The 72089-nt window shown below is 42.3% G+C and overlaps 1 protein-coding gene across 3 annotated transcripts; it reads left to right on the forward strand.

Moving 5' to 3' along the window:
• Positions 1 to 2382: 2382 nt before the first annotated feature.
• LOC118358182 (LIM/homeobox protein Lhx2-like) lies at positions 2383 to 10094 on the forward strand. Of its 3 annotated transcripts, XM_035735714.2 has the most exons (6): positions 2385 to 3285; positions 3620 to 3782; positions 5100 to 5302; positions 5698 to 6068; positions 9017 to 9219; positions 9724 to 10094. In XM_035735714.2, the coding sequence occupies exons 2-6, from the start codon at positions 3663 to 3665 to the stop codon at positions 10003 to 10005; spliced, it is 1179 nt and encodes a 392-aa protein (XP_035591607.1). In that variant the 5' UTR covers positions 2385 to 3285; positions 3620 to 3662; the 3' UTR covers positions 10006 to 10094. The 3 variants fall into 3 exon arrangements, with proteins under 3 accessions (XP_035591608.1, XP_035591607.1, XP_035591605.1); XM_035735715.2 differs by having other exon boundaries at positions 2383 to 3782; positions 9692 to 9914; XM_035735712.2 differs by having other exon boundaries at positions 2385 to 3782.
• Positions 10095 to 72089: the final 61995 nt, after the last annotated feature.

A 72089-nucleotide genomic window follows, 5' to 3' on the forward strand; every position in this document is an offset into this window, starting at 1 on the left:
ACAGACGCATGAGGAGGACGGTTAAAATCAGTATGTCTGCTGGAGAAACAACAGAGCAAGATAACGTCCTAAATGTTCATAAGGAATCGGCAAGATTGTAAGTTGGTTTTTGAGCACGAGAGAGAACAATTGGCAGACCTGGCAAAGTCAAGTCCCATTTAATAAAAATAAGACTTATTATTGAGACGATTTGAGCTTGAAAATAAACATAATCGCAATATCACATTTCATACACGCCCGCAGACATGCCCGGTGCGACAATGTGTAACTTATAAGACAGCAGCATTATACCAGACAGGGAACGCAGATGATAAATATGCATGTATTCAATTAAGGGTATTACACAGGGGTTGATTTGCATAAGGATTTATGAGCTCAACATGCCTCTTCATATTTGTGCTATAAAACGTTAAAATCAACGCAGGCTATCTGTGCTTGGAAGGAACAGGTATTATGGGCTATGGGTTATTTTGGGCTATGCTACTTTTAAGACCCCCGCCACCACAAGCGTTTCTTTCTATATGCAACTACAACTGACTGGAGATATGGGGGGAAAGGTCAATAAAAATTAGGCAAACGTGTAGGCTAATTGTGAAATAGTGTAGTGATCATTTTATCATCATGAATTAGCCTACGGGTAACAATATGTGTATTACTATAATATTATGATTAATGACATCACAATCATGATTATTAGGCCTATGTCATTATTGCTGTTTTGACGGATTTATAGTAGCTGTTAAAGTTGAAAGATAAAGCGTGGAAAAATATACATGAAGACTGTTGTTTTCCCCATAAAAGTCGGGAGTGCTAGAAAGATAAAAGTTTCTGCTAAGTGGATTCTGGACTCTCTTCATACAAGCTATTATAGGTGGGGATTTTCCATTGTTTAAATCTGAGACAGAGATCGAACAAATAAGGGCAAAAGTTTTCATTTCTTATCGTTCCCTTTGCCATCGATGAAGAATAGGCTATTCTATAACGTGATGGTTTCAAAGGGGAGCAGTGTGCCTAGCTAGGTCTTGACAGTGTCATTGTTTTAAGAAACACAATTCTCTGGCTGTGATGTCATTTTCTCACACACATCTCAGGGATTTTCTGTCGCCCATTATTTTCCTGAACAAGGCAAGTCCTCCTCTGATGACGAAGTCCGAACTCCCCTCCCAATTAAGATCACATAGCTAATTAGAAGAGCGGATCCGGAGTAGAGGCTTAGACTACGGCCAGGGACAGCAGCGTCACCCACCACGCAACACTGGTTTGCAACTGAAGGAAATGAGAAGGGAAGTCTTGAGTCTAAACGGGAGTACCATTGAAATCATTCATATTGAAGTGTGTGTCATTAGAACAGACACGTCTTCAATTTGGGAGATTCTTCATTTAACCTAAATGACTCGCGCTGCACGAGGTGGATTTTGTTCACTTAATGTCACACATTTTGTAATGCTTGCGGTTGACACGGGCAAATTGTTGTTTTTAAATGACTGAAGAACAATGCCTCTGAGTTGGGGGCCTATTGTGAGAACTTGTTGTTGATTTGATTTATTTTGTATGGATTAAACCGATTCAATACGGGCATTAATTTGTGATATCAATTTGCCCTTATTAAAGGCCTACGTTGCTGATATTTGTACCATGATACTATTTTTATTGAACCCTTATTTTACCAGTAGGTTTACTGAGAACCCATTCTCATTTAAAACAACGACCTGGGGAATAGTTACAGGGGAGACGAGGGAGGATATAGATTAAACAAATCGAACACAACATTTAAATCTATACAACATCACCGTGATGGAACCTTCATTTCAAAGGACTATTATTTCTTTCGTTGCTCGGTGAACGTCTTCTTACACTACAATATACAACCTGTGCACTTTATCGCAAGCATGTGTCTTTCATTTTGGTGTGCTTGGCAGGCCTATATTTGAATGAACCCAACTAACAACATGTAACTTGCATGTGACTTGCGTGTTTCTGTCTCAAATGTCGGCCAGGAGCTGAAACGGGAGTGACTGAATAGCTATTAATGACTTATTGTCAGCGTATTGTGTAAGCAGTTTTCTGGTGCTTCCTGCGGTTCCCATGACGCAGAATGCATTGAGTCCCTATGATGGAATAAAATCATGGTGTCTCAGGCGCCAGTGTGACATGCTCTAAACAGATGGTCCAATAGAGAAAGTAATGCAGGAGATCATGTAAGCTGTAATTTGTTAAATGTTATGAAATATTACGATATAAAGATATAATAAATGGGTCAGGGTGGGTGAGAGAGAGAGAGAATTGAATTGAGAGAGGGAGAGAGAAAGAGCGAATTTAATTGAATTGGGAGAGAGATATGCATGAACGTCATGTGACAACGGTTCAACAAATCACCTTTAACCACACTCAAATCTTTGCAACACTGTCAAATCAATATTCCCGTTCTTCTTCTTCGTCTTATTCTTCTTCTTTCCATGTTGTTTTAGACTAGACTAGATAAGCTCTAAACTAAAGGTATACAGACATCTAATCAAAAGCAGTCACATAAAGGATGCGTCCAAACAGCATGACATGGGCAACCAACGAAAGAATACTCTGCATACTTCTTCCACAGCAGTAAAATAGGAATTCGACGATGTTGAAGAACCAATGAACATAAATCGTGGAACGTGACGTAAGGGTCCCTGTAGAAAAGGCGCGGAGTGTATCTCAAGGCCAGAGACCGCGGAACAGTGATAGGGGCTGCCTGCTTGAGTCTTAATGTATAGTCTTAGTCGACTCCTCCTTCTCGATTACTCACATGCATCTTTCTTGGCAAAGAGAAAAAAAATACTAAAGGAAACAGCTTCTCTCAGACCTCCAACAGGATCCAAAAGCAACAAAAATTAAAATTGCTAACGAGTTATAGCTTTTTTTTGTTGTTAAAAAGCATAGGCTACATGTAGATTTTCATAACATCAATGCTGTTTTAACACCAACTTGGACAGTGTATTTTAGTTATGTGACAAACTGAAGAGGACGCAGCTACATGGAGATGCACGCGCCTACAATCTCAGACGCTGTTGTGTTCTTGATTTTTTTCTATTCCTTCGATTCGTGTGGAAATCATTTTAGTGTTACAGTGATGCAGGAGTAGAGGATTCCAATAAAAGTAGCGACAGTGTCCATTGGTCGAGTTAGTATTGGTCGGCGAAGGACTAAGTCATTCGTTTACTAATGCCTTGCAAAATGTTTTAATCCAAATTCCCCTGAAGAAATAGGAGGGACCAGTAGCAGACCCATGCAACGGGGCTTCGATAGTTGGTATGTTTTTAATTCCTTAGGAATTATTTAGCAAATGGCATTTCTTCTCGCATGATAATGGAATAATATATTGGTATGCTGCATATAATTAATTAGTATTAGTAAAACGACGGATTCCGTCACTTTAATTACTGAATTATAGCCTATGAGAGAGAGATGCAGAGATTCGGATGATGATTTCCATTGGCAGATGATAGTGTGGAGAACACGTGTCCATTTTTGCCTCACATTTTTTTTCTGACCCGGAATTCTTACATGTCACACCAAGAAGGGAAATAATCTGACTGCCAATGCACGGGCTAGGTTTGCGTCTTATGGAAATCTTTGGTTGCAGATCTGAAGAAAACACGTATAATATCATCCCCTCTGCGGCAACGATGCTTTTCCACGGACTCCCTGGAGGCGACATGCACGGTGTTGTGGAAGAAATGGAGCGGAGAGGAAAGAGCGAATCCGCAGCTATCAGTTCGGCCATAGACATGGGAGAATCTGAAACGGTAGGCAACAGAACAACCACACGCTGAGGGGTGATTGCAATCGAGAGTATAGCGAGCAGTTGTGTACATATATCATAATGAGCAGCGAAACTTTGATGCTGAAAATGCAGGATCAGTGCACTATAAAATCATACTTGGGATATTAAAAAAGACTTGAGATAGGCTATTAAAACTTGTTGGACTACGAAATAACTTTATTGTTATTATTTTGAAAAGGTCTTAAACAATGTATATATGATAGTGGAATTATTTTGAATCTCTATCACAATACAATTTAGCGTAATCTAATAATAATAGGCTAATGAATTCATAGGCATATGCTAATCTGTTAATAGCAAATATCAGGGATGTTTTTACTATGCACGCTCAAGTGTTTTTAAGCATGACATTGTTCTGGTGTTAGATATATGTTGTGGATTTAAACGACATCATAATGAAATGAATGTTTCATAATTTTCTACTTTTTAAATTGTACAACATTACACATTCATCAATTCGTTGTGCAAATGAGTATGAGGCCTATATGCTACTGTTTCTGCCATTACAAATAAGGGTCAAATTCATAGATATATTTTTTACCTTTAGTCTAAAACGTGCATGTGTTCAAATCTTGTTTGATTAAATGTAACTTGAGTTAAATTACAAATGAATTCGTTAGAATAGTAACAAATGTGAGGGGGGGGTCTTCTTCCTATAACATTGGCATTCACTTGGTTGCCTATATTTTTTGCCTAGGCCTAACGGGTGGGTAAGAAGTGGTTTGATCTTTGATCTGTTTGGCTATGTGATAATGCATTCGTATTGTGGTGAATTTCCTTGTTTTGTTATATGGTATTAGCCAAATCAAATTTAAATCCCCCCCAATAATAATTATTGTCCCAAAAGTGTTTAAGAAATGATCATTTTCATGAAACTTTTTAAAACAGTAAAACCATTTTAGAGAATAGGCCTAAAGATAATGAAGTGTGTGTGTTTGTAAGTGTGTTTTGATTTGATTAGGAATTCTGAAATCGTAAATCTTGATGCGAGTAAGCCGTTTTATTTCGAGATCTATAGGCCTGTAAACTGGCATATTTTAATTGATGTGAAAAAAATGTTCCTTCATTTCTAGACTAACTAAATAACCCATGTATTGTGCGTTGCAATGCCCTCAGTCAGATATTACAATATGTTCATGCAAAACGTCATATTTAAAACAAGGTCTGATAAAAAGGAGCACATTTTCGGGCGGGAAATGATATATTATTTCGATATGGGTGTTTGATGACATGTGGTTGGTCTGTGTTTTAAGTTTGTGTTTGTTTGGTTGTCTTCTAGAACATGCAGTGCATGAACAGTGACAGGGTGGCTCTGTGCGCGGGCTGCGGTGGGAAGATAGCTGACCGCTACTACCTGCTCGCGGTAGACAAACAATGGCACATGCGCTGTCTCAAGTGCTGCGAGTGTAAACTCAACCTGGAGTCCGAGCTCACCTGCTTCAGTAAAGACGGAAGCATCTACTGCAAGGAAGATTATTACAGGTAACTCCATAAACTCCGCAAAAATGTAAAAGGGTTTGGTGATTATGAAGAATAACAAACGTTTGAAGTCAGATTTGCCCTAAAAACAGTCATCCCTGGACACATGATATTTAATTTGGGCTTTACAACACCATATAATAGGCTTTAATATAGTCTATAACGTGGCCATACTACAGAGCTTCGACACAGCATTAAAAGTGCCCTTGCGCAAAACGCATTCATTACATATGGCCTGTGTGAGAGTTTCAAAGTACTGTTCTGTTTCAAAGCGGGACATGGAGTAGGGTTACATAGCTGCCAATGTACTGTATGTGCTACTAATTGACGTGGTTAAGCATAATTCACATCTAATACAAATGTGTCCATCCACTGACTAGGTTCTGTTTTCTCTGCAGAAGGTTTTCGGTCCAGAGATGTGCCCGGTGCCACCTCGGGATCTCGGCCTCAGAGATGGTGATGCGGGCCAGGGACTTGGTGTACCACTTGAACTGTTTCACCTGCACATCCTGCAACAAGATGCTAACGACTGGGGACCACTTTGGCATGAAAGACAGTCTGGTCTACTGTCGGCTGCACTTTGAAAATCTCATACAGGGGGAATATCAGACACATTTCAATCATGCGGATGTAGCCTCTCACAAAGGACTGGGACCTGCCAACGCTTTGGGACTATCCTACTTCAACGGCGTGGGGACTGTGCAGAAAGGGCGGCCCAGGAAAAGGAAAAGTCCCGGGCCAGGAGCAGATTTAGCAGCCTATAATGCCGGTAAGACCACAGTGCTAACATTTCCATTTAATATAGGCCTTTTCAGAACAACGCCATATTGACTCAGTGGCCACTCCCCCCAATCAAAAAGTTTTCATTGCGTATGACAAAATTATATCACTCTGCAATTTATAATTATTGCCAAGTCCAACGCAGGCCAACAATCATTAAAGGGTGGGACTTAAAAGTGCAGGCGAGTCTTTATCCAAATGATTTTAAGCATAGTAATAATTTAAAAAGAGTAACTTAGTTGTTCTCAATAATATATAATCTACATTCGATGCAACGACAATTTTATATAGATGTTGCATGCTTTTAGGCTAATGTGTTTGTTATCTCAATCGTAACAGTTCCTTCTCATTCAAATAGGGAGGTGCAAAACATTTCGCCCTCTTCATTGCATCAGTTAATCTATAACGATTTAAATAGGCTATCATAATCAATTGATGTTATGATATTTTTGTTTTTGCAACCATTTTTTTCAAACCAATATTTCAATGACTTCTTTCTGTTCTTTGATTTAAGGTATAGGCTATTATTTCTTAGGCCTAAAAGGCACATGGGGCCTATATCAGAAGACACGTAGCCAATTATTTGATTTTACTACACAAAGTTGTTTTTTAATCAATCGTGTTCTTTTCCTCCATGGACGTTCGGATTTTGTTAATGTCAGAAAAGTATCGTAGCCTAAAAGGTTGTAATATTGCATATCTTATTTGTGCTCTGGAGAAAGTAAATACCAAATGTGACCATCATTGTAGGCTACACTGTCGTTGGACACATCTGAGTTAATTTAGGCCTAATATTCAAAACATTTGACATTATTTCTCTGACGAAATTATAACATACTGGTTTACCAAATTGCTGCCGATTATTCATCCGAAATCCCCCTCTCCACAATTCAATTGCAATTCAACAGTGTGTGGCAGGGCAGTTTTATCCGTAGCATTTTTCCTCCTGTCCTCTAAATTTTTTTTTTGAAGTTCCGGCTTTCGCCTTAGCCATTTTCCACTTGTCAGGCTCTATAGACGTCTAAAGTTCCCCTTCTCGCTCCGATGCGCACTCGGGGACAGGTTGGTCTGGGACGTGGCCCGGATGGGTGTGCACTACAACAGATCAATGAGGCTTGACAAGTTATCTGGTAGTGATTGTGGCCAATGAGCAGTTGTTGCAAAAGCAAAATAATTTCTATCATCAAGAAAGGCCCCTTCAACAAGCATAATTGTCTTCTTGTATCGACATTTGTGTCTTGGGAATTAAACATTGCCGTCAGTTATTGTGTTATTAAACTGTTTTCAGGTGCATTCCATGCAGCTTTCATCATATAAGTCAATCGTGGAATAAAACATTGACAAAGGGCAGGTGAATCGATCTACCTTCAGGATATTGTCCTACGGGCGATTCAAATATGCGTATATAAAATCACTTTTCTATTTAGGCCTACGCATCACTAGCCCGTGTGTCATCATTCACTTGGTCATATGAAGATTTTCCACATGGTTCATCATCTGATTGAGTCACCATACTTTTTCATCCAGTAAACCCAAGTAGCATGTCTCACAACATCTAAGCGAGAAGGGGAGGGGGTTGGTCCGCTACTGCCCTCTACTGTTTACGGATTGGGCCACTGACTGCTGTACAGATCAACCCTACTGCATTTGATTAATAAACAATCTATTTAAAGTAGGCTATTGACTAAAGTCACCTCACAGTCGTTCACAAACGAAATCGACGTTGTGTTTTAATAAACATTTAATACGTTTCTGAATGTGTTGTGGTCTGTAGAAGTTAACCTATACATTATTTCCAGCTGCTATTAGAAAGGTACTCAATCAGCCTATCAATAGCTTTTGAGAATTTGCGAAAGATAAAATACTTTTTATGTATGCATGGTGTTTGTGGTTTATTATCTGAAGTGTTATTCTGAGAAATTTGAATGACTAATATTTATTGTAGGCAGCATTAAATATGTCTGAACTGTCATGAATAGATAGCGACACTTCAGCATTTGCCAAGAAAATACTGTCATGGAAATGTGTCATGTTTTTGCGTCCACGATTTGATTATCTAGGGCAGAATATAGCATATGACAATTAATATGACAACAGCCATCACACAATTAGGGTTAGTATTATTATTAGTAGTAGCCCTAGTACTAGTAGTAGTAGTATCAACCTATATTAATTCGACTATTTTTGTATTTATTTTACCCGTTTTATGTGCTTATTATTTCAACTCAATTCATGGCATTTTTATTTCGCAAACTGCCAATGCATATTTCACAGCGTAAGACCTCTACGTGTAAAGATACTCCAGCCAATACCAGCCAGAAAGTCATTCACATGCACATATTTTAATTGGTTGATATTTTACACAACCCGCCTATGACACCAAATAGTGAGTCTCTGCTTAATGTATGTGAATCTAACACTGGCTACCGCCCTAAAAATGTGTCATTGTTAGAAGTCAATGTTCATGTTAACACTGACATATACAAATATCACAAATACATCAAATATCTTACAAATATAATATGATATTTGGATTATGGTACTGGGTGGTGTAAGGGCCTTATTAGACATTGCTGTTCAATAGTAATAAGACTGTGGTTGAATTTACAATCACTGTTCAATTATACCTACGATTTTCATGTTTGTATTCCTCTGCACGCTCTCTACCCAACATTGCATTACTAAACCAATTTTAAAACATGGCATTAAAAGCCAGCTCCACTCACTGCTGGGCTGCATATAAGCCAGCATGTTGCTGATTTGATTAAGGTATCAATTCAATACACAATGTCGAAAAATACATAACACGGTCATGTTTAACTTATCCACTTGTTTGTGAAGGAAACACCATATTCAGGTGGACTAACCAACATCTACAATTTGTGTGGTGTTTGTGTGTATGTGTGTGTATGTATGTGTGTGTTTGGTGTCCTCCAGCACTCAGCTGTAATGAGAACGACGGCGACTCTATGGACAGGGACTCCTACAGCTCCAGTCAGAAGACCAAGCGCATGCGGACCTCCTTCAAACACCACCAGCTGAGGACCATGAAGTCCTACTTTGCCATCAACCACAACCCAGACGCCAAGGACCTGAAGCAGCTGGCCCAGAAGACTGGCCTCACCAAGCGTGTACTACAGGTTAGACACACGGCCTATACTGTATTGTTCCTCATATTTAACCAAATGAGAAACTACACACAAATGGAAAAATAAAACATGTTCTTGTGTATTATGATGGCAATACAATTGAATAATGGGATGTTGAAATTAAACGAGTAACAAAGGGACATTTTTCTATTTAAATTTCCAGATAGGAATTGTAATGAGTGGGAGTAGTAAAAACAGTCTGTACAGTTTATTATGGGGAGCGGGAAAGCACAACAGAGAGTGCTTGATTTCCACAAAGACGACAGCAAATTATCTAGGGGACTGAAGAAAAAAATGAGACAAAAAGGTTTCTGAACAAAAATTCTGTAAAAATCGCTCCGCTTTAATTAACACTCCCAGAAAACAAAGCAGTCATTTTGCTTTGATGCGTTCTATTTTTCATGCCTGTTATTCCAGTTGAAACCTTCCCTCTGTCTTTTCCCCACGGTTCCATCACTAACAGTCGCAACGATGTTGCCTTGCTGTGGTACACAGGTCTGGTTCCAGAATGCTCGGGCCAAGTTCCGGCGGAACCTGATGAGACAGGAGAACACGGGCGTGGACAAGACCTCAGACGGCTCCACCCTGCAGGGGGGCACACCCTCTGGCCCCGCCTCAGAGGCCTCAATGAGCCCCTCCAGCACACCCACGACCCTGACGGACCTGACCAACCCCACCATGCCCACCGTCACCTCCGTGTTAACCTCTGTGTCTGTCAGCATGGATGTTCACGAGTGCAGGAGCCCATCGCAGACCACCCTGACCAGCCTGTTCTGACGCCCCCTCACAGACTGCCCCCTTCAGCTTCCTCTGATGCCCCCAACCCTTTAAGCAAACACCCTGACCGGCCTCTCCCCTGACCCGACCCCCCCTCGACTCTGTCCACTCGGAACCGAAACACAGACCCTTGACAGAGACATTGAATGGACTAGAAAAACTAAGGTAAAGGAAAAAGGATCTTACTTTTACTCTGAGCCCATTTTAGAATATTTGCATAGTGAGGCTGCAAAGCCTTGCAGAAGGAACCGTTGTTGTTATTCTGTTGTTGTTGTTGTTGTTTTGTTGAGAACTGAAGAGACTTGATTTGCATTTTTCAGTGTTTACAGAATGAAACTTGGGGAAAAGAAGAAAAAAAACTGCTTAATTTTGGAAATTCATTTTTTCCAGCACAATATTTATGTTGTTGTACAGGAGTCACTGTTAGGAAACATTGAGAAGGATTGTAAAATGATGGGAAATCTGAGATTAAACACAGGCTAAGATATCCTAAGACTGCAATGTGCCTTACACTCCATTTTATCTTCAATTGGCCCCAACATATCCAGACCTATTTCTCCCAGTAACATCAGATAGATACACATGTTTTGAACCAACAGTGACTATTTTGGATCAAGGGTGTAGGAGTAAATGTGTGTGTGTTCCGTGTGTCTGGTGCATGTGTCTGTGTGTGTGTGTCTGTGTGGGTTTGTGGTCTTAACTGCTGTTGAATAAATCAAAAATTACATATTTACACGCACACACAAACACAGATCTGGCGTATGATATCATACAATAGGTTGAAATGAAACAGCCAATGAATGCTTGTTTTGTTTTGAAATATTGTGACCTTACGATTTGCATTTATCTTACAAGAACATCAATTCTATACCTCATTTACATAAGAACTTGATATCAATGAAGATGGTTTTGCTGGCTAAATCCTGCTGTGACACACATTGCACACTGGCATCCCGACCTCTTACCTCAACTCAGCTTCCACTGTTCAACACAACTGGGAATTTTGAATTGCAATTGGTCAAAATGTTGTTTCCCCCAACAGGAGTTGAAGCACTAAAAGCCAATATAAGGCTATTTTCAAGTGTATCTTTAATCAGACACAATGTAGCATGATATATGTAGGCAGCGTGTTATGTCCAAACAAGAGAAAAGGCCAGCTATTTATATTTGTGCTAATTATCATAAAGCTCTAATTGTGGGCTTCTGTTTTCAGTTGTGCAACCATTTACTTCCAAATTCTGTTACATGAAACAACATTCAACTGGCTACAAATGTTTAATTTTCCCTTTTGTGTACAGTATCACAAGCCAGATATTTTCCTCATAGGGAAAAAAAGATGAGTTTACGAGTGAGAATACGCAGTCATACGGTTCCTTCCACCTTCATCCCTCAAACACTACTACTACTACTACTACTACTACTACTACTGTACCAGCTACTGGTCTCCAATGATGTATGGTTATTGATTGAGGACTTACTGTTTTCCTGCACCTTCTTGTACAGATCCTGACCCTTCGATGTAGTCTTCAGTTCTGTATGAAATATAAAAAATTCATTATAACTTATGTCATCCTTACAAATTTGTTCCTTCACGTCTGTGAGTTTTGTATTACACCATTAAAAGCACTAACCTATTTTGCATTGCTCGACTAAAGCCTCACATTGAGATGGTCTGTCATCTATCTACTGTAGTGGATGGTGGTACTGTAGATGTATTGTCATAGGATCAAATCTGTCTCTACATATGCATTCCCTTCCTTTCAGCATTCCAGGGATTCTGTGCTCGTGTGGCAGATCCAGTCTAGATCCATTATTGGAATTGCAGAAATGAGGGTCATGCGAGTCCTGCTCACATAACCATTCAGACCAGGGCCGACTGGCTTTTATATGAGCTAATGTTTTTTAGGGGAATTTACTTGGCCACAGACAGTTGAAGAAGATCTGAACTCTCACAATAAAGGCACGGTTTGGACCAACCTCTAACTGGTATAAAACGGGTCACTTAGCATCCGCCATGTTGGCACTGAGTTATAGTATGTCAACAGGCTGGTGGTGCTACCATACGTGACCCGGGTTGCTGTACACACTATGTCAACCAACCCGTTAACATTTAACAGTAAGCCAACATAGTAACACCTACTCCGTGTGGACCAGAAAAGTTTACTTTATTAATAGCAACAAAACAAGCTTCTCTAACCAAGAGACTGTTGATTGGGGTTGGTAATCATAAAACAAACTGTTTCGTGGGCAGCTTTCCCCTCTCAGCTGGGGCAATATGTGTCCCATTTTCTCATGGCACCAGTGACCGCCCGCTCAGCTGAAACTAATAATATGAGGAATTTCATCTCTGATTGTAAATCCACACCAAGCCAGACTAAAGGCGTCCGCATGGTCCCTCACTGAAACAGTCTGGAAGAGATCGTGCATATATTATGATGACATTTTTGTGACGATTTTGTTCATTTTGCACTTCGGTAAGGGTTTTGTTCGGTTGTTTAGGCACACACAAAAGTTTCTTTGAGGCAAACCAAAGTCGGTTGCCGAAGTCCACGCCTCTTCGTCAGTGATTAGTCAACAGTAGGGATGCTTCAATAAAGTCTTTGTTGTCATTCAACGAGAGATGACTCGTTTTCATGCCATTTCTTTATCTAGAAATACTGAACCAGACATCTTAGTTAGATTTTTGAGTTTTCTTAAATTAATTCAGACTATTTTGAGGAAGTGTATACTGGCTACGCCATCTCAAAATGGACAAACAGTACTATTGCCGCTTTCTTCTAGTTTCTCAAGCGAATGTCTTATGGGAGTATGCAAGCACACTTGTTCGATTCGCCTAGCCGACATTGGCTAGCCGCCAGCCGTACTGAAGCATGTTGAAGCCTTCGGACCTTTCTAAAATAATTAGGAACTCCCTTTCTCTCAACAGAGGAAGCCTCCTCGCTGGTAGCCCAAATTGCTCAAAAGGGCATTGGATAGCATGAATAAAGGCAAATCACCTGGATGGGACGGTGTTCCCCTTTAGCTCTGTTTAACATTAGGTCCACTATTGCTCAAAATGATTAATAAAGCCTTTCACAAATGTTCATTTGAGATGTGAATACAGCAGTAATTTTGCTTTCATTAAAAAAAGGTAAGGATGCCACCCAATGTTCTCACTATCGCCCCCTATCTTTGATAAACACAGATGTTAAACCGTTTTTCAAAGTGTTGTGCGGTCGTGTCTCGAGACTTACCCAAATTGGCCCACACAAACCCAAGAGGGGTTTGTTAAAAAAAACAACGTTTATCCTCGGATAACCTCAATCGACTATTACATATCTTAAATGCATTAATCAGAAACAACATCTCCTTGGGCTGTTTTATCTCTCGATGCAGAAAAAGCTTTTGATTGACGAGAATGGTCATACCTCTGGTATGTCTTGGAACATATGGGAATTGGCTCAACTTTCACTAACATTTTACTGCAGTGGGCTAAGTCTTGGTGTTTCCTGGTAGTCTTAAACAAATCTACTTTGAAACAAAGATATACACCTCACACATATGCCTATGGGCTTCAAAAAAGAACATGCCTGTACCATGTCCGATATAGAGTTGAAATGTGTTACATTTTGAGTTTGCATCTCATTATTACACTTTACATACTTTACAGAAGACTGAAATATAACAAAACCGTTTGACATATAGAAACATCAGATTTTTAAATATTTTTTTTAACGTAATGTTTATGAATGATGAAAAATATGAATAACATTCCACCCATGGTGCCACTAGGTCATTTGACTGCAGGAAAGGGCTACTATGATTTAAATACACTTTGCCAATTCCTCAACCATAGTTATAACAGGCAATATCTTCTCTGCTCCATTCAGAATCACTAGAAGCAGCAGAGAAGGTGATTACATTTTAAATGTTCTATTTGTATTATCCCTGACCCAGGCAATTCACCAATCAAGAATAAATAACACCAATTTCCCTCAAATCTACTGATCAACTTCATCTTATTATGCGTTGGTGATATTTTACTTTATCTGGGCAATGTATCTCAATCGCTCCCAAACACATTGAAGACCATAGATCAATTCAGCTTAATCTCAAGTTATAAAATGTATGGAACCAAATCAGCCCCACTGCCTCTCTAGTTCCCGATGGAGGACTCCATCTCTACTTAGAGAATCCCAATTTTCCCATTTGAAATATTTGGGGATCAGATATATTTCCTTCCTTGGATTAAACCACTGCCAGAAACTTTAACAGGACGCTCAAATCAATTCAAACTGACCTCAGTAGATGGACTAACATCTTGTTGCTTTAACCAGCAGAATATCTATTGTAAAAATTAATATACTGCCACGGCTGTATTTCTGTAGTTCAATGCTTCCCATGTCTCCCCCTTCTGGTTATTGGGATAAAATCCATAGTGCGGTTTCAAAATGTATATGGCAAGGTAAGCTATCCTGGATAAACGTAGCACATTTACAAAGAGGGAAAGATATAAAATATGTGGGGGATTGGAAATGATGCAGACAATTACATTGATGGAATCTACAATCTACCTGTGCTATTAAAGCTGATCTACCCCCTAAAAAAATACAACAATTAAATTAAAAGAAAAATAAATAGGGAAAGATGTGGGGGGACGATCAGTACCAAATGTAAATTGTATTTCCAGGCATTACAATTTTGGCCCATCCTAAATTGGTTTAGACATGAGTATTCTTCCAACTGGCTGACCATAGAAATAAAGATGGTGTCTCCTTTTGCCCTGGAAGAGGGGGTCTTCACTGATATACCCCTTATACAATGTAAACTACGCTTTGGTCCTATTATTGCTAACACAATCTCTATTTGGTGCAACATTTAAAAATGATTTAACTGGGAATGAAAATGGCATGTCCATAGTCCAATATTTCACAATAATGCCTTGTGGTCTGGAGGGCAACCTACTGCATCCCCACACTGGTTCAAATGTGGAATCCATACCCTTGCCGATATCATGGACAGTAATGGTTTGAAAACGTTCCGAGATTTGAAAGACACATACACATTACCAGACAACTCCTTTTTTTCTAGATTTCCAACTTGGAGTCCAATGGGGAAGCCAATTACCGAACCATTCAATTATGGGATTTATAGATCAATTATCTGAGAGGACTGATCTCTAAATTGTATGAACAACTTTTAGAAAGCTCATATTCTGAGCTAGCAATTAAAAATATATGGTTCACCAATCTAAGTGAATCTCAACAACCCTTTAACTGCAACAGAATATTAAAAAATATGACCATGGCATCCCGCAATCCGAATCATCGACTTACACATTTTAAGTTTGTTCACAGACTGTATTTAATACCAAGGAAATGTTTTACAAGGAAATTGGCCCCAACTCCCAACTGTTCACTGTGTCCCGACATCAGGTAGGCACATTCCTTCATATGTGGGAGTGCCCTGCAGTTAATTTCTTCTGTGACAAAATTACAAAATTCATTTTGAAGCGCATTAATATAAATATTCAATGCATTGTATCTATTATCTTACTTAATGATAATAGCTCCTTGAATATCTCAATCAATCAGAGACAATTAATGCTGGCAGGCAGCACTGCTGCAAAAGAACATGTTGGCTCTGAGATGGCAATCACCACTCTCTCCCAATCTGCCAGTGGTTAAAAGGACGACTAGAAGGTATAACATTAGAGTTATCGACAGAGAGAATGAATGGTGCTAGTCAATGAGCAACCGAGACCTGGACAAATACACTTGACTCTGTAAAGAATAATTTCAGTTAAAACCCAATGCATATAAATAAACAACCTATAAAGCCCAACCCATACTGTACATACACTACATGGCCAAAAGTAAATTAGCGGATTCCTCCATTTCAGCTACACCTGTTGCTGACACGTGTATAAAATCGAGCATACAGCCATGCAATCTCCAAAGACAAATGGCCCATACGGAAGAGCAAAGCGACTTTAAAACCTCTACAGGATCGGTGTCCCCCCGCGGGAGGGTTAAGCTAACGTGTGCTAATGTGATTTACATGATGTTGTAAGTAACAAGAAAATTCCCAGGACATAGACATATCTGATATGGACAGAAAGCTTAAATTCTTGTTAATCTATCTGCACTGTATATACAGTAGCTATTACAGTGAAATAATACCGTGCTATTGTTTGAGGAGAGTGCACAGTTATGAACTTGAAATTGTATCAATAAACCAATTAGGCACATTTGTGCAGACTTGATACAACATTTTGAACAGTAATGAAATGGATCATTGGATCTGTCTAAAACTTTGCACATACACTGCTGCCATCTAGTGGCCAAAACCTAAATTGTGCCTAAACTGGAATAACACATTGTGGCCTTTCTCTTGCATTTCAACGATGATGGAACAAAACAAGTGGAAGCAACAATGCCGTGAGGTAGTAATCCACACAAGCTCACAGAACGGGACAGCCGAGTGCGGAAGCACGTAGCGCATCTGTCCTCGGTTGTAACACTCACTACAAAGTTCCAAACTGCTGATGGAAGCATTGTCAGCACAAGAACTGTTCATCGGGAGCTTCATGAAATGAGTCTCCATGGTCGAGGAGCCGCACACAAGCCTAAAATCACCATGCGCAATGCCAGTTGTCGGCTGGAGTGGTGTAAAGTGCGCTGCCATTGGATTCTGGATCAGTGGAAACGTGTTCTCCGGAGTGATGAATCACGCTTCACCATCTGACAATCCAACAAACAAATCTGGGTTTGGCAGATGCCAGGAGAACGCTACCTGCCCGAATGCATAGTTCTAACTGTAAAGTTTAGTGGAGGAGGACTAATGGTCTGGTGCTGTTTTTCATGGTTCGGGTTAGGCCCCTTAGTTCCAGTGAAGGGAAATCTTAACGCTACAGCATACACTGACATTCTAGACAATTCTGTGCTTGCAACTTTGTGGCAACAGTTTGGGGAAGGCCCAGTCCTGACAAGCAACCATAGTTGCTAGGGGGATGGCAATGGGTGGAAAATATGGTTTCAGGGTATGGGACTGGAGGTGGTTGGTCGGATGGAGACATGTTGGATGGGTGGTTTTGGGGGAATGGGATGTTGGCTCACTTCTTTTTGTTTCTTTTCCTTTACATACTAAATGTATTACAATGTATTTTGTTACTCTAATATGATCATAATGACCAATACCTTTTTTCCTTTATTGTTGTTGTTGAGTGGCAGCTCAAAGGTAAATACGAAATGAACTGAATATTAAATGACATGAATTTGTATGTTGTACATGTAACCCCCCACCCACCCATCGAAGAAAGGACAAAAAGGACAAAAAATAATTGTAATATAAAATAAAGGTATGAGGAACTTCAACCTAAAAATATCAAGAAGGTTTACACTATTTTAGTTCTATACATGTACATTTAATTAGGGACTTGACCTTTGGAGAATAATACCCATTATGTTATGTAAGCTCAAAAGATTTGACCATACATACAGGCCCTATTGATATGTAGCTTTACTACAGAAATACATTGATCAATAAATGATATTACGAGCCTCACAATCTCGCTCTCTAGTCAGGGCTTTTGCATTCTCATCAGTGATGGTTAGCATTGTGCCCTAAAACTGTTTCAGGAGTCTGAGTTGAAATGTTAATTGGCCGACATACTCACAGATGTCTGGTGAGCACACCTGGCTACTCTCGCACTTACAGCTCTCTCCGGCAGTTCTCCCCAAAACAATCAACACCATATGTGTGATTTTATATGGATCAGCTAATGAATGTGTGTGTGTATGTGTGTGCGTGTGCGTGTGCGTGTGCGTGTGCGTGTGCGTGTGCGTGTGCCTGTGCCTGTGCCTGTGCCTGTGCGTGTGTGTGTGTGTGTGTGTATCGTGTGCATGTGCGTGTGTGTGCGTATTCATGAGAGTTTACATGTGTGCTTTGGTTCCTGTGTAAGTGAGAGACAGTGAGAGAAAGTGTGAGTGTGTGTGTATGCGTTTGTATACGAGTGTGTAGGTGTACGACAAGGGTATAATGGAGTGTGTTTCCCTGTTGTATTTTACATCCGTTCCATAGAATATTCAACACTAACGAAGGTAAACAAATAGAGGCAAGAAGCGGACTGACATCTAATAGTGTGGCCAAGGCTGAGTATGAGATAATGGAAGAAATGCCGTTCAAATGGTAGAATTCAAGTGGCAGTTAACGATTTTGGCTGCTTTGTTTTATGTTAATGTGTGATGTGAACCCACTGGTTCGTTTATCCAGTAATTACAAGAGAAGAAAATCTGAGGCCTGGCAACTATCATGCAGAAATAACAGAACAGCCTCATAACCAAATGTTTACAGTGTGTTAATGGATGCCTACGTCTGTTACAGAGGGACTATTCTTTTAAGAACAATACCATTTGTTTTTAGGAATTTAGAACATTTAGGGAGAATGTTGACCCTTGAACAAGTCCTTTCATGTCTCCAGACCGGAGACATTGCAACATAACAGATGAGACTCTAGAGGCATACAGTCGAATATCAGTAAAGCCATCTTTGAATAAATACAACACAGACTGCCGCAATGCAGGTGAAAAGGGTTACTTCCCTTTATAAGTATTAGGTCACTGGTCTTCTTTATTACTATACTCTGGCTTTGGCAGAGTTCTGGGTTTCCTGGACAGCGCCTGTCTTCCAGGCTGGTCCCCACCCAGCTCCCCACCCAGCTTTCCCATCAGAGAGACTGCCAAGCTGGGGCTGCGGTATACCACTGTTGGGTGTTAGAATCAGTCTCTGCAGAGGGTGCCCTGCCAATGTGTTACCCAGATGTACCTTCACACTCACATAAAGCTCTGTGATAAAGGCTTTAATAGAAAGAGGCCGATCTTTAAAACACATGACAGGCTATATAGAAATAGTGGGCCCTATAAAGTTTAATATGCAATATTACTGCCGAATTTCACCAGCGTAAGTGAAGGCCTTCTCTTAATATGAACTATTTTCTTCTTTGAAATGGTGATGTGGGATCAAAATGTAACAGAAACGCCTGAAACATCATTTTCGACCCACTACATGTGTCTGATGCACAATATTAATGGTAGGCAACCTTCAAATGAACATGAAATCTCTATTCACACGACATCCTAGAACACTACCGGTTGGTCCAGAACGTCCTCTCCAATGTATAAAACATATTATAAAATGGGAGCCGCCTGTGTGTAGGTCCCTGCAGTTACTCTCCGTAGGCTGGAAGTTCTACACAGAGTGGAGTACAAGTTCGAGATTAATACAATCAACTCAAGCTGGAGCTTCACACATTGATTACAGCCAGAAGTTCTACTGAACATGCCACTGCTGCACAAAGAAGAAAGAAAAATGGATGTAACAAACGAAGCTACTGTCTTTATACCCCAGCGTGGTTAAGAGGAGAGCACAAGGGGTCAGTCTATTGTTGGTGCTCTCAGTGGGGCTCCAGGCCCATGTGTCCTGCACGATCAAGCCCAGTCTGAGCCACTCACATAGGACTTGAGCATAATATATTCTGAAAATGAGAAGCGGCCAGATTGCCATTCTGATTCCTCTGGTCATTATGTGTCCATTGAGGGCAGCTTTAGCCCCTTCTCTCACACCCCGAGGCCCTCTCCATCTTAGGGCTAGCGGCTAATTAGCATGAGGAGGCCAGGCTAATGTGGAGACGGCTCTCTGTAATCACATTCACTCGATGGTTGAGGACGTGTGGAGAGATGAAATTAGAGTGATTAATTAGGCTTTGACACTCTGCCAAAGGTTCTCAATTTAGCCTTGTCACATCAATAAAAAAAGGCCTCTCCTCGGCCGCACGTGAGGTTGACCTAAAGGAGAGCGATGCGGGGGTATTACCAACAATTAAGACCAATTAGTGCAAGCAACCCTCCAATGGGAAGACACTCACACAAACATGCACAGATGTAGGATCTTAATTTGAGCCAGCTTGCTACAGCAGAAAAATAACAGGAAATATGAATTATTATGTGGATTATAATTAATGGACATTTTTGTAGAGGTTGATAGATTTTTTGAAAGGGAAAATAAAGACAGAAATTTCGAAGTGAAAATGACAAACTATAGAAGCCCTTTTAAACCTCAAATGCAATACAAGTTTTACATTTCCTGCATCGCAGGAATGTTCTCATGCAACAGGGTGATCAAATTAAGATCCTACATCTGTACCGGGGCCCTTATACACCTACAAACCTCCTAGGCTATGGGCAAGGCAGACTCACTGCACTGTGACTGGACCCACACACTACCTTAAAGGGTCACTACATCTAAATCAAATCACATAACTTACTCATCAATTTACTATAAGAGTAACACTTTACTACGGTAAAAAAAATATATTTTATCAATTCACCAGGGAACTTTGTGAAATAGTGTATTGAAAGTTTGACAAATATTTGACATTGCTGAGAAGGTAAACCTACAATTTCTGGGGACATCCTCTAACGGGTGTTTTTCTTGACCTGAACTCTCATCACCCTTATCTGAAAGCAGAGCAATGTATTATAAAAAACACAAATGTTATGCAAAGCTCAACATCCCTCACCCTGACAGACAGACAGACAGACAGACAGACAGACAGACAGACAGACAGACAGACAGACAGACAGACAGACAGACAGACAGACAGACAGACAGACAAGGAGGGGAGCTCAAGGAGGGGAGCTCATTTAATCCAATCCAGCCATTATCATGTCTGTGGATGGGAGAATAGGAAAGGACTGCCTAAACCAGAGGAAAAATATTTCTTCATTATCCTCTCACCCAAGTGACAAATCCTCTCTGAATGGAATGGAATGTAGAAGGTTCCCTGGGACAAGCCGGGCTCCTGCTCTATTTAGATACACAGTGAAGTGCTGTCAGGGTGGCAGCGTGGTGCCTGGCGGAGCGCGGCAGGTTGGGGAACAGCGCTTAGCATGGAGTGGGATGGGAGCTGGGCTGCCTGCCTGGGAGCTTCCTGCCTGCCTGGCTGAATGGCTCTCCCTTTGGGCGCGGGCGTGCTTGCGGGTGCAGGCGCTGCACAGGCAGCTGTCAGCAGAAAGGTGGCATTTCCTGGGCTGACGCTGACAGAGGCTGTCTGCAGGCAGCGGGAGCGCAGCCAGACTGACATCCTGTTTATTCACAGATGACATCCTGGGCCGGGGATGGGTGTCGCTGGCATTTTGATTCACCTAGCGATGTGAAAACTTCCTGAAACAGCATGTGATGAATTCTTTGTAGAGTACACATAACGGGAATAATTGAATAGTTTCTGCAGCGGGTGTGTAGGCCCGTCATCTCTGCCGCCTAGTTGTGTGGGGACAAGGAGGTTGGATAACATGCATGAATGCACACACACGCACGGGCACACACACACACACACAAACACACAAACACACACACACACACACACACACAAACACACACACACACACACACACACACACACACACACACACACACACACACACACACACACACACACACACACACACACACACACACACACACACACACACACACACACACACACACACACAAACAAACACACACAGGCACACACACAGGCACACACACAGGCACACACACACACACACACACACACACACACACACACACACACACACACACACACACACACACACACACACACACACACACACACACACACACACACACACACACACACACACACACACACATACACACACACACACATACATACATACATACATACATACATACATACATGCATACATACATACATACATACATGCATACATACATACATACATACATACACGCCAAATGCTGATAAGATTTATTTCAAATAAAAAAAAATGGCTAATAATCCAAGGAAATGTTGGTTCATGTCTTTTGCAGAGCGGTGGTTCATTAATAGGCTATTCTGAAAATGGTTTGTGTTGCTGGAGTTGTGATTTAAATCTAGATCCGTGCATGGTCTCCAGCACACGGCTGTAAGATACACTTTGAGCTCAAATACAGACAGGCAGGTGAAAGGACACCCCTCGAGTGGCTTAGCCGGTAAGGAGTAGTTAGGACCCCCGGGATCTTTGACCCCTGCCCCTCCCCCGGTCCAACCTAATGCCTCCATTCAATTCACAGCACTCAGTCAGTGTGAAACAGGGTCAACCCGCTTACGCTCCAATCAATTGTTTCATTGTTTAACAGAGACAAAGGAACAATTAGGCCTAAGCTAAAGCATGCTCTATTGCTCATCATGTCCCACACATACCAGTGCACTCAACACACACAGACAACATACTGGATTCTTGTGCTGCATACACTTGCACATGAACATCCACGAGAGGCACACACATTTAGCAAAGGAGCAGTGGCAGATGATTGGAGGGAACATGAACATGAGAAAGGTTACAACAACCCAGCAGCACATTATTCTTGTTTGGATACAAGCAGCTTGATTCCCCCAAATGAGTGTTGAGGAATCCTGCGACATCAGCACTTAATCACCGCCTGTTCCCCATTATAAATCAGTTGAACTACTGACACCTGAACTTTATTCTGTACGCGTTGTAAAGGCCACATGCACAGGCTCACGCTATTAGGAGGGAGCTGATCCATTGTGTGTACATTCAGGTCAGAAAGCAGGCCGTTGGATACACACTGCATGCATCACCCGAGTAATTGTGGAGCAGAAACAATAATAAGACAACAAATAGACAACTCATCATGATATCACCATCATTTTCCTGCTGCTTTCATCCAATATAAGCACAGGCCTGCAAATATGGGAGAAGGAAGCTCTTGCAACATCATGTTGATATTACAGTATTACACACAAGGAAATATAACAACATAAACTACCCAAACGTTATCAAGAAAACAGGTAGAATTTGTCCCCGTGATCCTTTTGGTGTCTGTATGTATTCACATCATTCTGTGCATGCATGCATACGAGTATGCATGTGTTTGCTTGTTTGTGTGTGAGTGTCTTTGTCTCACATATACAAGGAGAATCCCATTGACGCTCATCTGTTGATGCGTCAATTACATCTTTAGCGAGTGTCCTCTGCATGTAGCTAGTTCACCAGAGTTGTAAAGCCTGGTCCCCTGCTCCTCCTGCTCTTTATGTCTGCCAGACAATAGGGCAGACCTCCCAGCACTGCAGCTGGGCCTGGCTCTCCATACAACCTCACTCTCTCATGCCCTCCTCGGCTCCTGTACTTGGGAAAACTTCTCTGTGATTCAACTGTCACTCAGGGGCGGCCAAAGCCCCAGTGAAAGGCTGTGTGCCGGCTGAGTGGTGAGCATTTCTGAGGCCCAAGCGGGTGGAGAAGAAAGGCCATTGTTCTGTTGCTCCCCAGTCCACCAGCCCAGCTCTCTGGGTCTCTGGAAATGGGGCCACAGTAAACAAACAATACACCCCGATGAATGGATAATGATGCACGTGTTTACTGAGTGGGATCTCAGCAGCGTGTTCTCTGTTCCCGCCGCAATAGAGACTCCATAAAAAGGGGGTTTGAATTCGCATTGGGCAAGCTTTTATTGAAGATTGTTTCTAAAGAGATTTCCCTGGACAGATTGAATATTTTGTTTGTTTTGTGTATCCTTGATACACTTCACTTATCCTTCTCAACTCTTCATTAAGGGAGAGAGCTTGACTTTCAGTTGGCTGGGTTAGTTTTCTCTTCATGATAAAGAGCTGCGTGAATCATGAAATCATGTAATCCTCAGGCTATGCAAGCAGTTTATCATTCATCTCTTCTCCCAGAGAGCTCTCCCATGCAACAACTTATCCGGCCTTTTCCCTCTAAGAAAGGAATGCTATTTGATTGAATCCATGCTATATCTTCTATAGTAGACTACGCAACGCAACAAAGAGTCACATCTTGTTGTTTCACCGTCTAGTCTGTGGCAAAGGGTGTCTGTTATTCAATCATTACTACCCAACATGTTTCAATAGCATCACATCACATAAGGTCACATTATCTGGCTATCCCAGCTTCGTCTTTTATATCGGAGAAGCTTTACTACTTGTAAATTAGAGTGAAAAAAAAAACATTTAATAACATTTTGGATTTATATACTCATTCATGTTTTGCTGTCGAGGGATGGCTATCTGTTGGGAATGGAGGTGTTTCCAGTGTTCCTGCCTTTCTCCTTGAGGGATTAAAACATCAGACAAGCCACATGCATACGAGCTCCAGAGCAGCTCGTTTGTCACTTTCACAAGGGGACCGGTGGTATTGTTCTGTCTGCTGCACATTGGGAGGCTCACAGTCTTTGGTGCACACCGGAAGAAAGCACGGGAACAATTCCTCTCGTAAATCCCTCTCCTCTCCTCACCTCACAAGGGCCTCCGCCTTGCATTCCCATGCCAGAGAACCGTCAAGCTCAGGGGGCTACTCATCAAAGTCACTTGACTCAAGAGAACTCTCTCTGAGAGGTAGGGGGCAATATGCTCTCTGGGGCTATTAAACACAAGCACTACAGAGGGTACTTGTTCCTCTTTTCAAGGACCATGCGGGTGAACTATTGGATTCCTCATAATTCTTTAAGCATTTCAAGAGTGAAATGGCTGGGGACAAGCTGAAGAGACTTTATGTTGACGAGACTGAAAGAAATGCCATAGGTTTAAGTTGAATAGTACATCTTAGTTAGGCTTTTGAGATGAGGAATGGTTTGTAAACGGATCAACATTACGTGAACTAAATACTACGGATATAGATTTATTGCATTTCCGTATGCTTGTATATTTGTTTGTACAAACCTATGCACTGACACAGACACAGGCAGGTACCCACAAAAACACACAAACGCTCACTCACTCACACAGGCGCACACACACCCACCATGAACCTCCTGTACTAACTTCAAACGGTGCTTTGATCAGAAATCTGGCATCCAGCTCTCTTGGATCCTCTTTTCTGAGGTGTATTATGTCTTTAACAACTTTCTTTTCCTGTTGGCTTCATGAGCATCAAATCCAGAGAGCTGCATAGGCCTCATGTTGGTATTGTCTTAGCCTTTGTCATGTGTCAGTCTTTCTGCCACACTTAGTTCTACGAGACATTAACAATAAGTCAGAATAAAGCTAGAGAAGGAAGCACTGCTCGTAGACAATGGAATTCCTCCTATGAAATACACTATGAATGTGTTTTTGTACATATACCAAATGGAAAAGATAGAAAAAATAAATAAAACAAAATGCAAGCTTAATCAAGAAAACGCTAAACTGTACAGGTCAAAGATATACAATCTGCTCCCACAAAAAAAATGCCATTATATGAACACCTCTACCACAGAAATGCCCCGTGAGAAACGAATCATCTGGAATATGTTACTCGTCACTTTATTGTACAATAATGTCCGGATCCAGCTATTAACTAAGGAAGGAGAATCCAGCACCATGGGGGTAAACTATTATTCATGTGATAACGTACATCATAAAAACAACTTAATATACCTGAGGTGCCCCAAGGGTATGAATTATGAAGGCATTTATGGGCGCCTCGTACACGGCTGTGTTTATTCTCAATTTATGGCTGACAGAGTCGAGAGCCGGAAAGCCACTTTGAAACCCCTAAAAAACCTTGTGTTTTATTACGCCGCGGCAGCACTGCACAGTTACAGTAGGACCACAAACGACTCCCCGTGGACCCGCCTGCACAGCCATCCCTACCTTTTTTTCTTTTTAAGACATAATTATTTTCAAAAACACTCAGCCTCTCTGGAAGACCACATTCATAAAGGTGATGAATTACTCTCATAAAGACACTTTTTTTTTCTCCTCACCAAAAACATCGAGGAGGAGAATGTTTTGGGGGCTCAAAATAAAGAGCGACCTCGTGGCAAGATGTGATGATCCAAAGGAGGAAGCATTAGCATATTTTGGATCAACTTTTGTACTAACACCCCAACAACACAGGCGGATATTATTCCTGTAATGAGAGAGCAGGCGAGAGAAAGAGAGAATGAGTGAGAAGGAGACAGAAAGCACCATTGCGCTGGTGAGCACAAAGCAGTGGTGTAAACATTAGGTATCAAGTATTTATCCCCCTTGGATTTTTTCCACATTCTATTGTGTTACTGCGGTATTCAAATGGATTTACACCGAACGAAAAAGGAAAACGCTTATTCCTCTAAAACTTTGTGCACAAATTTTTTAAAATCCCTTTTTAATGAGAATTTCCACTTTGCCAAGATAATCCATCCACCTGACAGGTGTGGCATATCAAGAAGCTGATTAAACAGCATGAATATTACACAAATGCACCTTATGCTGAGGACAATAAAAGGCCATTCTAAAATGTGCAGTTTTGCCACACAACATAATGCCACAGATGTCTCAAGTTTTGAGGGAGCATGCAATTGACATGCTGACTTCAGACATGTCCACCAGAGTTGTTGCCAGAGAATTGAATGTTAATTTCTCTGCCATAAGCCGCCTCCAAAGTCATTTTAGAGAATTTGACAGTAAGTCCAACCGGCCTCACAACTGCAGATCACATGTAACCATACCAATCCAGGACCTCCACATCTGGCTTCTTCATCTGCAGTGTCATCTGAGACCAGCCACCTGGACAGCTGAAGAATCTGTGGGTTTGCACAAGCACAGAATTTCGGCACAAACTGTCAGAAATCTTCTCAAGGAAGCTCATCTGAGTGCTCGTTGTCCTCGCCTGGGTGTTGACCTGGCTGCAGTTCGGCGTTGTAACTGACTTCAGTGGGTAAATGCTCACCTTCGATGGCCACTGGCATGCTGGAGAAGTGTGCTCTACACGGATGAATCCCGGTTGCAATTGTGTGGGCAAGCAGTTTGCTGATTGCCCTATGGTGGCGTGGGGTTATGGTATAGGTAGGCACTCCATCAATCAGGCATTTATGGTAGAGTGGCCAGACAGAAGCCACTCCTCAGTATATGGCATATGACAGCCCACTTGGAGTTTGCCAAAAGGCACCTAAAGGACTCTCAGACCATGAGAAAGAAGATTCTCTCAGAGATTGAACTCTTTGGCCTAAATGCCAAGTGTCACGTCTGTAGGAAACCTGGCTATATGATCTCACCGGTATTAGATCAGTTGCTGTATTACTTGTGAGGCACAGCTGAGTGAGTATACATTTAAATCATTTGCTTTTTATTTTACTGGGCTGATTTTGCCTGCATCTGATGGCCAGTCTCAGCAGAGGGAGAGAGCAGCCGACTGAGGGTCCGCTTCTCAACATCCCTTCTCTCACTTCTTTCCTCTGCTAGACTAACCAAAAAGGGACACCGTCTTCCAGCTGATGGCGAAACTCGAGTTGTTTCTTTCTCATCCACAAATTCACATTGTTACTCCTATGAACAGAGAAAGTGAAATTCATCAATATAAAAAAAAGACCCAAGCCGCTAATAAAAACTATGGAAGCCTATCAATACGCTTTCCTACTCATTCATTACAGCTGCAGTGCTGGTTGTAGCACGAAGAAGGAAGAACGTGCAATTTATGGCATTGAATGTTGAATGAAAAGTGTTGACAGTGGTGCTGAATAAGAACTTAAACATGAACTCACTCATAAAAACAGAAGCTCTAAGCTGTATTCGATGACAGTCTCTAGTCATGTTTTAAAACTTCTTCGGGATAGCCCCCTTTTTTTCAATTTCCACCTAAAATGACATATCAAATCTAACTGCCTGTAGCTCAGGCCCTGAAGCAAGGATATGTCAATTCTTGGTACCATTTGAAAGGAAACACTTTGAAGTTTATGGAAATGTGAATTCAATGTAGGAGAACATAACCCAATAGATCTGGTAGAAGAAAATACAAAGAAAAAAACTACCTTTTTTCTACCACAATCTTTGAAATGCAAGAGAAAGATCCCAGTTCTAGCCATCACCCTGGTTGTAATTCCGATGGTGTCCACAAGATGGCAGCAGTGTATGTGCAAAGTTTCAGATTGATAACTTGAAGTGTGCGCATTCTCCATGACATTTAGTGTGAAGTCACCAAGGTACATTTGGGCAAATCGTGAAGGAGACAGTTGCATTCATATTACATTTTTCTGCAAGACTATCGTCAAATCTGTATACTTGGACTTTGATTTAGCTTTTCCAAGTATTAGTAGCCATATTATTAGTTCAACATTTGCAAAATAACCAGTTTCCATAACTTCATAACTCTGAAAATGTGTATAATTGTTGTCCAATAGGAAAAGGCATGCTGTCACAAAAGGTTAGCACCTAGATTTTGCAACAGACACAGGGTTTCCGGATACTTCCATAAAGGCCAGCTCATTGGCTATCTAGCTAGCTTTGTTTGACCCCGATTGGCACTGCATGATTTACAACTGTCCCATTTTGAAATCTCACAGTATTAACTTTGCTGTAGCTTTTATTTATGCCTGCTATATTATGGCAGACACTGTAATCTGAGCCATCCCATTGGCCAGCGGTAAGGCCTATAGTGCACCTGATTTTCTCTCCAGGGCGAGTTTGTACCTTCAGACACATGAACTGGTTCAAAATGGGAACACTTCACCTTTTACAGAAATGTTTGGCGATCGACTAGAAATGCCTTGGAGATCGACCAGTCGATCGCAATCGACCGGTTGGTGACCACTGGTATGGACTATGGAATATCCTTGCCTGCACATAGGATAGGTGGCTGTCTTTTAATTGACAGTCAGGGGTGGTGATTATTGGCCCATCATTCATAACCTGTCTGCCTTGCACCAGCTCCAGCGACTGTGCCCCTGACATGCCTGGACGAATTAAACATATATTCAGAGTGGGTTGGAAATAATTGGAGGAATGTCAATTTGTGACCATGAATGATGACCCCCATGGCTGCAACCAGTCCACATGTCAGACATATAGGCCTACAGGTCTTTGCTCTCATTCACAGACAGAAGGAAAATACAGCTCTGCTGCTGTCATTATTACCTTACCCAATGTTTACAGCAGATCATCATGACACATCGTCAACATTAGCTGTTGACCAGGTCTATGTGTCAACATGTGCTAAACAAAGCATACAAACGTTGACAGATACTCATCATTAATGTGTTTAGATACAACCTGAAATAAACCAATCACAAATAGTTGTGTGGGCTATTAAATAATGCAATTTGACATGGTCATTTTGTAAAAAAACAAAAATGATGATCATCGTTGATAGAAAGTGGGAGAACTGGGAGGAAAGTAACACTTTTAGTTTCCTAATTAGAGCTACAGACACCATATTTGATGACAATGAACTTATATATGTCCTCTAACATTAGTCATTTCATTTCTAGGGTTTTATTTGAACAAGTTTAAATTAAATAGGCCGAGAACAGAACTACCGCAACGTTACTTTTGTACCTGTCGTTTGGGGCGGGAGTAACACAGCCTTGGGGCAGGAGTAACACAGCCTTGGGGCGGGAGTAACACAGCCTTGGGGCGGGAGTAACACAGTCTTGGGGCGGGAGTAACACAGCCTTGGGGCGGGAGTAACACAGCCTTGGGGTGGGAGTAACACAGTCTTGGGGCGGGAGTAACACAGTCTTGTGGTGGGAGTAACACAGCCTTGGGGCGGGAGTAACACAGCCTTGGGGCGGGAGTAACACAGTCTTGGGGCGGGAGTAACACAGTCTTGGGGCGGGAGTAACACAGCCTTGGGGCGGGAGTAACACAGTCTTGGGGCGGGAATAACACAGTCTTGGGGCGGGAGTAACACAGTCTTGGGGCGGGAGTAACACAGCCTTGGGGCGGGAGTAACACAGTCTTGGGGCGGGAGTAACACAGTCTTGGTACGGGAGTAACACAGCCTTGGGGCGGGAGTAACACAGCCTTGGGGCGGGAGTAACACAGCCTTGGGGCGGGAGTAACACAGCCTTGGGGCGGGAGTAATGGCTAGCAAGAAGCGCACAATATCTGTCTTCTCTCCATGTTTCTGGTTTGTAATGCCCTTTACTTTCAACAAATGTACTATCAGCCATAATTTCATGTTTGTATTGATTCGAAAAAATGAATCATAATATTATATCATAATATCATAATAATCATAATATAATACAACCACACTATTTTGGATTTACTAAAATTGATCACATAATTTTCTCATCTCACTTTTAATAGGAATGTGGTAGGAGATGTTTTTCACCATTTTCAATTACTATTCATGCTTAGCTCTACCAATCAGGTGTGCTCCAGCTGTCCTTGTCATGCGTGCTCCTGGTGTCATGATAGAATAAACGTCTTTAAACTCTTCACAAATGTCAAACTCATCATGCTGATCACATTTCCATGGCTTGACATAAGGAAAAGGGTGGCTATTTGAAGAATCTCAGATATAAAATATATTTTGCTTTGTTTAACACTTTTTTGGTTACTACAGGATTCCATATGTGTTATTTCATAGCTTTGATGTCTTCACTATTATTCTACAATGTAGAAAATAGTAAAAAATAAAGAAAAACCCATGAATGAGTAGGTGTTCTAAAACTTTTAACCGGTAGTGTGTATGTAAACAACAATATTATATTTAAAAAACTATTGATAATCGATTAAGGTTCAAAATGTTATGACCCCCCTTAACTAGGTCTGTGCCCCTCCTTGGCCACCCCATTCAAAATGTTCTGGACATGCCACTGGATCTCCATAGTGAGCGCAGAAAACCTATAGGCTTTGCATACTATCCTCCTCTGCTGCCTAGGGCTGTGCCCTAAGTTGGCCGATTCTTCTAAGTGGCCTATGCAAAACTATGAAGCACAACCCCAGACCATTATTCCTCCTCCACTAAACTTTACAGTTAGAACTATGCATTCGGGCAGGTAGCGTTCTCCTGGCGTCCGCCAAACCCAGATTTGTTTATTGGCTTGTCAGACGGTGAAGCGTGAATCATCACTCCAGAGAACACGTTTCCAATGGCGGCGAGCTTTACACCACTCCAGCCAATGGCGGCGAGCTTTACACCACTCCAGCCAATGGCGGCGAGCTTTACACCACTCCAGCCAATGGCGGCGAGCTTTACACCACTCCAGCCAATGCTTGGCATTATGCTTGTGTGCGGCTGCTCGGCCATGGAAACCCATTTCATGAAGCTCCAGACGAACAGGTCTTGTGCCGACGTTGCTTCCAGAGGCAGCTTGGTACTCGGTAGTGAGTGTTGCAACCAAAGATAGATGATTTTTACACACTACACGCTTCAGCACTCGGCGGTCCCATTCTTTGAGCTTGTGTGGCCTACCACTTTGCGGCTGAGAGGTTGTTGCTCCTAGATGTTTCCACATCACAATAACATCAGTTACAGTTGACCGGGTCAGCTCTAATAGGGCAGAAATTTGATAAACTGACTTGTTGGAAAACTGGCATCCTATGATGGTGCCATGTTGAAAGTCACTAAGCTCTTCAGTGAGAACCATTCTACTGCCAATGTTTGTCTATGGATATTGCATGGCTGTGTGATTGATTTTATACACATGTCAGCAATGGTTGTGGCCGAAATAGCTGACTTCACTCATTTGAAAGGGTGCCCACAGACTTATAGCCATGTAGTATATGTTACTTTGAAGTTGCATGCATTTGAAATTACATTTTAATTCTGTTATGGAAATAAATATATTTCCTGTTACCAAGTAATTTATCGTTTCTATGCCTTTAGTTTTCCATGTGGACCATTTCTGAAAAGCAATCCAAGGATTGTTCCATAAGGTTGTGTTTTTAGGGAGTGATATTGGTTATTGTAGAATACGTTTCATGTTTTTCCATATTTTTATAGTATTCTTTTAAATATTAAGTTATTAATGTTCTTAGCTTTGAAAATAGACACGTAAAAAGATTCTGGGGATGAGGATGCGCATCTTCAACTTGTACCCATTGCCCCTCTTTAGTGCATTTAAATATATATGGCAAGTAAAATCCTTGGGTAGCGAGTTGATACAGTTCCATGTCTGGAAGATTAAAACCACCCTCAGACTTTGGAAAATGTAAAACTTTCCTTTTTATTCTATTAATTGTATTTGCCCATATAAAGCTTGTTATGACCGAGTACACTTTTTTAAAGAATATCTTCGGTGGGGTAAATGCTATTACCAAAAATAAATGCAAAACTTTGGCAGCAATGCCATTCTAATGAGGTTTATTCTACCTGTAAGATTTCTGGAAAGATTATTCCTTTTAATTAAATTTGCTTTCATATTGTTAAGAATTGGAATAAAGTTATCTTAATATGTTTGTTATCACTCATTAAGCATCCTAAGTATTTCATATTTTTTGTGGTCCACTTCAAGGATTGCTGTAGATTGTGAGTTCATTTCTTTTTTTATTGCCATTATTTAGTTTTTTTCCACATACATTTTATACACCAATATTTTTTGTATTTCGAAAATATTTTTAGCAAAGGGGGTATTAAGTTTTCAATATTGGTCAGGAATATCAAGCGATCATGTGCAAATAAGTTTAGTTTATATTAATGTATACCAATGCTGATAGCGGTTACATTTGGGTCCTGTCTAATTATTTCTACAAGCGATTCAATTGCCAGTGCAAACAGGAGAGGGGAGAGGGGACATCCCTGTCTGGTGCCCCTTTCTGAAGCAATTTCATCAGATAATGTATTAATTTTGTATATTTCTCCTGGTTGTAATTCAACTTAAATAAAAGTTTGATACATGGAACAAGAAACTACTGAATTGAGTGACATGTGTGTTGTAATTTATGTAAACAGGGGGTCTACTTTGTCCCAAAGTGTTGAATGTAATTATATGGGAAAGCCACACATTTTTGGTGCTTTGCAAATGTTTTAACAGTATCTAAAATTTCTTATTGGGTGATCCCTGCTTTTAGTGATTTTTTTTTGTTGAGTCTAAGACGGCTATAGGATCCATCCAACTGTTGTTTAATTCTGATTTACAGAATATACATTTTCAAATAAGTTTTTAAAATGGTCATTAATTGGGTTGCTTCTAATTACCGCTTTTGTATTTTTATCTTTTAAAATGATGATAAACTGGTTTAGCATGTATTCATTTTGTAAGAGCTGTTAGATATTTAACAGGTTTATTTGCCATTAAGTAGTATGCTTTATTTGAGTTTAACATGTAGTTGTTGGCTCTCTTCAAAAGTAAAATATCATATTCCTGCTTAAGATCAGAAATTTCTTCTTTACCTTGTAAAGATTATTTTTAAGACAGTGATAAAAAAAGATCTACAATGTTGCAGAGTAGAAGATAAGCATTCCCTTAATGTACGCCTTAAAAGCATCCCAAATTGTATGGCGGGACGGATTTTCTCTGTCCTCTATGTCTACATTTGTAATGTTAAAGTTTTTAAAAAAAAGTTTTTAGGTATTTAATACATTTCGGGTCCAGAAGATGCGCTCTGTTCATTCCCCAAATTCTGTCGCTAAGTGTATTTTTTATTGGTGTATTTATGCATGATACCGGAGAATGATCCGATATCACTATATCGTACATTATCTAATCCAGTAAATTGTTGAGTGCATTTGGGGGGAAAAAATTGTTAATTCTTGTATAGCTTTTCTTACTTTGAGAAAAAAGGTATAGTTTTTGTAGTTGGGAATAATATCTCCACGTGTACATTTTCCAGCCTAAAAGAATAGTTCCTGTGTGGATTTGATCTAATATATCTTGAATTCTACAGTTGAATTCGGAAGTTTACATGCACTTAGGTTGGAGTCATTAAAACTTGTTTTTCAACCACTCCACAAATGTCTTGTTAACAAACTATAGTTTTGGCAAGTCGGTTAGGACATCTAATTTGTGTATGACACAAGTATTTTTCCAACAATTGTTTGCAGACAGATTATTTCACTTATAATTCACTGTATCTCAATTCCAGTGGGTCAGAAGTTAACATACACTAAATTGACTGTGTCTTTAAACAGCTTGGAAAATTCCAGAAAATTATGTTATGGCTTTAGAAGTTTCTGATATGCTATTTGACGTAATTTGAGTCAATTGGAGGTGTACCTGTGGATGTATTTCAAGGCCTACCTTCAAACTCAGTGCCTCTTTGCTTGACATAATGGGAAAATCAGCCAAGACCTCAGAAAAAAATTGTAGTCCTTCACAAGTCTGGTTCATCCTTAAGAGCAATTTCCAAACGCCTGCAGGTACCACGCATCTGTATAAACAATAGTACGCAAGTATAAACACCATATGACCACGCAGCCGTCATACTCCTCAGGAAGGAGATGTGTTCTGTCTCCTAGAGATGAATGTACAAATCAATCCCAGAACAACAGCAAAGGACCTTGTGAAGACGCTGGAGGAAACAGGTACAAAGGTATCTATATCCACAGTAAAACTTGTCCTATATCGACACACCCTGAAAGGCTGCTCAGCAAGGAAGAAGCCATTGCTCCAAACCGCCATAAAAAAAACAGACTACGGTTTGCAACTGCACATGGGGACAACGTTCATACATTTTGGAGAATTGTCCTCTGGTCTGATGAAACAAAAATAGAACTGTTTGGCCGTAATGACCATCGTTATGTTTCGAGGCGAAAGGGGGAAGCTTGCAAGCCAAAGAACACCATCCCAACCGTGAAGCACGGGGGTGGCAGCACCATGTTGTGGGGGTGCTTTGCTGCAGAAGGGACTGGTGCACTTTACAAAATAGATGGCATCATGAGGATGGAAAATTATGTGGATATATTGAAGCAACATCTCAAGACATCAGTCAGGAAGTTAAAGCTTGGTCGCAAATGGGTCTTCCAAACGGAAAATGACCCCAAGCATACTACCAAAGTTGTGGCAAAATGGCTTAAGGACGACAAAGTCAAGCTATTGGAGTGGCCATCACAACGCCCTGACCTCAATCCCATAGAAAATGTGTGTGCAGAACTGAAAAAGCGTGTGCGAGCAAGGAGGCCTACAAACCTGACTCAGTTACACCAGCTCTGTCAGGAGGAATGGGCCAAAATTCACCCAACTTATTGTGGGAAGCTTGTGGAAGGCTACCCAAAATAATTTGACCCAAGTTAAACAATTTAAATGCAATGCTACCAAATACTAATTAAGTGTATGTAAACTTCTGACCCACTGGGAAAGTGATGAAAGGAATAAAAACTGAAATAAATCATTCTCTCTACTATTATTCTGACATTTCACATCCTTAAAATTAAGTGGTGATCCTAACTGACCTAAGACAGGGAATTTTTACTAGGATTAAATGTCAGGAATTGTGAAAAACTGAGTTTAAATGTATTTGGCTAAGGTGTATGTAATCTTCCGACTTCAACTGTAAGTCTTAAAAATACTTGAGGGCAAATATATCAGATTTAACTGTTCAGATACAAGTCGCATGGCCAGGAATCAGATTTGTATCTGATTTCAAACAACCTGTGAAGGTGGTTTCAATTGTGACTTGAAATATCAGATTCCATGTGCTTTTTCTCGATTCAGACTGCACAAAAAATATATACAGTAACAGTCAAAAGTTTGGACACACTTACTCATTCCAGGGTTACTCTTTATTTTTACTGTTTTCTACATTGTAGAATAATAATGAAGACATCAAAACTATGAAATAACACATATGGAAGTAACCAAGAAAGTGTAGTAACCAAGAATGTGCTAAACAAATCAAAATATATTTCATATTTTAGATTCCTCAAAGTAGCCACCCTTTGTCTTGATGACAGCTTTACACACTCTTGGCATTCTCGCAACCATTTTCACCTGGAATGCATTTCAATTAACAGGTGTGCCTTGTTAAAAGATCATTTGTAGAATTTATTTCCTTCTTAATGAGTTTGAGCTAATCAGTTGTGTTGTGACAAGGTAGGGGTGGTATACAGAATATAGTCCTATTTGGTGAAAGACCAAGTCCATATTATGGTAAGAACAGATCAAATAAGCAAAGAGAAATTACAGTCCCATCATTACTTTAAGACATGAAGGTCCATCAATCCGGAAAATGTTAAGAACTTTAAACGTTTCTTCAAGTGCAGTCGCAAAAACCACCAAGCGCTATGATGAAACTGGCTCTCATGAGAACTGCCACAGGACAGGAAGACCAAGAGTTACCTCTGCTGCAGAGGATAAGTTCATTAGAGTTACCAGCCTCAGAAATTTCAACCCAAATAAATGCTTCACAGAGTTCAAGTAACAGACACATCTTATCATCAACTGTTCAGAGGAGACTGCATGAATCAGGCCATCATGGTCGAATTGCTGCAAAGAAACCACTACTAAAAGATACCAATAAGAAGAAGAGACTTTCTTGGGCCACGAAACATGAGCAATGGACATTAGACCAGTGTCCAAATTTGAGATTTTTGGTTCCAACCGCCATGTCTTTGTGAGATGCAGAGAAGGTGAATGGATGCTCTCCGCATGTGTGGTTCCCACCATGAAGCATGGAGGAGGAAGTGTGATGGTGTGGGTGTTCTTTGCTGGTTACACTGTTAGTGGTTTACTTACAACTCAAGGCACACTTAACCAACATGGGTACCACAGCATTCTGCAGCGAAACGCCATCCCATCTGGTTTGCGGTTAGTGGGACTGTCATTTGTTTTTCAACAGAACAATGACCCACACACCTCCAGGCTGCGTAAGGGCTATTTGACCAAGAAGGAGATTGATCGAGTGCTGCATCAGATGACCTAACCTCCACAATTCCCAGACCTGAACCCAGTTGAGATGGTTTGGGATGATTTGGACCACAGAGGGAAGGAAAAGCAGCCATAAAGTGCTCAGCACATGTGGGAACTGTTGGAAAAGCATTTCAGTTGAAGCTGGTTGAAAGAATGCCAAGACTGTGCAAAGCTGTCATCAAGGCAAAGGGTGGCTATTTTGAAGAAAACTATATTTTGATTTGTTTAACAATTTTTTAGTTTCTACACTATGTGTTATTTCATAGTTTTGATGTCTTCACTATTATTCTACAATGTTGAAAATATAACAAAATAAAGAAAAACCCTTGAACGAGTAGGTGTGTCCAAACCTTTGACTGGTACAGTATATCATATTCATTAATCACCCCCCTAATGGTGATAAAAGAACCACTTGGGGTGGAAACGCTCAAGGGTGATGCCCTACATTTCTTTTCTCCCCAATGCCCAGCAATGCTTGGAATTTAGAATGGTAGAAAGTGGCCCCCACACCACACACACTCTGATACAGTACAGTGAAATGCCTAGTACCCCCCACTCTGATACAGTACAGTGAAATGCCTAGCACCCCCCACTCTGATACAGTACAGTGAGATGCCGAGCACTCTGATCCCCCCCCCACTCTGTTACGGTACAATGATGTAGAGGTCCTGGATGGCAGGGAGCTCAGCCTCTGTGAGGTACTTTGCTGTCCCCAGGGGGAAGAGGGGCTGTTGCTCATTCTTCATAACTGTGTGCATGTGTGTGGACCATTTTAAGTCCTTTGGATATTGAGGAACTTGAAGGTCTCGGCCCACACCACTACAGCCAAGTCGATGTGGATGGGGGCGTGCTCGCCCCCTGTTTCCGGTACTCCATGATCAGCTCCTTGGTCTCATTGATACTGAGGGAGAGATTGTTGTCTTGCACTCTTAGAAAAAAAGGTTCCTTATCGAACCTTAAAGGGTTCTGTCGCTTGCTTTATATATGGAGCCCCTCAAAGTTCTATATAGAACCCTACAGGTTCTTCTTCAATGAACCAAAATATATTTTGATGTAGAATATAATTCAACAAATCAATGAAATTATAGACAAAAGAATATCAGCATAGTTTGAAGAATGTTTTGTATGCAATGTTTCATATGCAAACATAGTTTGGAAATATGCACTTGTGGCCAGGGTGGCATCTCTTTATTTGAATGATGGCCCACGTCAACTCTCTGTCTGACTTCTTTGCAATACAATACAATACAACTTTGTCTATTAGTTACAGCAAACATAAAAAATGAGTCTTCCGCTCCATTTTCAAACCCCAACAAACAGCAGACCTCACACATACTGTTGAGACGAGCACAGGTTCAACCTGCGTGCAGAGCATGCTGTGGGTTAAGGGCCTTGCTCAATGGCCCAATGGTAGGAGAATGTTTTGAGAACGTGAACCCAACAGCCCTCCACTTGTCAGATCAATTTCTCCTGTTTTTTTTTCCTGTGCCAAGCCCAGGATTCAAACTGGATAACTTTCACCCACAGGTTCAACTTCTGCCACAGGTCCAACTCCTTACAAAGTATTTGAGCAGAATTGAGCAGTCGGCAATCGTGCTCATCGCTCATGGAGCGGTGCGTACCGCTCCAGCGCTCCACATCCTTTCCTACAGATCCACTGAAAACCACTCTGCACTCACAGGGATAGAAACTGCCTCTCCAAATTCATGCCATTCATTAAAATCACAATTTAACCAACACCCTTCTATTATTATGACTACCTGGACCTACCATTTGGTTTTGAAGTATTGAAAACAAACCATATGATTTGAATGAAAAGTATTTTAATAAACATGAAAAGGTGAATGTAAGAAGCACTCATCATTTCAAATAGGCTACATGTCACGTCAAACAGCATATAAACACTCTAAATAGGTCAGGAGCCAGACAGGGAGCCAGAGAAAATGAATTATTTAGGCTATATTATTACAATTATTTCAAGGCTAGAGCCTACAAAGAAATACACTGTGAAGCATTTGTGAGTATGACACACTAGGCTGGTAGGGAGTCAGGAACATTAACTGCTCAGCATTTAAACAACATTTCATCGTATTAAATCATTATACAATTAAATCATTAGAAATCATCATTGCACATAATAGGCTGTGACTTAAATTAAATAATTAAATACAAATTAAATGAAAAAATGCCTTATTAGGCTCGGTGCTTCAGTGCCTTTGAATTCATTTGTAGAAACATGAGTTGGGCCAGAGTCTGTGGCATCTGGCACATGCAACGGTGCCTGGAGAGCAGGCCAGCAGTGGACAATGTCCTCGCCGTACTTGCAAAGCCACCGGGGATGCTTCACATCCTTTTGGCTACTCTTTCCAGGCTGTGCAGGGATAGGTAGGCCTAAAGGTTTTTAGGCAAAATAATCAAGTCAAAACGGAAAGCTCCTTGAATGTTGGAATATGCCAGGACTATTGGGCCAAAATGATGTCCTATTGAATATATAATAGAACAAAAATGATGGAAACTTTTAAGAGATCTGCTTTTTTGTTTAATAATACTTTGCTACAATGACACACTTAATTAGCTCCCCACCTACTTCATTTATTTTAGAATGTGCACCAGTGGAGGCTTCTCAGAAGAGGAAGGGGAGGACCATCCTCCTCAGTGACTTTCATGAACATAAAAATAGTGAAAAGTTAAAAAGATACCCTTTTAGATAAATCTATACTAAATATATTCACGTCACCAAATAATTGATTAAAACACATTGTTTTGCAATGAAGGTCTACATTAGCCTTAACAGCACTCTTTAGGGTATTTAAAAAAATATATATATTTCACCTTTATTTAACCAGGTAGACCAGTTGAGAACAAGTTCTCATTTACAACTGCGACCTGGTCAAGATAAATCAAAGCAGTGCGACACAAACAACAACACAGAGTTACACATGGAATAAACAAACGTTCAGTCAATAGCACAATAGAAAAATGTCTATATAAAAACTTGTATATATACAGTGTGTGCAAATGGCGTGAGGAGGCAAGGCAATAAATAGGCCATAGTAGCGAAGTAATTACAATTTAGCAAACTAACACTGGGATGATAGATGTGCAGATGATGATGTGCAAGTAGAAATACTGGTGTGCAAAAGAGCAGAAAGTAAATAAAAACAATATGTGTATGAGGTAGGAATATTGGATGGGCTATTTACAGATGGGCTGTGTACAGCTACAGCGATCGGTTAGCTGCTCAGATAGCTGATGTTTAAAGTTAGTGAGGGAGAAATAAGTCTCCAACTTCAGTGATTTTTGCAATTCGTTCCAGTTACTGGCAGCAGAGAACTGTAAGGAAAGGCGGCCCAAGGAGGTGTTAGCTTTGGGGGTGACCAGTGAGATATCCCTGCTGGAGTGCGTGCTACGGATGGGTTATCGTGACCAGTGAACTGACATAAGGCGGAGCTTTACCTAGCAAAGACTTATAGATGACCTGGAGCCAGTGGGTCTGTCGACGAATGTGTAGTGAGGGCCAGCCGACAAGAGCATACAGGTCGCAGTGGTGGGTGGTGTATGGGGCTTTGGTGACAAAAAGGATGGCACTGTGATAGACTGCATCCAGTATGCTGAGTAGAGTGTTGGTGGCTATTTTGTAAATGACATTGCCGAAGTCGAGGATCGTTAGGATAATCAGTTTGTTTGGCGGCGTGAGTGAAGGAAGCTTTGTTGCAAAACTAGGAAGCTGATTCTACATTTAATTTTGTATTGGAAATGTTTATTATGAGTCTGGAAGGAGAGTTTACAGTCTAGCCAGACACCTAGGTATTTGTAGTTGTCCACATATTCTAGGTCCGAACCGTCCAGAGTAGTGATGCTCGTCGGGCGGGTGGGTGCTGGCAGCGATCGGTTGAAGAGCATACATTTAATTTTACTAGCGTTTAAGAGCAGTTGGAGGCCATGGAAGGAGTGTTGTATTGCATTGAAGCTCGTTTGGAGGTTTGTTAACACAGTGTCCAAAGAAGGGCCAGATGTATACAGAATGGTGTCGTCTGCGTAGACGTGGATCAGAGAATGCAAGAGCGACATCGTTGATATATACAGAGAAAATAGTCGGCCTGAGAATTGAACCCTGTGGTACCCCCCATAGAGACTGCCAGAGGTCCGGACAACAGGCCCTCCACACTGAACTCTATCTGAGAAGGAGTCGGTGAACCAGGCGAGGCAGTCATTTGAGAAACCAAGGATGCTGAGTCTGCCGATAAGAATACGGTGATTGACAGAGTCGAAAGCCTTGGCCAGGTCAAGGTAAGGTTTGGTTTTACTAATTTATTGCCACCGGGGCCCGCCAGTGTAACTGTTAAACTGCAAACTTACTGTAGACTGTTCTGCATGATTGTAAAGGGTTTACTAAACGTGTTAGTTCTATTAGCTATGTTGACTAAGATGTTACTTTAGCTAATATGGTGACAATGGTGTAGGCTGTGTGAGTAGCGGTTAGCAGTTATGTTAGGATGGTTTGGTTTGGAAATGTTTTTTCGCCTGGTCACAGACAGCTGATGTGTTAATCTTTGAAGTCCACAAGCGAAGGGAAAATGTGAGCACGTAGATGAGAGAATGAATACAATGAGCTGTTTGTATGTGGCTGCTATGAAAGTGAACTGTGTTTATGTGGCCTGGGGATTGCAACTGTTGGACTAATGATTACACCCTAGATTAGCTACATGCAGGCAACAGTGTGCAAGGTGGTATTGAATGTGTCACAAGCTCAGGTTGTCCAGCCTGGCGGTGATACAATCTTCGGCAAAATCATTCGCAAGGAGATTCCTGCAAAAATATTATTTGAAGATGATGTCTGTCCATGTGTCACTGTCTTTCACCTCAACATTTTCTCTGGACCTGTGTCATCTAAGTTGTGATCTTTCATTCATAGGCTAGGTTGTAGCAGCCTTATGATGGTTATAGAGAAATTTGAGTATCATATAGTAGCCTAAACCTATCAAAGTTCCGTTTAACTAGGTGAATGGAATACGCACGACATTCATCCAATATGCTGCAATAGAAATAAGGCCATGCTCATTAAAAAAAATAATTATCCTCCCTCATCTTAAATGGCACTGACTGCCACTGATACGTACTAAGTATCCTACACCATTATGCTTTCGGGATATGTGTCTTTTCAGATTCAACAATGATTATTTAGTTGTGGACACTACACCACCGCACTTCCTCTCTTACTCTTGGTCCTCTCCTTGATTTAGCACCTGTGTGTTTTATCAGTTTCTTTTTTAAACTATTTAGCAAACTCCATGACATAGCTAAAACAAGGGGCTTTAACAGCACACAAATAGATTACAAATGCATGCTGAGCCTAGGGTTTGTGGGATGATTGAGTTGATGTGTGCCATAAAACCAGCCTTTCAAAACACTTCAGGATTGCAGATGTGAGTGCTACACGGCGGTAGTCATTGTGGCAGAACGTCTTAGAGTTCCTGGGAACAGGAATGATGGTGGTCAGCTTGAGACGTGGGGATTACAGACTGGGACAAGGAAAGGTTGAAAATTAGATTGCATATGCCTGCTGTCCCTGGAATACCGTCCGGCCCGTGGCTTTGCAAGTGTTAACCTCCTTAAAAGCCTTACTCACGTCAGCTTCGGAGAGTGAGATCACCCAGTCCTATGGGTCGACGGGGTCTCTCATCCACGATTCTTTGTTGTTTTTGGAGAAGCATGCATGAAATGCATTGAGTTCATCTGGTAGAGAGGCATCGTTGGACAGATCACGGCTGCGTTGTCCTTTGTAATCTGTAGACTGTCAATTGCAATGAGCGTAAGAGCCTGTGTAATAGGACTCCATCTTGTTCCCATATTGTCCTTCTGCTTGTTTGAGGTCGTAGGAGGACTTCTTGTACTTGTTCGTGTCCTGAGCCGTATGTAGAATATTTACAAGGATGTCGGCTGGGTAAGTACAATTTGATAATAAAAATGTCAAAATGGGCTACATGTTTAAGTGCAAGTGTTATTAGTCCAACATTTCGTTAAGTTGCAGAACTGCATTCGGAATGAAAGAGTACTTGGCCCTATTTCTTTTTACCTCAGGTAGTCTGTACCTGAGGCACGAGGGGAGGAACTGGATTTTGGGTTGGAGTGGAGGGGAAGTGTCAAACGCAATTTTGTTGGCCTTCTGGGGGGCTTTGACCAGGTAAAGAGATGACAGTTCTTACTGTTGCTGCCCCATGATTTTTCCGCAAGTCCTGACTATCTTGCCCAAGCTATTCTTCTGTGCAAGCTTTGCATTCCCAAACCAGCAGGTCTGGCAGTAGGACAGAATGCTCTCAATGAATGATTTATAAAAGAGAACTATGATGGTTAGGTCAACATTGAAAAAGTGCAGCTTCCGTATGAAATACAGTCTCTTGCCTTTCTGAAAAATAATGTCAGTACACTGATCCGAGGACAGCTTGTTGTCAATGACTAGCTCAAGACATTTGTACTCCTCCATTAGTTCTATGGGCTCCCCCTTTTTCAGTGAAGGTGTGTGCATGGTAGTGTTCCTTCAAAAGTCAATCATCATATCCTTTGTTTTTTATGTGTTTAGATTTAGATCGGACGACAGTGAAATAATTCAGAGTCTCATCCCGTTCGAGGAGACTGACCAAAGCAGCGTTGTCTGCATACTTGGTCAGGTGGCACCCTGGGAACTGGCTTCGGCAGCTGTCAATATACACTATGTACAGTACCGGTGAAAAGATGCTGCCCTGTGGGGTTCCAACTGAAGTAGTGTGTTGACAACTCGTAAGCTGCTGAGACCTTTCAGTTAGGACAGGGGTGTCAAACATACGGCCCGCGGGCCGGAACCGCCCCCCAAGGAGGTTCGATCAGGCCCGCAGGATAATTTGAAAGTGGAAAAAAATGCATAAAAGACATGGAATTAATATTTTTTTTTTTAAGACAAGCCGCATCACTGAGACAGACTGAAAACAGCAGACTGTATCAATGCGCCATCTGCTGCTTGTTACGACGTTGTTAAGATTGTTAATGTCTCTACCTCTCCACTACACCCTCATTAGCCAAAATGTCGTTATCCAGACGGAGAAAAGTAGATAAGGAGTGTAGAATTTTCAAAGAAAAATGGACCACGTCCTATTTATTTACAGAGATGCACGGAAAACCTTTGTGCTTGGTGTGTTTGCAACAAGTTTCGGTATTGAAGGAATATAATATTCGACGCCACTACGAGACTCATCACAGCGAAAAATATGACGGCTTGCAAGGACAACTGAGAAGAGATAAGATTAACGAATTGCTGGCGGGTCTGAGGAAACAGCAGTCAACTTTCATCCAGAGCCGAGAAGTCAGTGAAGCAGCGGTAAAAGCCAGCTACCTAATTGCTAGCGAAATAGCATTAGCATCGAAGCCGTATTCCGACGGTGACTTTGTTAAACGATGCATGATGAAGGCGGCTGAACTTGTATGTCCCGAGAAGCGACAAGCTTTTGCCAATATTAGCATGACGAGGAATACTATAGCAGAGAGGATTTCGGAACTATCGGCAGATTTAGACAGTCAATTGAAACAGAGAGTCAAGTCATTTATTGCATTTTCCGTGGCAATTGACGAGAGCACTGACATCACAGACGTGGCCCAACTGGCCATATTTATTCGAGGAGTTGATGAGACATTGACTGTTACTGAAGAGTTTCTTGAGTTGGTGCCAATGATGGACACCACAACAGCCGAGGACATTTTCGGCTCTGTCCTTGCTGCATTGGACAGAGTTGGAGTGGACTGGTCCCCGCTGTCAGCCTGGCTACAGACGGCGCGCCATCCATGGTCGGAAAGAAAGCAGGTGTCGCGACAAAGTTCAAAGACAAAGTACAAGCCCTTAATGGAGGAGATCGTTTCTGGACATTTCACTGTATTTTGCACCAGGAGGCATTGTGTTGCAAGTCGCTGAAAATGGACCACGTCATGGAGGTGGTTGTTCGCACTGTAAATTTCATCCGGTCCAGAGGTCTGAACCATCGTCAGTTTGACAAACTTCTCAGCGACAGCAACATTACCCACAGCCTGCCATACCACACTGAAGTGAGATGGTTAAGCCGAGGCGCTGTGCTGAGGCATTTCTTTGATCTACGAGAGGAAATCGGACAGTTCATGGAGAAAAAAAGGAAAACCGGTGTTGGAATTACAATCTCAGGAATGGCTACGGGACCTTGCATTCTTGGTTGATATTACTGAACACTTGAACAATCTGAACAAAATGTTGCAAGGCCGCAAAAAGTTGTCACACAGTTTTCTGACAACATACATGCATTTAAGTTGAAGCTGACTTTGTGGGAGATGCAACTGGCAAATGGCAACCATGCTCATTTCCCCTGTCTGAGAGATGTGTGTGACCAGACCTGATGCGGACATGAAACGGTACAAAGACAAAATTTCAGGACTACTGCGGGAGTTTGAGAAACGTTTTCAGGTATTTGGTGAACTTGAGACAGAATTTTCAGTTTTTCGCTCACCTTTCACAGTTAAAGCTTCTGATCTGCCGGTCGAAATTCAGCTAGAGATAATTGATTTGCAGTGTGATGCAGATTTGAAGGGCAAATTTGCCTCTGTAGGTCTGGACAGATTTTATCAGTATCTACTACCAGGGTACCCCAAATTAACAGCCCTGGCTGCTAAAATTTTGTGCATGTTTGGGACAACCTACCTTTGTGAACACATTTTCTCAGTGATGAATATCAATAAAACAAAAATGCGTTCAAGGCTCACAAACAAGCACTTAAATGACATTCTGAAAGTGACAGCTAGTCAGGACATGACACCTGGTGTTGATGCACTTGTACAGGCCAAAAGATGCCAAGTTTCAGGTACAAATACAAGTCCAGACTAGACTAACACCTTTAAAATGCTGCCTTAGATACTGTTTGCATTGAAAGAATACAGCTCTGTGAAGATGAATCCTTACTGTGGTGATTTAAAAAATGTGCACTTTAATGTTAGTCAGCAGCTTCAAAACAAAAGTTGTGTGATGGAATTCTACTGTTCATACAACTCCATACATTTTCAGTATGTATTGTATGTGTATGTATGTTTCATGTATGAAGTTTACAGATTTACAGGACAGGCGAACACTTTCTTCATTACACATTTAAAATCACTCTCCTTAGTTTGTAAGGTGTACGCAGGGATTACATTTAGATTTTATATGCGTATGTGTAAGTGGTTTAAAAATTCCTTTCTTTAAAAGTCTCATTTAATCTTAAAGTGCATTACTATATTTTTCAGTACCAATTAAAGTTTTGTGCCTTTGTACAATCAGTGGGATCAGTTGCAATGCATATTTGTGAATGATAAAAGTAAATTGCACATTTGTCTAAGGAAATATGAGGTGTTTCATGAAATGTTTTGTAAAAGGATAGTTCATTAAATTTCAATATTTTCCTAATGTTCTTGTGCTTCTTTACACCAAAACAAAGGAAAGACATGATATTTTGGTTATTTATAGCAGAGTATGGTATAATTTTAATGGTCCGGCCCACTTGACATCTCCCTAGGCCGTATGTGGCCCACGATGCGAAATGAGTTTGACACCCCTGAGTTAGGAAGTTGGTGATCCATGTGATAAGCATCAAGTCTGAAGTCTTCTCCCAGTCTGTCTGAGCGGACAAATGGATCGATTGTGTTAAATGCCGAGGTGAAATCTGTGAACATGATACACATATGGGTTTTGTTGCCTTCCAAATGCATGTACACCAAATGTAAGAGAGAGAGGATGGCATCCTCTGTTCCTCTCTCCTCCCGGTATGCAAATTGGAGGTGGTCAAGTAGGTGTTTGTTGGTGTTGTTAATGTATGCTTTGATGATCATTTCAAGAGGTTCAATCAATAGAGAGGTAAGAGTGACAGTCTGTAGTAATTTGCTTGGATAAAGCTAGAGTGTTGTGGAAGAGCTACATCACCTCTTTGTTTCTAGGACGCCTCCCTGCATGGGAGGGGCTGCTTGCTATCTTGTTTAAGGGTAACTCTCAACCCCAATTTCAGCCTTTGCCCAAACCCTTCAAATAACATCTTAAAAAGCATTCAGGTGAGAACTAAAGCATACTTACCAGAAGTCCACTGGCCAGCTCTGATAATACAATTATGTGCATCTCAAGCAAAGAATCCTCTGGACAGTTAGCTCACAGTGGTAAGGCGCCAAATTAATGACATCTATTGCCACTTGCGGTGTACGTTTTTATAACCCATGGTGTGCAGAAAAATTTGTTGAAATGTGGACTCACATTTATTGCGGTATTGTGTTGGGAAGAGAAGTGCAATCCTCACCTTGAAAATTAAGATAACAGGCTCAATCCATTTACGCAATAGCTCTTTTTCCATAGGTCAAATTAACTCACAGATTGGTCTTGGGTACTTTATAAAAACCTACAACTACTTCTGTACCATGGCGATCCCTCTCACAGGCATGCTTTCACTTTTCAGAATTGGAAGTGTGTGGGCACGGGATGAATTTACTTATTTATTTTAATTTAACCTTTATTTAACTAGGCAAGTCAGTTTCTTATTTAAATCCTTATTTCCAATGACGGCCTACCCCGGCCAAACCCTAACCCGGGTGACGCTGTTGTACGCTTTGCTCAGTCTTGGCATTCTCTCAATCAGCTTCACGAGGAATGCTTTTCCAACAGTCTTGAAGGAGTTCCCACATATGCTGAGCACTTGTTGGCTGCTTTTCCTTCACTCTGCGTTCCAACTCATCCCAAACCACCTCAATTGGGTTGAGTTCAGGTGATTGTGGAGGCCAGGTCATCTGACGCAGCACTCCATCACTCTCCTTCTTGGTCAAATAGCCCTTACACAGCCTGGATGTGTGTTGGGTCATTGTCCTGTTGAAAAACAAATGATAGTCCCACTAAGAGTAAACCAGATGGGATGGAATATCGCTGCAGAATGCTGTGGTAGCCATGCTGGTTAAGTGTGCCTTCAATTCTAATTAGTTTTTCATTTCAATAACACAATAGAAAAATCTGTATACAGTGTGTGCAAATGAAGTAAGGAGGTAAGGCAATCAATAGGCCAATAGTGGCAAAATAATTACAATTTAGCAATTTACACTGGAGTGACATACAGTAGGTGCAGATGAGGATGTGCAAGTAGAAATATAATGAAATGTATACAAAATAAATGAAAATATTTACATGGGACAAAAACTGCTGCGCCATCTTGGGAAAAAAACGGTGTTATCTTTTACCAGATCTAATGTGTTATATTCTCCTACCTTCCTTTCACATTTCCACAATATTCAAAGTGTTTCATTTCAAATGGTACCAAGAATATGCATATCTTTGCTTCAGGGCCTGAGCTACAGGCAGTTAGATTTGGGTATGTCATTTTAGGCGAAAATTCAAAAAAAGGGTCCAATTCCTTAAGAGGTTTTAATCGATCCCGCAAATAACAAAGCTTACCTTCACAACCAAGAAGACACCGAGGAAAGGTTTATGTAAGTTTCCTTTTTGTCTTGTAATTGCACATTTGGAAGGTGCATTGAAACAATTAGCTAGCAAGATTATTTAATTTCCAGTACAACCAACTAGTTAGCTAGCAAGTTATATCTGAATGATGCACTGAAATGAGCTACTCTTGTGGGGATCACTATGGTAGCGCACTATGGCTATTCTCAATAACAAGCAAGCCCCTATCTGAGAGGCATGTCTGACTGATCACTCAATGAACGCTGGATTTCATCAAAAGTGCATGACAGTGGCTTGGAAATACAACGACATTGTAAAAGAAGTGAAATATTTTGTAGGAGCACCTTTAGGAATAATTATGATGTTGCCAGATTGACTTCAAATGCAGTATAAACACAGATAGAAAAATGAGCGAGAAAAATATTTGGTATGTCGTTAGATTGAGGGGAGAACAACTCAGATTTTAGCGAGCTACTGTTTTTGAACAACTTGTTTAGCTAATAACAACATTGCCATCTATTTGACGACGTGATAATGATGGCAAAGTTCTTTCCTACTAATCATTAGTCTACTTTATCAATGTCATCATATTTTGTTATTTAGACCAAACGATCGTTAGCCTCCATCTATCAAGACTTTTGGGCACCACTATTGTGCCGCCAGCAGAGAGCGGCTTGAGAATGTTCACAACAATGGTGGAGTTTGTTTTCATGGCCTGGTGCCCCTGGCGAGCAAGAGATTGATCATTTTACACCATTCATTTGATCCTTAGGTGAAATTTCCAGCTAACTGGCGCACAAGGCCATGCAAAACCAGCTCAACCAATGACATGACGTGACCCAGTGGTGGTAGTGCAACCGATGAATAGAAACATTTGTTTTGGTTTTGCCTATTTTGCCGGCCGGCCATCCTATCCTATTGGAGTTGAAGTTGTGACTGGAGGAGTGGTGGTGTCCACTGGAGGGCAACTTTACTGGACCACATGTAGAAGCTCATCATCATGAAGTTCATCTACACCAACTGATACAAGTGTCCTCTATTAGGCACTACTATAGTGCTAGCTAGTACATGCACGTATGAATTTACATTACTAATCATATTTCCTTAATGTGCAGGGTCCACTTTGACCCAAGAGAACAATCCAGACTAAGAATTTGCAAAAGGTAAGATCATAATGTCCATACAAGTATTATATGGACAGAGTGGACCTGATCCTAGATCAGCACTCCTACTCTGATGGTTAATTCTCTCTCTCCCTCATCCTTTCTATAAATTCAGATTGACCCCATTGTCTATGGATAGTAGATGTGGGTGAGTGGACTACATATCTGTGACAAGCTGAGCAACAGCAGCTGTTCAAACTATTGGCAAGGATTTATTTGACCTCCAATCACCTTGAGAGTTACTTTATTCTGCATTCAACACTTCTTTTGCAGGATAGGTGAGTACCTGTCAGATTCCCCTGCTGTCCTTCACCCCTCAGTGCAGTCTGCTGACCATCAGTGTGGCCAAGAAGAAGTTTGCCAGCCGAAGTAGGAGCCGTGTTCATCGCCATGCAACACTCCACTGACTGAGTATTATTTTACTGGGTGAGTTTCACTTTTACTTGAGTCATTTCCTATGAAGGTACCTTTACTTGTACTCATGTATGACAATTGGGTACTTTTTCCACCACTGTTGCTGCTTGTGTGTAACAGATTTTGTAGGTGCTCCAGCACACCTCGTCCTGTTTTTTAGATCCTGCTAAAATGGTCCACTATCAGCCAGGTGAAGAGGCTCTCCCATGGAAAGGAAGGAGTGTTGTGACACCAAAATGGATGAAACCCCATTCTTGTGGGAATTGCTATAGACCACCAAGTGCTAACAGTCTGGATAACGTGTGTGAAATGCTTGATAACGTATGTGATATCAACAGAGAGGTATATTTTTTGAGTGATTTAAATACTGACTAGCTTTCATCAAGCTGTCCACCTGAGAAAGAGCTTCAAACTGTAACCAGTGCCTGTAACCAGTTGTTTACTTGCCAAGGATCATAGGCTTGAGGTGACTTCCTTGATCACGCAGGTAGCCAGCCTACGTAAGAAACTGGGGAAAACGCAGTGGAATGTTTACCTTTCTACACCGGACTGCGTTCACGCATGTTGGTGCACCTCCTGCCTCTCCTCCCCCATCTGATAGCGGAGTCTAAGGAGCTCAGCAAGAGGAGCATGGCAATCAATGAAGGTTGCATGTCACGAGCCGTGGAAGCAGAAGACAGTGGACTCCCGCCAAGCAGTCTACACTCCCAACAAGAGGTCCGGTGCGGATACAAACAATGAATAGTTTTTCCGTCCTGGAGTCTGATCTTCCTGCATCTTCATCACTGGGGGTACCTGTGTCTGCGGCCACTGTACCTCCTCTTACTCCTTCCCCTACAACTTTGAAGTCGACGTCGGCAACCTTCCATCCCTGCTCTGTATCGAGCTGGGCTTCTCCATCTGTCGGAGGCCTACATCATCCGGTGAAGTGTGGGAGTGGGCGGATTTCTTCGTCCTTCTCTCCAGCCGTGATTCTGGGCAGCTCCATGGTAAGAAATGTGAATGTTCCTGGTGCAAAAACAATGTCCTATCCCGGAGCTCGAGTAAATTACATTACTAAGCTGCTCCTGAATGTACGACACCAGGACATCGACATTGATTCTATCGTAGTCCATGTGGGTTTTAATTACATTATGAAGGACAGCTCTGAACAGTTGAAACTTCATTTCAAAGAACTGATTGACTCCCTGCTAGACATGAATGAATTACCCATCGTATCTGGCCCTGTGTCCTCTCTGAATCGTGGCATTGAACACTTTAGCAGGATTCTTTCTTTTCACAACTGGCTACGTGATTATTGCAGCTCAATGGGTGTAACTTTTGTTGATATTTTCGATACCGTTTGGAAGCAAAACACGTTTTATAAGGAGGATGGAATCCACCCAAATCATTTGGGTCCCTGGATCCTTTCACGGCATTATAAGGCTGCGTTGAAACAATTACTTATCAATGACCCAAGCCCAGCTCAGTTAATCCCTACCATTGTGTCACGGGGTCATCATAATGCTTTAGCAAATGTACATTATATCAGGGGCGTTGCTAGGCACAATGTAAGTAACCTAATCTATGTCCCTCTAACTGCCCTGAATTCCTCTGCTGATCCTACAGCTATTGTATGCAGCAAGCATGTGTCTATGAACCAGATTTATGCTGTTAGCACTGAGGCAGTGTGCCCTAGTAGGATGTCCACTGTGTGCAGCTCACCCTGCACTAACATAAATAACATGAGAATATCTACTTCTACTAAGCTTCCCGGTAAAGCAACGAAATCAAGCAAGCATCCCAGAAATGTGCTCAAAATAGCCCACTTGCTAGTAACAGATGACATTCATATTCTGACTATCTCTGAAACTCAATTAGACAATACCTTTGATGATACAGTGGTAGCAATACAAGGTTGTAGCATTTACAGAAAAAACAGAAATGCCAGTGGGGGAGGTGTTGCTGTTAATATTCAGAACCACATTCCTGTAAAGATTAGAGAGGGTCTCGTGATAAATACTGTTGAAGTAATATGGCTGCAAGTTCATCTGCCTCACCTAAAACCCATTCTTGTGGGAATAGGCTTTATTTCACAGAACAAGAATAGACTGATGAGTTTCAGAAGAAAGTTATTTGGTTCTGGACATTTTGAGCCTGTAATCAAACCCACAAATGCTGATACTCCAGAGGCTCAACTAGTCTAAAGAAGGCCAGTTGTATTGCTTCTATAATTAGAACAACAGTTTTGAACTGTGCTAATATAATTGCAAAAGGGTTTTCTAATCAATTAGCCTTTTAAAATTATAAACTTGGATTAGCTAACATAACGTGCCATTGGAACACAGGAGTGATGGTTGTTGATAATGGGCATCTGTACGCCGATGTAGATATTCCATATAAAAATTTGCCGTTTCCAGCTACAACATTTCTGATCAATTTGATGTGATTTTAATGGTCAAATAATGTGCTTTTCTTTCAAAAACAAGGACATTTCTAAGTAACCCCAAACTTTTGAACGGTAGTGTATATTGTCACACTCCACTTACCAAGACCATTGCCAAAAAGGCACGCTGTCACCTGATTTTATACAGTCCCTTCAGGAAGTATTCACACACCTTAACTAAAAACATTTCTCATAAGAAACTAGCTCCCTGGTATACAGAAAATACCCGAGCTCTGAAGCAAGCTTCCAGAAAATTGGAACGGAAATGGCACCACACCAAACTGGAAGTCTTCCGACTAGCTTGGAAAGACAGTACCGTGCAGTATCGAAGAGCCCTCACCGCTGCTCGATTTTCCAACTTAATTGAGGAAAATAAGAACAATCCGAAATTTGTTGTGCCGTGGGGGAGATCTTGTGCTATACTCGGCCTTGTCTCAGGATGGTAAGTTGGTGTTTGAAGATATCCCTCTAGTGGTGTGGGGGCTGTGCTTTGGCAAAGTGGGTGGGGTTATATCTTTCCTGTTTGGCCCTGTCCGGGGATATCATCGGATGGGGCCACAGTGTCTCCTGACCCCTCCTGTCTCAGCCTCCAATATTTATGCTGCAGTAGTTTATGTGTCGGGGAGCTAGGGTCAGTTTGTTATATCTGGAGTTCTTCTCCTGTCTTATCCGGTGTCCTGTGTGAATAGCCTTTATTTCTCAGAACAAGAATATGCTCTCTCTAATTCTCTCTTTCTCTCTTTTGTTCTCTCTCAGAGGACCTGAGCCCTAGGACCATGCCTCAGGACTACCTGGCATGATGACTCCTTGCTGTCCCCTTTCCACCTCGCCGTGCTGCTGCTCCAGTTTCAACTGTTCTGCCTGCGGCTATGGAATCCTGACCTGTTCACTGGACGTGCTACATGTCCCAGACCTGCTGTTTTCCACTCTCTAGAGACAGCAGGAGTGGTAGAGATACTCTTAATGATCGGCTATGAAAAGCCAACTGACATTTACTCCTGAGGTGCTGACTTGCTGCACCCTCGACAACTACTGTGATTATTATTATTTGACCATGCTGGTCATTTATGAACATTTTAACATCTTGGCCATGTTCTGTTATAATCTCCACCCGGCACAGCCAGAAGAGGACTGGCCACCCCTCATAGCCTGGTTCCTCTCTAGGTTTCTTCCTAGGTTTTGGCCTTTCTAGGGAGTTTTTCCTAGCCACCGTGCTTCTACACCTGCATTGCTTGCTGTTTGGGGTTTTAGGATGGGTTTCTGTACAGAACTTTGAGATATCAGCTGATGTACGAAGGGCTATATAAATAAATTTGATTTGATTTGAACCTTTTCCAAAATGTTGGAAATTAATCAAATGAAATATCTTGAATCAATAAATATTCAACCCCTTTGTTATGGCAAGCCTAACTAAGTTCAGGAGTAAACATTTGTCAGATAATATGTTGCATGAACTCACTCTGTGTGCAATAATAGTGTTTAACATGATTTTTGAATGACTACCTCATCTCTGTACCCCACACATACAATTGTCTGTAAGGCCCCTCAGTCGAGCAATGAATTTCAAATAAAGATTTAACCACAAAGACCAGGTTTTCCATTGTCTCGCAAAGAAGGGCACCTACTGGTAGATGAGTTAAAATAAAAAAGCAGACATTGAATATCCCTTTGAGCATGGTGAAGTTTTAATTACACTTTGGATGGTGTATCAATGCACCCAGTCACTACAAAGACACAGACGTCCTTCCGAACTCAGTTTGCCGAAGAAGAAGGAAACCGCTCAGGGTTTCACCATGAGGCCAATGGTGACTTTAAAACACTGGAGTTGCTTACAAAGTAAACATGGATTATTCCTGAGTGGCCTAGTTCCAGTTTTTACTTAAGTCGGCTTGAAAATCTATGGCAATAAATGGCTGTCTAGCAATGATCAACAACCAACTTGACTGAACTTGAACAATTAAAACAATCAGAAAAAAATAAACATACTCTCACTGTCAACTACGTTAGTTTTCATCAAACTTAACATGTGTAAATATTAGTATGAACAAAACAAGATTCAACAACTGAGACATAAACTGAACAAGTTCCACAGAAATGGAATAATGTGTCCCTAAACAAAGGGGGTGGGTCAAAATCAAAAGTAACAGTCAGTATCTGATGTGGCCACCAGCTGCATTAAGTACTGCAGTGTATCTCCTCCTCATGGACTGCACCAGATTTGCCAATTCTTGCTGTGAGATGTTGCCCCACTCTTCCACCAAGGCACCTGCAAGTTTCCGGACATTTCTGGGGAGAATGGCCCTCCGATCCAACAGGTCCCAGATGTGCTCAATGGGATTGAGATCTGGGCTCTTCACTGGCCATGGCAGAACACTGACATTCCTGTCTTGCTGGAAATCACTCACAGAACGAGCAGTATGGCTGGTGGCATTGTAATGCTGTAGGGTCATATCAGGATGAGCCTGCAGGAAGGGTACCACATGAGGGAGGATGTCTTCTCTGTAATGCACAGCGTTGAGATTTCCTGCAATGACAACAAGCTCAGTCCAATGATGCTGTGACACACCACCCCAGACTATGACGGACCCGCCACCTCCAAATCAATCCCACTCCAGAGTACAGGCCTCGGTGTAACGCTCATTCCTTCGACGGTAAACGCAAATCCGACCATCACCCCTGGTGAGACAAAACCGTGACTCGTCAGTGAAGAGCACATTTTGCCAGTCCTGTCTGGTCCAGCGACGGTGGGTTTGTGCCCATAAGCGACGTTGTTGCCGGTGATGTCTGGTGAGGACCTGCCTTACAACAGGCTTACAAGCCCTCAGTCCAGCCTCTCTCAGCCTATTACGGACAGTCTGAGCACTGATGGAGGGATTGTGCGTTCCTGGTGTAACTCGAGCAGTTGTTGTTGCCATCCTGTACCTGTCCCGTAGGTGTGATGTGCGGATGTACTGATCCTGTGCAGGTGTTGTTACACATGTTTTGCTACTTCGAGGACGATTAGCTGTCCGTCCTGTCTCCCTGTAGCACTGTCTTAGTCGTCTCACAGTATGGACATTGCAATTTATTGCCCTGGCCACATTCTTAACGACCGTTCCACAGGTGCATGTTCATGAATTGTTTATGGTTCATTGAACAAGCATGGGAAACAGTGTTTAAACCCTTTACAATGAAGATGTGTGACGTTATTTGGATTTTTAAGACTTATCTTTGAAAGAGAGGGTCCGGAAAAAGGGACGTTCCTTTTTTTATTTGTGCTTTAGTTGTCATTAGGTTTTTGCAAAAGTAACAAAGTTTTAATTTGACTTGTGTAGACCATTGACAAAACATTTGAATTCAATCGATTTTAATCCCACCTTGTAACACAGCAAATTCTGGAAAAAGTCAAAAGGTGTGTGAATACTTTCTGAAGGCCCTGTAGTAAACCTTGGTAGAGTTGAACCGCTAGGGGCAAAAATAGCTCGATTTACTACTAAAATGACCAAAATATATAACTTTTGCAACAAACTGTCAAAATGAAGACCAGAATTGACGTATTTCACTATAACTAAGCCTAAAACATTTGGTGTTTTTTCAAGTTAAAAAACAATTCATGAAAATGACTCTTTATATACATGGCCCTGACGATGAACGAATCAAATTCTCTTTAGAGGTACAGTAATGAGGTCAGCATTTAATGGTGAGGTATTCTAGATCGGGAGAACAAAAGGACTTGAGATCCTGTACTTTGCTACAATCACACCATGAGTAGTTAGTGGTGAAACATACACGTACATCGTTCTTTTTCCCTGAGAGTTCTTTCTTCAAGCTCTTACAGTCTCACTGCACAAGTAGATGTTCGTCCACGTTCTCCAAACGTAAAAATGTCGAAGTTGCTCCATTTGTCAAATTTCTACGTATTTTTGTTGCACCTGCTGCTCTGTATCGTTCCATTTCTCCAAACAGCAAATGTTGAAGTTAAGAGTTCATTTTAGGCACTTATTCCAAATCGTTAAAGGTTAATACAGAGTTTCCCAACCTTGGTCCTCAGGACCCCAAAAGGTGCACGTTTTGGTTTTTGCCCGAGCACTACACAGCTGATTAAAATAATCAACTAATCATCAAGCTGTTGATAATTTGAATCAGCTGTGTAGTGTTAGTGGAAGAAAACACATTGTGCACTTGGGGTCCCGAGAACCCGAGAACCAAGATTGGGAAACACTGGGTTAAGGTTTGGGATTTGGTAATAACAGGATGTGTAGGTACTTATTCCAAATGTTTAAGGTAAGGTTTAAGGTTTGGGATAGGGTTAAAACCAAAAATTAAAAACCAGTGTCCACAACTGGGATCGAACATGCAACGTTCTGATCCAGAGTCATGGGGTTAGGGGTGGATGTTTATTAATTTATTCATTCATTCAACTTCGCCTATCATGTATGTTCAGTGTGAAATTGATGTTGATTATCAAAACCTTAGAGTGGAGATTAAGTTGAACACTGCATTGGGATGGATGTCATCAGGCATTATGTTACAGTTAGAGCTTGACATAAAAACACAGACAGACACTGGCTGAAAATGTGCCGTTTTGGGATTTTGCTGGTAGACCAGTAGAGTATATCGGGCAGATATACATTTTTCATAAATCTTCGGTAGAGGAGAAGAAGAAAGTGACTGATGGAGTATCCGTTTGGTTTCCCTAGGGAGCACTGTTTTGCTCTCCAGTTCACTCATAGTCATAGATGACTTGGCTGCCTCTCTAGGGGGAACAGCAGGAGCAGAGACACCCTTTGGAGGAAAACTCAGCTTCCTCTGTGATTTAAGGAGTTGTGTGAAGATCAAAGCCATGGTCCAGTCCCCTCAGTCACCAGTCCTTAGGGAAAAGTCAGGGGTGTTGAGAAATGAATGGCCCTGGAGGGGGTTGATGAAAGAAAGACTAGCAAGCAGCTGGAAAACATAACATTACGGAGTTGTACAGGTGCAATTCTCCCCTGAATCCTATTTATAAATTCAGTCCAATATGCTGCAGTTAGTTATAGAGAACACATCTCTACAATCAACTGAATGTCATAGAGGGAAGCGGTAGAAAACGTAACACTGAGCTGACACCATTGTCAAAATGGTCTGAACAGTAAGAGAAAACATCGTGGTATAAGCGATTCAGCTAAGAGTAACTTCTCTCAGTATTGTTTGCTATACTGTGTTAGCTGAACCTTTTGTGTTTATCTTCACAGTGAACACATTTTTGTGTAGTGATGAGACACGTTTATTTGTGCATGATGTGTGGGTGCTTATGGGGGCACGGTGGAGAGAGGTCAGTGGAGGATAACAAGTGTTTCGGAAGCTTTGCTTTGTTTCTGCTTCCTGAGAAGTTGATCATTAGTTTAAAATTGGAATTCATCAACCTCCAGTACATCCCCGGTGTGGGAGTCTGTGAAGTTAATGAACACTGGCTTCCCCCTTTATGCTTTGTGGTGCACGGATGGATGAGATGGAGAATAGAATAGAATATGTACAGTATTCATGTCACGACAAAATTGAACATTTTGTCTAACGATGTTAGGAGCAGCCCAGAGCGCTGATCTTTTTTTTATACCTTGATAGGTGTGTTAATGCCTGCTGCATTGTGGGTAACCCCTGATGCCTACTTGGCGTACCCCTTCCCCAGGGAGCGCTGACAGGGAGGACCAGGCTGGCTAATTAGAGGGTGAATGTGTTGGGTGGGGTTTGCTCATTTCTAACCATTCCATTGGTCCTAAGGAGAAATCTCCACCCACCCGGGGCACTGGGCCATGCAAGATGAACTCACCCAATAATTCACCCCAGGCTGGGCTTCCACCCCCGTGGCTCCACAGCCTGAGCTCCGTGTGATCACAGCTAACATACCAGCTAGGAGTCAAGGTTAGTGGTAATGATAGAACACAGCCGCTCCAACAATAGCTCAAGATTGGCCTTCCCAGTGGTTTTGGAAAGGGAGTGGAACCGTTGAGGATAGAATGAAGCCTTCACTAGTAGCGCCGACAGACAGGAGTTTTAAGTAGTGCTCTAACCTATATAAGGCCATTTGCTGGGATTTAAGATGGTCTTTCTTAGAAGTGCAGTGTACAAAATGTATGCAGGGGTCTTGGAGAGTAAATATTGAATAAGTGCAGCTCAATCGCAATGAAAGTCGAAAGCACCTCCGCGGGAGCAGTTGGCCCCTTCAATTCTGTGGTGGTACACTGACCTCTCTGCGTTAGCATTATTTTAGCTGAGGAGAGTGGGGGTGTGGTGGTGTAGGTGAGGGATGGGAGTGGAAGGGGGTTGTGGTGGGACACGCTGACAGCCTGCGGTGCAAGCAAGGCAAGTGGAGCTGGTCGGAGAGGCCCTTCTGCTCAGCCAGGTCCCTGTGATGCTGTCATGCAGAAGAGGAGGAAGCAGAGGAGCAGTGTATGTATACAGCAGCAGCCATCAGGAGTGCCAAAGCCTGGGGCCCTCACTGGCAGACTCGGTGAGCAAACCTTGACTCGCTGCACTAAGACAGCCCACAATGAACAAAAGGCCTGCCTGACTTAAGACAGCGCTTTGGCATCGTGCTGGTTTTAGAGGGAAAAGAGCTTAGCTAACTTTAACCCTGTACGCACAGCCTATGAGATCAGCTTGATGGAGATCAACCCAGAGAGCATGCCCCACCCCCCACACTTTTCATAATATATGTCTATATGTCAGAAATTACTCACAAAAAGAAAGGCCAAACTATGTCTAGGAGGCAAGTTTTGCTGTCAGTGAGTATGATATATCATTTTCTTTTATTTGTATACTATTTTCTACTCTGTGGTTCAGTTAAGTTTGAATGTGGATATTGTGTAATTGTTTGACAGGTTCTGTGTAATGGAGTCATGAGGTGATGAAGGATGCTTGTCACTGCTGGGGTCAAGTGTGCCTCTGTCTGCAGCTTCTCAGATAGGACTATTACAGTCTGGATCTGTCCATTGGCTCCTCAAATGACTAGACTGGAGTGTGAGAGTCGGCCGTGTTGTCCAGAGTCTGAGAGACTGTCCATCTCCTCAGATAGAGGAGGAAATGAAAAATGAAATGAACTTGGTGGGGTCACATTATTAAAACAAGTACATTTGGGAATCTTGTAACATCAGCCGTCACGCCAGGACACTGTTGTCTGAATTCTTTAGAGATGCATTTCATACTCCCCCACATCCTCTCTGTCTTGAATAGAAGACTCCGTCTTTTTCTATCCCTGAAGTCACCTCACTCGTCAGAACGTACGTTAGCACGATAAAGACAATGGCGTACGGAGATGCAAACGGACTGGTGCTCCATGAACATGGAGGGTGGTCCTTGAGTGTTGCACCGCGTTGAGCTCTGCTCTGTAGTGCCGTGTTCTAATTCACCTAATTCACCTCTGATGGGTTAGATTCTTTTCAAACAGATGAAAGGGAAAATATATGGTAGTGTTTAAATTTTCATGTCAGACTTATAGACTTTAGGCCTTTTCTTTCATGTATTAATATGCCAATGGACATCTGAGCACAGGAGATTATGGACTGAACATCAGCCTAAATATGAATAAGTCTGCTTGTGTTAATGTGATGTGGATCTGTGCTTTTCATCTTCCTAAGTGTTAGACAGGGAGAGAGAGTCATTCATTAGGGTTAGCCCATGACGAGGCCCTTGATGATTCAAACAAACCACCTGCTACTTCGCTGGAAGCTCAAGCTTTCTTATAAAGATGCATGTCATGTGGAGAACTGTGTTGTATATTATGAATAATGCAGTTGATTTATTTGATATCAAATTGGTCAGTGGAAGTTTTACACAAGACTGCATGCAATGCTAAGGAGTGTATCTGGCTGGCAGCCATAGCAGGAGGGGTCACTACTCCTAGTTCAGACCGAACCTTCCTCTGTTGTGCTATACTGAACAAATGTATGTAAAAGGGACCAACATGTAAAGAGTTGGTCCCATGTTTCATGAGCTGAAATAAAAGATCCCAGAATTGTTCCATACGGACAAAAAAAAGTATTTCTCTCAAATGGTATGCATGCATTTGTTTACATCTCTGTTAGTGAGTATTTCTCCTTTACTGAGATAATCCATCCACCTGACTGGTGTGGCATATCAAAAAGCTGATTAAACAGCATGATCATTACACAGGTGCTCCTTGTGCTGGGACAATAAAAGGCCACTCTTAAATGTGCCGTTTTGTCACACAACACAATGCCACAGATGTCTCAAGTTTTGAGGGAGCGTGCAATTGGCATGCTGACTGCAGGAATTTCCACCAAAGCTGTTGCCAGAGAATTGAATGTTCATTTCTCTACCATAAGCCGCCTCCAACGTACAGTAGTTATAGAAAATTTGGCAGTATGTCCAACCGGCCTCACAACCGCCGACCAAATGTAACCACACCAGAACAGGACCTCCACATGCAGCTTATTGACCTGCGGGATCGTCTGAGACCATCCAGCTGGACAGCTGATAAAATTGTGGGTTTGTACAACCGAAGAATTTCTGCAAAAACTGTCAGAAACTGTCTCCGGGAAGTTCATCTGAGTGCTCGTGGTTCTCACTAGGTTCTTGGCCTGACTACAGTTTGGCGTCGTAACTGACTTCCATGGGCAAATGTTCATCTTGGATGGCCTCTGGCACGCTGGAGAATTGTGCTCTTCACGGATGAATCCCGGTTTCAACTGTTCACAACCGGGCAGATGGCAGACAGCGTGTATGGCGTTGTGTGGGCGAGCGGTTTGCTGATGTCAACATTGTGAACAGAGTGCCCCATGGTGGCGGTGGGGTTATGGTATGGGCAGGCATAAGCTCCAGACAATGAACACAACTGCATTTTATCGATTGCAATTTGAATGCACAGAGATATCGTGATCAGATCCTGAGGCCCATTGTTGTGCCATTCATCCACTGACCGTCACCTCATGTTTCAGCATGATAATGCACAGCCCCATGTTGCTAGGATCTGAACACAATTCCTGGAAGCTGAAAATGTCCCAGTTCTTCCATGGCCTCACCAGACATACTGTATCACCTATTGAGCATGTTTTCCAGTTCCTGCCAAAATCCAGCAACTTTGCACAGCCATTGAAGAGGAGTGGGACAACATTCCATAGTACCACAATCAACAGCCTGATCAAATCTACGTGAAGGAGATGTGTCGCTCTGCATGAGGCAAATGGTCGTCACACCAGATACTGACTGGTTTTCTGATCCACACCCCTACCTTTTTTTAAAGGAATCTGACCAACAGATTGTTTTCCCAGTCATGTGAAATCCATAATGAATTTATTTAATTTGACTGGTTTCCATTTACTGTACAGTAACTCAGTTAAATCTTTGAAGTTGTTGCATGTTGCATTTATATTTTTGTTCAGTTTATATTAGTAGAGCAGTGAAAGCCTGACAGACTGGTGACTTTTGAGCAACTTGCATTGCAAAATGTACTCTTTCATTCATTATGATGGAAGACATTCACCCTACCTTCTCTCTTTGCCTTTGACCACTCTGTCCCAGCGTTCTGGGAAGTTCTTAAGATCCTTGGATGTTGGGATGGCATGCAGTTTAATCTAATACCTAAATGGTGTTGGGTTTTGGGCTACCCATCATTGACTGGAGCACCCCCCCCCCCCACCAGGTCCCAGAGAGAGGGTCCTGCTGGTTGAAATCTGCCACTGAGATGGAGCTTTCAGGGGATGCAGTGTGAAATACAGAACTCCTGTGGTTTTAAATAGAGGAAGTGCCCCCGGCTCAATTACTGTCTCATAAAAATGGGAAGCACCATAATTGAATGTGACATGAGCAAGCTGTGTGTGCAGAGCTGTGCCAGGTCCTCTCACATTCAGGATACATCTCTGAAAGTGATCTGCCGGAATGTGCACACACCGACATGCGTGTGGAAGTGTAATCAGAGAAAGTGTCCTTATGCATAATAGATCAATTGCACTGGAAGAATCGTTCAATGTGAGTGTGTTGGAATTGTCTGGTTGAGGTCTACTGCATGTGCATGTGCATGTGTGTGTGTGTGTATGTGCGTGTGCGCATGTGCGTGTGCGTGTGTGTGTGTGTGTGTGTGTGTGTGTGTGTGTGTGTGTGTGTGTGTGTGTGTGTGTGTGTGTGTGTGTGTGTGTGTGTGTGTGTGTGTGTGTGTGTGTGTGTGTGTTTCCAGCACTGTGGCGGGCCAGGCAGGTGTCTGTCTGACAGGCGTGTGATGAGTTGAGCCTTGTGTTGAGCCTGTCTAAGCCTGGCGACTGGGCTCCCTCACTATCCCAGTAAGCTGCCTTGGGTCTGCTGAGCTGATTCAGACCTGCCTCTATCTGCCACCTTTGACTGCAGGAGCCACTGGAATACCAACGACCCAACGTCCCCCACAGTACACTGCTTTCTACCATCTATGCATATCTGATGCTTTGTCACCTGATCTGAATTGCACTGACTTTGTGAGAGGCCCTGTGTGATTAGTGTTTAGCTGCACTGCACACACACCTCACACAGTCTGTAATGTAATCACTGCACACACACCTCACCGTCTGGAATGTAATCTCTGCACAACACCTTACCGTCTGTAATGTAATCTCTGCGCACACACCTCACACAGTCTGTAATGTAATCTCTGCACAACACCTTACACAGTCTGTAATGTAATCTCTGCGCACACATCTCACCGTCTGTAATGTAATCTCTGCACACACACCTCACACAGTCTGTAATGTTATCACTGCACACACACCTCACACAGTCTGTAATGTAATCTCTGCACACACACCTCACACAGTCTGTAATGTAATCTCTGCACACTTTGTGTAAAATGGAGCTCATTGACTGCGTATGTTCATCAAATCAAATTGTATTGGTCACATACACATGGTTAGCAGATGTTAATGCGAGTGTAGTGAAATGCTTGTCGGACCCATGTCACATGACCCTTCATAGATCCTTCATAACGGCTTTCAGATCACTTGAACTTTGTGTACCTTTCTCTGTCTTAAATCCTGTGGTGATTTACAGAGAGCACTCCATCCCTCCAGCACTCCTTGTTATTGCAGACTGCATGCGTATCCTAAGGCAAGAGGCTGTGTAGAGTCTATACATGGCACAGCAACTCTGGTGGGTTCATGTAACAGTAAGTAAGAAAGTGCTGCATTCACAACAATGTGAACAATAGCAGGCAGCGAACAGTGGTCCAGTGAAATGTTTATTCAGCACATTAAAGAGTAATGAGTAGCCTCTTCCAATGACTAAGACCACATTACCAACATGCACTGAGTTAAGATAACCCCACTCCAAGGTTTAATGGGTTACTTGGATAAACATAAACAACAGTATAATGAGCTATGTCCAATATTTCTTCGTTTTCTGTATATGAAGCAAAAAATACATCCGTATAGGCAGAAATATGATTGGCTACAGGCAAGAGAAGAAGAAGTCATATTTTGCAAACAAAGTTTCAAAAGGACCAGATTTAACAGCATTGTTGCACCTATCGTCTCTTCACATAGCCTTAACACTTAGCCTTACCACATAGCCTTAACACATAACCTGAACACATAGCCTGAACACATAGCCTTAACACATAGCCTGAACACATAGTCTTAACACATAACCTGAACACATAGCCTGAACACATAGCCTTAACACATAACCTGAACACATAACCTGAACACATAGCCTGAACACATAACCTTAACACATAGCCTGAACACATAACCTTAACACATAACCTGAACACATAGCCTTACCACATAGCCTTAACACATAACCTGGACCTATAACCTGAACACATAGCCTGAACACATAACCTTAACACATAACCTGAACACATAGCCTGAACACATAGCCTTAACACATAACCTGAACACATAACCTGAACACATAACCTGAACACATAGCCTTAACACATAACCTGAACACATAGCCTGAACACATAACCTTAACACATAGCCTTAACACATAACCTGAACACATAGCCTTAACACATAACCTTAACACATAGCCTTAACACATAACCTAACACATAGCCTTAACACATAGCCTTAACACATAACCTGAACACATAGCCTTAACACATAATCTTAACACATAGCCTTAACACATAAACCTGAACACATAGCCTTAACACATAACCTGAACACATAGCCTTAACACATAGCCTTAACACATAACCTGAACACATAGCCTTAACACATAGCCTTAACACATAGCCTTAACACATAACCTTAACACATAGCCTTAACACATAGCCTTAACACATAACCTGAACACATAGCCTTAACACATAGCCTGAACACATAGCCTGAACACATAGCCTTAACACATAACCTTAACACATAGCCTGAACACATAGCCTTAACACATAACCTGAACACATAGCCTGAACACATAGCCTTAACACATAACCTGAACACATAGCCTTAACACATAACCTGAACACATAACCTGAACACATAACCTGAACACATAGCCTGAACACATAGCCTGAACACATAGCCTTAACACATAGCCTTAACACATAACCTGACCACATAACCTGAACACATAACCTGAACACATAACCTGAACACATAGCCTTAACACATAACCTGAACACATAACCTGAACACATAACCTGAACACATAGCCTGAACACATAGCACCTGAACACATAGCCTTAACACATAACCTGAACACATAACCTGAACACATAACCTTAACACATAACCTGAACACATAACCTGAACACATAACCTGAACACATAGCCTTAACACATAACCTGAACACATAACCTTAACACATAGCCTGAACACATAGCCTTAACACATAACCTGAACACATAGCCTTAACACATAACCTGAACACATAACCTGAACACATAGCCTTAACACATAACCTGAACACATAGCCTTAACACATAACCTGAACACATAGCCTTAACACATAACCTGAACACATAATATATGCCATTTAAGACGCTTTTATCCATACTTACAGTCATGTGTGCATACATTCTACGTATGGGTGGTCCCGGGATCGAACCCACTACCCTGGCGTTACAAGCGCCATGCTCTACAACATGCTCTACCAACTGAGCTACAGAAGGACCATAACCTGAACACATAGCCTTAACACATAACCTGAACACATAGCCTTAACACATAACCTGAACACATAGCCTTAACACATAACCTGAACACATAACCTGAACACATAGCCTTAACACATAACCTGAACACATAACCTGAACACATAGCCTTAACACATAACCTGAACACATAACCTGAACACATAACCTGAACACATAACCTTTAACCTGAACACTGCCACATCTTTAGTCATCTCACACACACACAGACACACACACATACACACATGCATACGTGGGAACACGCACACACACAATTTTAGCACTGTCAACTCTCTCTTCCTGAACACACTATTAAGACTGTCAACATTTTACGCACATGCATCCTGTCTCCTGTTGTTCCCTTTGTGTTGTGTGTCTCCTGTCTGGAGGGCTAGGTGGTATGTTAAGTGTATCAGTAGAGAGTGGAGGGCTAGGTGGTGTGATGTGTGTGTCAGTAGAGAGTGGAGGGCTAGGTGGTGTGTTGTGTGTCAGTGAAGAGTGGAGGGCTAGGTGGTGTGTTAAGTGTATCAGTAGAGAGTGGAGGGCTAGGTGGTGTGATGTGTGTGTCAGTGGAGAGTGGAGGGCTAGGTGGTATGTTAAGTGTATCAGTAGAGAGTGGAGGGCTAGGTGGTGTGATGTGTGTGTCAGTAGAGAGTGGAGGGCTAGGTGGTGTGATGTGTGTGTCAGTAGAGAGTGGAGGGCTAGGTGGTGTGTTAAGTGTATCAGTAGAGAGTGGAGGGCTAGGTGGTGTGATGTGTGTGTCAGTGGAGAGTGGAGGGCTAGGTGGTATGTTAAGTGTATCAGTAGAGAGTGGAGGGCTAGGTGGTATGTTAAGTGTATCAGTAGAGAGTGGAGGGCTAGGTGGTGTGATGTGTGTGTCAGTAGAGAGTGGAGGGCTAGGTGGTATGTTAAGTGTATCAGTAGAGAGTGGAGGGCTAGGTGGTGTGATGTGTGTGTCAGTGGAGAGTGGAGGGCTAGGTGGTATGTTAAGTGTATCAGTAGAGAGTGGAGGGCTAGGTGGTATGTTGTGTGTGTCAGTGGAGAGTGGAGGGCTAGGTGGTGTGTTGTGTGTCTCCTCTCTGGAGGGCTAGGTGGTGTGTTAAGTGTATCAGTAGAGAGTGGAGGGCTAGGTGGTGTGTTGTGTGTGTCAGTGGAGAGTGGAGGGCTAGGTGGTGTGTTGTGTGTCTCCTCTCTGGAGGGCTAGGTGGTATGTTAAGTGTATCAGTAGAGAGTGGAGGGCTAGGTGGTGTGTTGTGTGTGTCAGTGGAGAGTGGAGGGCTAGGTGGTGTGTTGTGTGTGTCAGTGGAGAGTGGAGGGCTAGGTGGTGTGATGTGTGTGTCAGTGGAGAGTGGAGGGCTAGGTGGTGTGTTGTGTGTCTCCTGTCTGGAGGGCTAGGTGGTGTGTTGTGTGTCTCCTGTCTGGAGGGCTAAGCGGTGTGCTGTGTGTCTCCTGTCTGAAGGGCTAGGTGGTATGTTAAGTGTATCAGTGGAGAGTGGGGGGCTAGGTGGTGTGCTGTGTGTCTTCTGTGTGGAGGGCTAGGTGGTGTGCTGTGTGTCTCCTGTCTGAAGGGTTAGGTGGTATGTTAAGTGTATCAGTGGAGAGTGGAGGGCTAGAACTGTATATACATGTATAACTAGACTGGCAAACATAAGTGTGTCTTCAGTAAGTCAATCTAAATAAACAGATTTGAGATACTTAATTTCATGCAAAAGTATAAACAAAATAAATTAAAATAGCTATTTTTCCTGGTAACAACCTGATGTGTGTGTCAGTGGAGAGTGGAGGGCTAGGTGGTGTGTTGTGTGTGTTAGTGGAGAGTGGAGAGTGGAGGGCTAGGTGGTGTGTTGTGTGTCTCCTCTCTGGAGGGCTAGGTGGTATGTTAAGTGTATCAGTGGAGAGTGGAGGGCTAGGTGGTGTGTTGTGTGTGTCAGTGGAGAGTGGAGGGCTAGGTGGTGTGTTGTGTGTGTCAGTGGAGAGTGGAGAGTGGAGGGCTAGGTGGTGTGTTGTGTGTCTCCTCTCTGGAGGGCTAGGTGGTATGTTAAGTGTATCAGTGGAGAGTGGAGGGCTAGGTGGTGTGTTGTGTGTGTCAGTGGAGAGTGGAGGGCTAGGTGGTGTGTTGTGTGTCTCCTCTCTGGAGGGCTAGGTGGTATGTTAAGTGTATCAGTGGAGAGTGGAGGGCTAGGTGGTGTGTTGTGTGTGTCAGTTGAGAGTGGAGGCTAGGTGGTGTGTTGTGTGTCTCCTCTCTGGAGGGCTAGGTGGTGTGTTGTGTGTGTCAGTGGGGAGTGGAGGACTAAGACAATAGAGTGTGTACTGGATCCCAAGCCACACAGCTAGAAATGCTCTCACAGTGTCCTGTTTTTACTGCTTCATCAAAAAAGTGGATCATAACTTTGTCTGCAAAAGACAAGCTTGCAACATCATCATATTTACTGCCATGCAAGTTAGATTCTTGTTCTAATTATTCTACATTTTGCTTATGCGTTCAAAATCATCCCCTTTTCCTGGGCAGCGAGCACATATGAATGGATAAGAAGCAGTTATAGAGCAAAAAAAGGTGAATTCAATAATTACCTTATAAGGACCGAATCTGGGAGACAAGAAGCAAATACAGGGAGTGAACATTCAATGAAAAACGGACATCAAACAAAACACGTACAGCGTCTAGACAGGAGGAACAAAACAACATTACAACAATAATGATGACACATCAACAATGTGAAGGAGTCCAGGTGAGTCCAATGAGCGCAGATGCGCGTAATGATGGTAACAGTTGTGCGTAATGAAGGGCAGCTTGGTACTCTTCAGTGCCAGAGAGGGGCAGCGGGAGCAGGTGTGACAGTACCCCCTCCCTCTAGGGGCGTCACCCGGCTTCTCACCTGGGCGAGCCTGATGGGCCGACCGAGGCATGGGCGCTCGACTAGCCGGCTGAGGGGTAGAAGCCCGACGAGCCGGCTGAGGCTTGGGAGCCTGAGGATCCGGCTGAGGCGTAAAAGCCTGGTGATCCCGCTGAGGCGTAGGAGCCCGACGAGCCGGCTGAGGCGTAAAAGCCTGGTGATCCCGCTGAGGCGTAGGAGCCCGACGAGCCGGCTGAGGCATGACGTGGGATGGGAACCTGCCAAGCCAACTGAGGCAAGGAAACCTCTCAAGCCAGCTAAGGCGTGGAGCCCGACGAGCCAGCGAAGGCACCCCCAGTTCCATCGGCGGCGGCACCCGGACCTGACGTCACCACCCTGATGCTTCAAATAGTGGTGTCAGCAATTCTGTAAGGACCGACGCTGGGAGACGAGAAGCAAGTACATGGAGTGAACATTGAATGGAAAATGGACATCAAACAAAACACTGACAGCATCTGGACAGGGGGAACAAAACAACATTATGACAATAATGATGACACGGGGAACAAAACCGAGGAACAGACAGATATAGATGGGGAGCGGGAGCAGGCGTGACATACCTGTATAGCCTAGGGTTGTTTTCAGTAGCAGTGTGTGTGTTTTTCCGTTTTCATGAGTATCGACATGTTGCTATCTATAAACTCTATAGAGCTGACTGTGAGAACCTTGGAAGGTCATAATAGACGATCAGTGGCGGTGGAAGAAAAGTGCCTTGAACTAATAGCTAGTTCATCGCTGGAACCTCTTCAGACACACCCAATTTACCATGTTAAGTCATTTAGTCACATCCACTCCCCATAATGCATTCCCTGCTAATGCCCAGTTGCTGTTTGGGAATTAAGGTTAATCATCTCCTCATTCATCAACGCTGAGAGGGCAATTACTGTGTGGAGTGCAGGGTAGGATCCTGTTGGAGAGCCTGGGCTTATTTTAGTCATCACACACACACACACACTGACTGCACACAGACTTTGTAATTACATTATAATAAAGTGCAATTAGTCAGTGAAAGGGAGCATATGCTGCTGGTGACAAGTAGTAATCTCACTCCCTCCCTGCTTATACTCCCCCTCTCTCTTTCAGCTCTGTGTACCCACTGCCCACTCCATGCTCCTGATCCACTGAGAAGCTGTAGTGGACTGCAACTTTAATAGGTTATATTATATACTACTATTGTCCGAATGGACAACTCCAAACCAGACCCCAGTTTCGCACCTTGCTTGAAAACAAAAGACTTAGCTAAGCTATGAGTTATAGTCAAGTATTGTATTAGAGTGTGAATTTGACAATGTCGCAGACGTTTTTCCAGTGTGTGCTGAGTGCTGTCAACAGCCGGTTAGTGGTGGGTTGTCTGTTCTGCAGAGGTCAGGATGACATTAGGAGGTGTGTGTGATATCAGGAGAGTAGTGTGTGTGACTCTGTGACATGAGGAGAGAGAGAGAGGGCTGGTCACACGGGGTGGGCAGGGCCGAGCATGCAGTGTATTTAACGAGCCTGCTCTAATCAGTGTTGATGGAGTGTGAGGGGGGGGATGCTAATCTGGGTCATTGCATATGTAAATGCACAGCTGGGATCTTCGCAGTGCCAAAACAAATCAGCCAGGGTGTCTGAGTGTCACCCAACATTACGTCCAACATGGCAGGCGGACAGGAGACTTAAACACATCCCACGGCCGCGCTCTCCCATCCCCAGGCAGCAGGGATTAGTACAATCACAAACAGTGTCAATATCAGGCTTCATCACCATATCAGCCCCTCTGCCCCATCACTATGTAGGATCGCATGGAGAGACGGACCTAAATGTTTCGAAAGGGTTTTGTAGGATTAACTACACGTGTACAAAAATTGACAGTGGGCGGTTTACTTGTAAAATGTATAAATAAATGACCATATCTGATGTTCATGCATCAATGCATATCTACGTGTGTGTGAGTATTTTTTGACGTACAGTATGTAATGTTAGTTCCAACAGCCTCCTCTCTCGTTCCATTGCAGTTGATCTCATGACCTCTTAGCCTCTGTCTCAGCCTCTCTCTCTGGGGCTGAAGTACTGTCAGCAGCCACTTACTCTGTGGAGGGCTGTGTCACTCTGGGTTTGCCTGCTTTGTGGGAGCCTCCTTCTATCTCAATAGTCTTTGAGCACTAATTACCTCAAGTGTTCTACCTACCTAGCTAGAGATAGATGGCTCTGCTGGGGATTGGTGCAGACAGGCATGGAAGACAGTTCAGATATACTACACTGTCTCCCTATGTCTTTAACTAGTGCTTCACCTCAGTCACTTACAATAGATCTACTGCAGCTGAGCCGTCTCCCTCACATCCCACAGTTCCTCTCTCTCTCTCTCTCTCTCTCTCTCTCTCTCTCTCTCTCTCTCTCATATCACATAAAATACAGCTGACTTAAGTGTGTGTGTGTATGTTTGTTGTCAGGTTTGATTCACCCCTGTTGATGATCGTGCGAGAGAGACCAGGGGGAGCCGGGCAGCCCACGGTGCCCTTTTCCTGTGATCACACATTACAGTGAAACAGACTCATGTCAGACACAACAGCAACACAGAGATGTGCACAAAGGGCAGCATCAATCAAGTGGGCTATTCATCTGTCTGGGGCCATAACCCCCCCACCTTGTCTGTCCCTCCTACCTGTCTGGCTGACAGGTGCATGACATACATAGTCTGGCAAGAGCTCTCTCTCTCTCCCTGCTCTGCTCTGCTCTGCAATTGGTGGGTTCATTTGAAAAGAGGCGAATCAAAATTAGCCATATGTACATGCTTAGGTTTTTAGTAATGACTGTGATGTTGAGCATAGATTAAAAAGGCTCGACATAATAGCAGCTGAAGCTAATAACATGCTGTCTTGTATATGTATATGCATGTGATGTCCCTACTTAGTATAATTTCGCCCGGTTATACTGAGTGTCACACTCGAACCCGTTTCCGTGGTAGGATTCACTGGCCAAAGGTCCAGTTACCGTAAGGACTGACATAGTGACGAATGCCTTCTCACTGTTGGTGCTCCCAAATGTGTTCTTTATTGTCGTGATATGGAGGACATTTCCACCATTGATATTATATCTGGTTTATAACTCATCCCACATGGCTATAAATGACACATTTCATTGTCGTCCGGCTGTGCACAACAATATCTGGTTACTACAGTATAAAGTGAGACAACTACAGAGGACGAGAACACAACAGCACAATACGTGGGAATAATCTGTAAATCATTTGTTTCAAACAATGTTCTATTTATTTATGCACTGAATCGTTAAGACTGAAAGATTACCATGGGAATGGCCCTGAAAAATGGAAATAACCTTGATTTGTTTAGGCTTGATTTGTACATAATCTGGACTGCCAAACATTATATCCTTTAGAGTGTTAACAGGCTGATGGGAGATCTCGGTGTCTTATTGTCGATGGCACAAGGAGACATTAAGCGAATGTGGAAATGAACAGAAAAAAAGACAGGGGATTGAAAGTGCATGGGAGAGCAAGAGAGAGAGAGAGAGAGAGAGACACACACACACACACATTCAGAGAGAGAGAGAGGCAGAGACACACAGAGAGAGAGAGAGAGAGACAGAGAGAGAGAGGAAGAGAAACAGAGAGAGAGAGAGAGGCAGAGACACAGAGAGAGAGAGAGAGAGAGAGAGAGAGAGAGAGAGAGGAGAGAGAAAGAGAGAGAGAGAGAGAGAGAGAGAGAGAGAGAGCAGAGACAGAGAGAGAGAGAGAGAGAGAGAGAGAGAGAGAGAGAGAGAGAGAGAGAGAGAGAGAGGCAGAGACACAGACACAGAGACACAGAGAGGCAGAGACACAGAGAGAGAGAGAGAGGCAGAGACACACACAGAGAGAGAGAGAGGCAGAGACACAGGCAGAGACACACAGAGAGAGAGAGAGAGGCAGAGACAGAGAGAGGCAGAGACAGAGAGAGACAGAGACAGAAAGAGAGAGAGAAACAGAGAAACAGAGACACAGAGAGAGAGAGGCAGAGACAGAGGGAGAGAGAGAGAGAGGCAGAGACACACACAGAGAGAGAGAGAGAGGGGCAGAGACACAGAGAGAGAGAGAGAGAGAGAGAGAGGCAGAGACACAGAGAGAGA

The sequence above is a fragment of the Oncorhynchus keta genome, chromosome 25 (assembly GCF_023373465.1).
Source record: "Oncorhynchus keta strain PuntledgeMale-10-30-2019 chromosome 25, Oket_V2, whole genome shotgun sequence".
Taxonomy (NCBI): domain Eukaryota; kingdom Metazoa; phylum Chordata; class Actinopteri; order Salmoniformes; family Salmonidae; genus Oncorhynchus; species Oncorhynchus keta.

What these genes read in the sequence shown, in the direction of transcription:
- LOC118358182 (XM_035735712.2), top strand. Translation starts at nt 3,576, where the DNA reads ATGCACGGGCTAGGTTTGCGTCTTATGGAAATCTTTGGTTGCAGATCT. An exon ending in ACATGGGAGAATCTGAAACG is followed by an intron (nt 3,783 to 5,099) that starts GTAGGCAACAGA and finishes GTTGTCTTCTAG; the next exon opens with AACATGCAGTGCATGAACAG. An exon ending in TCACCAAGCGTGTACTACAG is followed by an intron (nt 9,220 to 9,723) that starts GTTAGACACACG and finishes TGTGGTACACAG; the next exon opens with GTCTGGTTCCAGAATGCTCG.